The sequence below is a fragment of the Lasioglossum baleicum genome, unplaced genomic scaffold, assembly GCF_051020765.1.
Source record: "Lasioglossum baleicum unplaced genomic scaffold, iyLasBale1 scaffold0025, whole genome shotgun sequence".
NCBI classification, from domain to species: Eukaryota; Metazoa; Arthropoda; class Insecta; order Hymenoptera; family Halictidae; genus Lasioglossum; species Lasioglossum baleicum.
Window position 1 is genome coordinate 1,444,120 of NW_027469085.1, and position 72,089 is coordinate 1,516,208.

The window sequence follows — 72,089 nt, forward strand, 5'->3', positions numbered from 1 at the left end:
GCGACTATAAAAAGTTTGGGGAGCACTGCTGTACAGCACAAGTGAGAGCTTTGGGATTCGAAGAATTGCAAGCTCTTAATATCACCATAGGTCTTGCAAACCCTGAGAATTAAGCTTTGGAGCCCAATATTGCACCAAGACAGAGTGGAACCTCGCGCAGGATATCGTTCTGCAACCGTAGCAGAAATGGACCCGTTCGAAGAATACGCGACCATCCACAAAGGGTATTTCGATTCGTCGGAGAACGACGTGATAAAGAAAAATTGGAATTTATTCTGCGAGGCTCTCGGTCTCACTGGTGAGACAGGGCCGATGCCTCCGCAAAAAATAAACAATTATCGTCCCCCTCCTCCTCCAAAAGGTTGGTGCGCACTGCTGTAAACCACAAGTGAAAGCTTTTTGATTCGAAGAATTGCAGGCTCTTATTATCACCACTGGTCCAGCGAAATGTGACAATTAAGCTGTACAACCCAATATTGCACCAACGCAGAGTGGAACCACGCGCAGGATCTCGTTCTGCAACTGTAGCAGAGATGGGCGCGTTCGAAGAATACGCGATCATCCACGAAGGGTATTTCGATTCGTCGGTTGACGACGTGATAAAGAAAATTTGGAGTTTATTCTGCGAGGCTCCCCGTCCCACTGACGAGGCGGGGCCGAAGCCTCCGCAAGAATATAAACAATTAACGTCTCGCCCCCCATCGAGGAGCGGTAAAATTATCAAACGTTGACCGGTTCGCGGCTATAAAAAGTTTGGGGAGCACTGCTGTACAGCACAAGTGAGAGCTTTTGGATTCGATGCATTGCAAGCTCTTAATATCACCATAGGTCTTGCGAACCCTGAGAATTAAGCTGTGGAGCCCAATATTGCACCAAGACAGAGTGGCACCACGCGCAGGATATCGTTCTGCAACCGTAGCAGAGATGGACCCGTTCGAAGAATACGCGACCATCCACAAAGGGTCATTTGGTTTCGTCGGAGAACGACGTGATAAAGAAAAGTTGGAATTTATTCTGCGAGGCTCTCCGTCTCACTGGTGAGACAGGGCCGAAGCCTCCGAAAAAATATAAACAATTATCGTCCCCGTCCTCTACGGGACGCGGTAAAATTATCAAACGTTGACCGGTTCGCGACTATAAAAAGTTTGGGGAGCACTGCTGTACAGCACAAGTGAGAGCTTTGGGATTCGAAGAATTGCAAGCTCTTAATATCATCATAGGTCTTGCAAACCCTAAGAATTAAGCTTTGGAGCCCAATATTGCACCAAGACAGAGTGGAACCTCGCGCAGGATATCGTTCTGCAACCGTAGCAGAGATGGACCCGTTCGAAGAATACGCGACCATCCACAAAGGGTCATTCCGATTCGTCGGAGAACGACGTGATAAAGAATAATTGGAATTTATTCTGCGAGGCTCCCCGTCCCACTGACGAGGCGGGGCCGAAGCCTCCGCAACAATATAAACAATTAACGTCTCGCCCCCCATCGGGGCGCGGTAAAATTATCAAACGTTGACCGGTTCGCGGCTATAAAAAGTTTGGGGAGCACTGACGTAAAGCACAAGTGAGAGCATTTGGATTCGAAGAATTGCAAGCTCTTAATATCACCATAGGTCTTGCGAACCCAGAGAATTAAGCTGTGGAGCCCAATATTGCACCAAGACAGAGTGGAACCACGCGCAGGACATCGTTCTGCAACCGTAGCAGAGATGGACCCGTTCGAAGAATACGCGACCATCCTCAAACGGTCATTTCGATTCGTCGGAGAACGACGTGATAAAGAAAAGTTGGAATTTATTCTGCCAGGCTCTCCGTCTCACTGGTGAGACAGGACCGGAGCCTCCGCAAAAATATAAACAATTATCGTCCCCCTCATCAACGGGACGCGGTAAAATTATCAAACGTTGAACGGCCCGCTGCTATAAAAAAGGTTGGTGAGCACTGCTGTAAAGCACAAGTGAAAGCTTTTGGATTCGAAGAATTGCAAGCCCTTGCTATCACCACTGGTCTAGCGAAACGTGGGAATTAAGCTGTACAACCCAATATTCCACCAACACAGAGTGGAACCACGCGCAGGATCTCGTTCTGCAACCGCAGCAGAGATGGACCCGTTCGAAGAATACGCGACCATCCACAAAGGGTCATTTCGATTCGTCGGAGAACGACGTGATAAAGAATAATTGGAATTTATTCTGCGAGGCTCCCCATCCCACTCACGAGGTGGGGCCGAAGCCTCCGCAAGAATATAAACAATTAACGTCTCGCCCCTCATCGGGGCGCGGTAAAATTATCAAACGTTGACCGGTTCGCGACTATAAAAAGTTTGGGGAGCACTGCTGTACAGCACAAGTGAGAGCTTTGGGATTCGAAGAATTGCAAGCTCTTAATATCATCATAGGTCTTGCAAACCCTAAGAATTAAGCTTTGGAGCCCAATATTGCACCAAGACAGAGTGGCACCACGCGCAGGATATCGTTCTGCAACCGTAGCAGACATGGACCCGTTCGAAGAATACGCGACCATCCACAAAGGGTCATTTGGATTCGTCGGAGAACGACGTGATAAAGAAAAGTTGGAATTTATTCTGCGAGGCTCTCCGTCTCACTGGTGAGACAGGGCCGAAGCCTCCGAAAAAATATAAACAATTATCGTCCCCGTCCTCAACGGGACGCGGTAAAATTATCAAACGTTGACCGGTTCGCGACTATAAAAAGTTTGGGGAGCACTGCTGTACAGCACAAGTGAGAGCTTTGGGATTCGAAGAATTGCAAGCTCTTAATATCATCATAGGTCTTGCAAACCCTAAGAATTAAGCTTTGGAGCCCAATATTGCACCAAGACAGAGTGGAACCTCGCGCAGGATATCGTTCTGCAACCGTAGCAGAGATGGACCCGTTCGAAGAATACGCGACCATCCACAAAGGGTCATTCCGATTCGTCGGAGAACGACGTGATAAAGAATAATTGGAATTTATTCTGCGAGGCTCCCCGTCCCACTGACGAGGCGGGGCCGAAGCCTCCGCAAGAATATAAACAATTAACTTCTCGCCCCCCATCGGGGCGCGGTAAAATTATCAAACGTTGACCGGTTCGCGGCTATAAAAAGTTTGGGGAGCACTGCTGTACACCACAAGTGAGAGCTTTTGGATTCGATGCATTGCAAGCTCTTAATATCACCATAGGTCTTGCGAACCCTGAGAATTAAGCTGTGGAGCCCTATATTGCACCAAGACAGAGTGGAACCTCGCGCAGGATATCGTTCTGCAACCGTAGCAGAAATGGACCCGTTCGAAGAATACGCGGGCATCCACAAAGGGTATTTCGATTCGTCGGTTGACGACGTGATAAAGAATAATTGGAATTTATTCTGCGAGGCTCCCCGTCCCACTGACGAGGCGGGGCCGAAGCCTCCGCAAGAATATAAACAATTAACGTCTCGCCCCCCATCGGGGCGCGGTAAAATTATCAAACGTTGACCGGTTCGCGGCTATAAAAAGTTTGGGGTGCACTGCTGTACAGCACAAGTGAGAGCTTTTGGATTCGATGCATTGCAAGCTCTTAATATCACCATAGGTCTTGCGAACCCTGAGAATTAAGCTGTGGAGCCCAATATTGCACCAAGACAGAGTGGCACCACGCGCAGGATCTCGTTCTGCAACCGTAGCAGAGATGGACCCGTTCGAAGAATACGCGACCATCCACAAAGGGTCATTTGGATTCGTCGGAGAACGACGTGATAAAGAAAAGTTGGAATTTATTCTGCGAGGCTCTCCGTCTCACTGGTGAGACAGGGCCGAAGCCTCCGAAAAAATATAAACAATTATCGTCCCCGTCCTCTACGGGACGCGGTAAAATTATCAAACGTTGACCGGTTCGCGACTATAAAAAGTTTGGGGAGCACTGCTGTACAGCACAAGTGAGAGCTTTGGGATTCGAAGAATTGCAAGCTCTTAATATCACCATAGGTCTTGCAAACCCTGAGAATTAAGCTTTGGAGCCCAATATTGCACCAAGACAGAGTGGAACCTCGCGCAGGATATCGTTCTGCAACCGTAGCAGAAATGGACCCGTTCGAAGAATACGCGACCATCCACAAAGGGTATTTCGATTCGTCGGAGAACGACGTGATAAAGAAAAATTGGAATTTATTCTGCGAGGCTCTCGGTCTCACTGGTGAGACAGGGCCGATGCCTCCGCAAAAAATAAACAATTATCGTCCCCCTCCTCCTCCAAAAGGTTGGTGCGCACTGCTGTAAACCACAAGTGAAAGCTTTTTGATTCGAAGAATTGCAGGCTCTTATTATCACCACTGGTCCAGCGAAATGTGACAATTAAGCTGTACAACCCAATATTGCACCAACGCAGAGTGGAACCACGCGCAGGATCTCGTTCTGCAACTGTAGCAGAGATGGGCGCGTTCGAAGAATACGCGATCATCCACGAAGGGTATTTCGATTCGTCGGTTGACGACGTGATAAAGAAAATTTGGAGTTTATTCTGCGAGGCTCCCCGTCCCACTGACGAGGCGGGGCCGAAGCCTCCGCAAGAATATAAACAATTAACGTCTCGCCCCCCATCGAGGAGCGGTAAAATTATCAAACGTTGACCGGTTCGCGGCTATAAAAAGTTTGGGGAGCACTGCTGTACAGCACAAGTGAGAGCTTTTGGATTCGATGCATTGCAAGCTCTTAATATCACCATAGGTCTTGCGAACCCTGAGAATTAAGCTGTGGAGCCCAATATTGCACCAAGACAGAGTGGCACCACGCGCAGGATATCGTTCTGCAACCGTAGCAGAGATGGACCCGTTCGAAGAATACGCGACCATCCACAAAGGGTCATTTGGTTTCGTCGGAGAACGACGTGATAAAGAAAAGTTGGAATTTATTCTGCGAGGCTCTCCGTCTCACTGGTGAGACAGGGCCGAAGCCTCCGAAAAAATATAAACAATTATCGTCCCCGTCCTCTACGGGACGCGGTAAAATTATCAAACGTTGACCGGTTCGCGACTATAAAAAGTTTGGGGAGCACTGCTGTACAGCACAAGTGAGAGCTTTGGGATTCGAAGAATTGCAAGCTCTTAATATCATCATAGGTCTTGCAAACCCTAAGAATTAAGCTTTGGAGCCCAATATTGCACCAAGACAGAGTGGAACCTCGCGCAGGATATCGTTCTGCAACCGTAGCAGAGATGGACCCGTTCGAAGAATACGCGACCATCCACAAAGGGTCATTCCGATTCGTCGGAGAACGACGTGATAAAGAATAATTGGAATTTATTCTGCGAGGCTCCCCGTCCCACTGACGAGGCGGGGCCGAAGCCTCCGCAACAATATAAACAATTAACGTCTCGCCCCCCATCGGGGCGCGGTAAAATTATCAAACGTTGACCGGTTCGCGGCTATAAAAAGTTTGGGGAGCACTGCTGTACACCACAAGTGAGAGCTTTTGGATTCGATGCATTGCAAGCTCTTAATATGACCATAGGTCTTGCGAACCCTGAGAATTAAGCTGTGGAGCCCAATATTGCACCAAGACAGAGTGGAACCACGCGCAGGATATCGTTCTGCAACCGTAGCAGAAATGGACCCGTTCGAAGAATACGCGACCATCCACAAAGGGTATTTCGATTCGTCGGAGAACGACGTGATAAAGAAAAATTGGAATTTATTCTGCGAGGCTCTCCGTCTCACTGGTGAGACAGGGCCGATGCCTCCGCAAAAAATAAACAATTATCGTCCCCCTCCTCCTCCAAAAGGTTGGTGCGCACTGCTGTAAACCACAAGTGAAAGCTTTTTGATTCGAAGAATTGCAAGCTCTTATTATCACCACTGGTCCAGCGAAACGTGACAATTAAGCTGTACAACGCAATATTGCACCAACGCAGAATGGAACCACGCGCAGGATCTCGTTCTGCAACTGTAGCAGAGATGGGCGCGTTCGAAGAATACGCGATCATCCACGAAGGGTATTTCGATTCGTCGGTTGACGACGTGATAAAGAAAAATTGGAATTTATTCTGCGAGGCTCCCCGTCCCACTGACGAGGCGGGGCCGAAGCCTCCGCAAGAATATAAACAATTAACGTCTCGCCCCCCATCGGGGCGCGGTAAAATTATCAAACGTTGACCGGTTCGCGACTATAAAAAGTTTGGGGAGCACTGCTGTACAGCACAAGTGAGAGCTTTGGGATTCGAAGAATTGCAAGCTCTTAATATCACCATAGGTCTTGCGAACCCTGAGAATTAAGCTGTGGAGCCCAATATTGCACCAAGACAGAGTGGAACCACGCGCAGGACATCGTTCTGCAACCGTAGCAGAGATGGACCCGTTCGAAGAATACGCGACCATCCTCAAACGGTCATTTCGATTCGTCGGAGAACGACGTGATAAAGAAAAGTTGGAATTTATTCTGCGAGGCTCCCCGTCCCACTGACGAGGCGGGGCCGAAGCCTCCGCAAGAATAGAAACAATTAACGTCTCGCCCCCCATCGGGGCGCGGTAAAATTATCAAACGTTGACCGGTTCGCGACTATAAAAAGTTTGGGGAGCACTGCTGTACAGCACAAGTGAGAGCTTTGGGATTCGAAGAATTGCAAGCTCTTAATATCACCATAGGTCTTGCGAACCCCGAGAATTAAGCTGTGGAGCCCAATATTGCACCAAGACAGAGTGGAACCACGCGCAGGATATCGTTCTGCAACCGTAGCAGAGATGGACCCGTTCGAAGAATACGCGACCATCCACAAAGGATCATTTCGATTCGTCGGAGAACGACGTGATAAAGAAAAGTTGGAATTTATTCTGCGAGGCTCCCCGTCCCACTGACGAGGCGGGGCTGAAGCCTCCGCAAGAATATAAACAATTAACGTCTCGCCCCCCATCGGGGCGCGGTAAAATTATCAAACGTTGACCGGTTCGCGACTATAAAAAGTTTGGGGAGCACTGCTGTACAGCACAAGTGAGAGCTTTGGGATTCGAAGAATTGCAAGCTCTTAATATCACCATAGGTCTTGCAAACCCTGAGAATTAAGCTTTGGAGCCCAATATTGCACCAAGACAGAGTGGAACCTCGCGCAGGATATCGTTCTGCAACCGTAGCAGAAATGGACCCGTTCGAAGAATACGCGGGCATCCACAAAGGGTATTTCGATTCGTCGGTTGACGACGTGATAAAGAAAAATTGGTATTAGTTCTGCGAGGCTCCCCGTCCCACTGGCGAGGCGGGGCCGAAGCCTCCGCAAGAATATAAACAATTAACGTCTCGCCCCTCATCGGGGCGCGGTAACATTATCAAACGTTGACCGGTTCGCGACTACAAAAAGTTTTGGGAGCACTGCTGTAAAGCACAAGTGAGAGCTTTTGGATTCGAAGAATTGCAAGCTCTTAATATCACCATAGGTCTTGCGAACCCTGAGAATTAAGCTGTGGAGCCCAATATTGCACCAAGACAGAGTGGAACCACGCGCAGGATATCGTTCTGCAACCGTAGCAGAGATGGACCCGTTCGAAGAATACGCGACAATCCACAAAGGGTCATTTCGATTCGTCGGAGAACGACGTGATAAAGAAAAGTTAGAATTTATTCTGCGAGGCTCTCCGTCTCACTGGTGAGACAGGACCGGAGCCTCCGCAAAAATATAAACAATTATCGTCCCCCTCCTCAACGGGACGCGGTAAAATTATCAAACGTTGAACGGCCCGCGGCTATAATAAGGTTGGTGCGCACTGCTGTAAAGCACAAGTGAACGCTTTTGGATTCGAAGAATTGCAAGCTCTTATTATCACCACTGGTCCAGCGAAACGTGACAATTAAGCTGTGCAACCCAATATTGCACCAGCACAGAGTGGAACCACGCGCAGGATCTCGTTCTGCAACTGTAGCAGAGATGGGCGCGTTCGAAGAATACGCGACCATCCACGAAGGGTATTTCGATTCGTCGGTTGACGACGTGATAAAGAAAAATTGGTATTTGTTCTGCGAGGCTCCCCGTCCCACTGGCGAGGCGGGGCCGAAGCCTCCGCAAGAATATAAACAATTAACGTCTCGCCCCTCATCGGGGCGCGGTAAAATTATCAAACGTTGACCGGTTCGCGACTATAAAAAGTTTGGGGAGCACTGACGTAAAGCACAAGTGAGAGCATTTGGATTCGAAGAATTGCAAGCTCTTAATATCACCATAGGTCTTGCGAACCCTGAGAATTAAGCTGTGGAGCCCAATATTGCACCAAGACAGAGTGGAACCACGCGCAGGACATCGTTCTGCAACCGTAGCAGAGATGGACCCGTTCGAAGAATACGCGACCATCCTCAAACGGTCATTTCGATTCGTCGGAGAACGACGTGATAAAGAAAAGTTGGAATTTATTCTGCCAGGCTCTCCGTCTCACTGGTGAGACAGGACCGGAGCCTCCGCAAAAATATAAACAATTATCGTCCCCCTCATCAACGGGACGCGGTAAAATTATCAAACGTTGAACGGCCCGCTGCTATAAAAAGGTTGGTGAGCACTGCTGTAAAGCACAAGTGAAAGCTTTTGGATTCGAAGAATTGCAAGCCCTTGCTATCACCACTGGTCTAGCGAAACGTGGGAATTAAGCTGTACAACCCAATATTCCACCAACACAGAGTGGAACCACGCGCAGGATCTCGTTCTGCAACCGCAGCAGAGATGGACCCGTTCGAAGAATACGCGACCATCCACAAAGGGTCATTTCGATTCGTCGGAGAACGACGTGATAAAGAATAATTGGAATTTATTCTGCGAGGCTCCCCATCCCACTCACGAGGTGGGGCCGAAGCCTCCGCAAGAATATAAACAATTAACGTCTCGCCCCTCATCGGGGCGCGGTAAAATTATCAAACGTTGACCGGTTCGCGACTATAAAAAGTTTGGGGAGCACTGCTGTACAGCACAAGTGAGAGCTTTGGGATTCGAAGAATTGCAAGCTCTTAATATCATCATAGGTCTTGCAAACCCTAAGAATTAAGCTTTGGAGCCCAATATTGCACCAAGACAGAGTGGCACCACGCGCAGGATATCGTTCTGCAACCGTAGCAGACATGGACCCGTTCGAAGAATACGCGACCATCCACAAAGGGTCATTTGGATTCGTCGGAGAACGACGTGATAAAGAAAAGTTGGAATTTATTCTGCGAGGCTCTCCGTCTCACTGGTGAGACAGGGCCGAAGCCTCCGAAAAAATATAAACAATTATCGTCCCCGTCCTCAACGGGACGCGGTAAAATTATCAAACGTTGACCGGTTCGCGACTATAAAAAGTTTGGGGAGCACTGCTGTACAGCACAAGTGAGAGCTTTGGGATTCGAAGAATTGCAAGCTCTTAATATCATCATAGGTCTTGCAAACCCTAAGAATTAAGCTTTGGAGCCCAATATTGCACCAAGACAGAGTGGAACCTCGCGCAGGATATCGTTCTGCAACCGTAGCAGAGATGGACCCGTTCGAAGAATACGCGACCATCCACAAAGGGTCATTCCGATTCGTCGGAGAACGACGTGATAAAGAATAATTGGAATTTATTCTGCGAGGCTCCCCGTCCCACTGACGAGGCGGGGCCGAAGCCTCCGCAAGAATATAAACAATTAACTTCTCGCCCCCCATCGGGGCGCGGTAAAATTATCAAACGTTGACCGGTTCGCGGCTATAAAAAGTTTGGGGAGCACTGCTGTACACCACAAGTGAGAGCTTTTGGATTCGATGCATTGCAAGCTCTTAATATCACCATAGGTCTTGCGAACCCTGAGAATTAAGCTGTGGAGCCCAATATTGCACCAAGACAGAGTGGAACCTCGCGCAGGATATCGTTCTGCAACCGTAGCAGAAATGGACCCGTTCGAAGAATACGCGGGCATCCACAAAGGGTATTTCGATTCGTCGGTTGACGACGTGATAAAGAATAATTGGAATTTATTCTGCGAGGCTCCCCGTCCCACTGACGAGGCGGGGCCGAAGCCTCCGCAAGAATATAAACAATTAACGTCTCGCCCCCCATCGGGGCGCGGTAAAATTATCAAACGTTGACCGGTTCGCGACGATAAAAAGTTTGGGGAGCACTGCTGTACAGCACACGTGAGAGCTTTGGGATTCGAAGAATTGCAAGCTCTTAATATCACCATAGGTCTTGCAAACCCTGAGAATTAAGCTTTGGAGCCCAATATTGCACCAAGACAGAGTGGAACCTCGCGCAGGATATCGTTCTGCAACCGTAGCAGAAATGGACCCGTTCGAAGAATACGCGGGCATCCACAAAGGGTATTTCGATTCGTCGGTTGACGACGTGATAAAGAAAAATTGGTATTAGTTCTGCGAGGCTCCCCGTCCCACTGGCGAGGCGGGGCCGAAGCCTCCGCAAGAATATAAACAATTAACGTCTCGCCCCTCATCGTGGCGCGGTAACATTATCAAACGTTGACCGGTTCGCGACTATAAAAAGTTTTGGGAGCACTGCTGTAAAGCACAAGTGAGAGCTTTTGGATTCGAAGAATTGCAAGCTCTTAATATCACCATAGGTCTTGCGAACCCTGAGAATTAAGCTGTGGAGCCCAATATTGCACCAAGACAGAGTGGAACCACGCGCAGGATATCGTTCTGCAACCGTAGCAGAGATGGACCCGTTCGAAGAATACGCGACAATCCACAAAGGGTCATTTCGATTCGTCGGAGAACGACGTGATAAAGAAAAATTGGAATTTATTCTGCGAGGCTCTCCGTCTCACTGGTGAGACAGGGCCGATGCCTCCGCAAAAAATAAACAATTATCGTCCCCCTCCTCAACGGGTCGCGGTAAAATTATCAAACGTTGAACCGCCCGCGGCTATAATAAGGTTGGTGCGCACTGCTGTAAAGCACAAGTGAAAGCTTTTGGATTCGAAGAATTGCAAGCTCTTATTATCACCACTGGTCCAGCGAAACGTGACAATTAAGCTGTGCAACCCAATATTGCACCAACACAGAGTGGAACCACGCGCAGGATCTCGTTCTGCAACTGTAGCAGAGATGGGCGCGTTCGAAGAATACGCGACCATCCACGAAGGGTATTTCGATTCGTCGGTTGACGACGTGATATAGAAAAATTGGTATTTGTTCTGCGAGGCTCCCCGTCCCACTGGCGAGGCGGGGCCGAAGCCTCCGCAAGAATATAAACAATTAACGTCTCGCCCCTCATCGGGGCGCGGTAAAATTATCAAACGTTGACCGGTTCGCGACTATAAAAAGTTTGGGGAGCACTGACGTAAAGCACAAGTGAGAGCATTTGGATTCGAAGAATTGCAAGCTCTTAATATCACCATAGGTCTTGCGAACCCTGAGAATTAAGCTGTGGAGCCCAATATTGCACCAAGACAGAGTGGAACCACGCGCAGGACATCGTTCTGCAACCGTAGCAGAGATGGACCCGTTCGAAGAATACGCGACCATCCTCAAACGGTCATTTCGATTCGTCGGAGAACGACGTGATAAAGAAAAGTTGGAATTTATTCTGCGAGGCTCTCCGTCTCACTGGTGAGACAGGACCGGAGCCTCCGCAAAAATATAAACAATTATCGTCCCCCTCATCAACGGGACGCGGTAAAATTATCAAACGTTGACCGGTTCGCGACTATAAAAAGTTTGGGGAGCACTGCTGTAAAGCACAAGTGAAAGCTTTTGGATTCGAAGAATTGCAAGCCCTTGCTATCACCACTGGTCTAGCGAAACGTGGGAATTAAGCTGTACAACCCAATATTCCACCAACACAGAGTGGAACCACGCGCAGGATCTCGTTCTGCAACCGCAGCAGAGATGGACCCGTTCGAAGAATACGCGACCATCCACAAAGGGTCATTTCGATTCGTCGGAGAACGACGTGATAAAGAATAATTGGAATTTATTCTGCGAGGCTCCCCATCCCACTCACGAGGCGGGGCCGAAGCCTCCGCAAGAATATAAACAATTAACGTCTCGCCCCTCATCGAGGCGCGGTAAAATTATCAAACGTTGACCGGTTCGCGACTATAAAAAGTTTGGGGAGCACTGCTGTACAGCACAAGTGAGAGCTTTGGGATTCGAAGAATTGCAAGCTCTTAATATCATCATAGGTCTTGCAAACCCTAAGAATTAAGCTTTGGAGCCCAATATTGCACCAAGACAGAGTGGCACCACGCGCAGGATATCGTTCTGCAACCGTAGCAGAGATGGACCCGTTCGAAGAATACGCGACCATCCACAAAGGGTCATTTGGATTCGTCGGAGAACGACGTGATAAAGAAAAGTTGGAATTTATTCTGCGAGGCTCTCCGTCTCACTGGTGAGACAGGGCCGAAGCCTCCGAAAAAATATAAACAATTATCGTCCCCGTCCTCAACGGGACGCGGTAAAATTATCAAACGTTGACCGGTTCGCGACTATAAAAAGTTTGGGGAGCACTGCTGTACAGCACAAGTGAGAGCTTTGGGATTCGAAGATTTGCAAGCTCTTAATATCATCATAGGTCTTGCAAACCCTAAGAATTAAGCTTTGGAGCCCAATATTGCACCAAGACAGAGTGGAACCTCGCGCAGGATATCGTTCTGCAACCGTAGCAGAGATGGACCCGTTCGAAGAATACGCGACCATCCACAAAGGGTCATTCCGATTCGTCGGAGAACAACGTGATAAAGAATAATTGGAATTTATTCTGCGAGCCTCCCCGTCCCACTGACGAGGCGGGGCCGAAGCCTCCGCAAGAATATAAACAATTAACTTCTCGCCCCCCATCGGGGCGCGGTAAAATTATCAAACGTTGACCGGTTCGCGGCTATAAAAAGTTTGGGGAGCACTGCTGTACACCACAAGTGAGAGCTTTTGGATTCGATGCATTGCAAGCTCTTAATATCACCATAGGTCTTGCGAACCCTGAGAATTAAGCTGTGGAGCCCAATATTGCACCAAGACAGAGTGGAACCACGCGCAGGATATCGTTCTGCAACCGTAGCAGAGATGGACCCGTTCGAAGAATACGCGACCATCCACAAAGGGTCATTTGGATTCGTCGGAGAACGACGTAATAAAGAAAAGTTGGAATTTATTCTGCGAGGCTCTCCGTCTCACTGGTGAGACAGGGCCGAAGCCTCCGAAAAAATATAAACAATTATCGTCCCCGTCCTCAACGGGACGCGGTAAAATTATCAAACGTTGACCGGTTCGCGACTATAAAAAGTTTGGGGAGCACTGCTGTACAGCACAAGTGAGAGCTTTGGGATTCGAAGAATTGCAAGCTCTTAATATCACCATAGGTCTTGCAAACCCTGAGAATTAAGCTTTGGAGCCCAATATTGCACCAAGACAGAGTGGAACCTCGCGCAGGATATCGTTCTGCAACCGTAGCAGAAATGGACCCGTTCGAAGAATACGCGGGCATCCACAAAGGGTATTTCGATTCGTCGGTTGACGACGTGATAAAGAAAAATTGGTATTAGTTCTGCGAGGCTCCCCGTCCCACTGGCGAGGCGGGGCCGAAGCCTCCGCAAGAATATAAACAATTAACGTCTCGCCCCTCATCGGGGCGCGGTAACATTATCAAACGTTGACCGGTTCGCGACTATAAAAAGTTTTGGGAGCACTGCTGTAAAGCACAAGTGAGAGCTTTTGGATTCGAAGAATTGCAAGCTCTTAATATCACCATAGGTCTTGCGAACCCTGAGAATTAAGCTGTGGAGCCCAATATTGCACCAAGACAGAGTGGAACCACGCGCAGGATATCGTTCTGCAACCGTAGCAGAGATGGACCCGTTCGAAGAATACGCGACAATCCACAAAGGGTCATTTCGATTCGTCGGAGAACGACGTGATAAAGAAAAATTGGAATTTATTCTGCGAGGCTCTCCGTCTCACTGGTGAGACAGGGCCGATGCCTCCGCAAAAAATAAACAATTATCGTCCCCCTCCTCAACGGGACGCGGTAAAATTATCAAACGTTGAACCGCCCGCGGCTATAATAAGGTTGGTGCGCACTGCTGTAAAGCACAAGTGAAAGCTTTTGGATTCGAAGAATTGCAAGCTCTTATTATCACCACTGGTCCAGCGAAACGTGACAATTAAGCTGTGCAACCCAATATTGCACCAACACAGAGTGGAACCACGCGCAGGATCTCGTTCTGCAACTGTAGCAGAGATGGGCGCGTTCGAAGAATACGCGACCATCCACGAAGGGTATTTCGATTCGTCGGTTGACGACGTGATAAAGAAAAATTGGTATTTGTTCTGCGAGGCTCCCCGTCCCACTGGCGAGGCGGGGCCGAAGCCTCCGCAAGAATATAAACAATTAACGTCTCGCCCCTCATCGGGGCGCGGTAAAATTATCAAACGTTGACCGGTTCGCGACTATAAAAAGTTTGGGGAGCACTGACGTAAAGCACAAGTGAGAGCATTTGGATTCGAAGAATTGCAATCTCTTAATATCACCATAGGTCTTGCGAACCCTGAGAATTAAGCTGTGGAGCCCAATATTGCACCAAGACAGAGTGGAACCACGCGCAGGACATCGTTCTGCAACCGTAGCAGAGATGGACCCGTTCGAAGAATACGCGACCATCCTCAAACGGTCATTTCGATTCGTCGGAGAACGACGTGATAAAGAAAAGTTGGAATTTATTCTGCGAGGCTCTCCGTCTCACTGGTGAGACAGGACCGGAGCCTCCGCAAAAATATAAACAATTATCGTCCCCCTCATCAACGGGACGCGGTAAAATTATCAAACGTTGACCGGTTCGCGACTATAAAAAGTTTGGGGAGCACTGCTGTAAAGCACAAGTGAAAGCTTTTGGATTCGAAGAATTGCAAGCCCTTGCTATCACCACTGGTCTAGCGAAACGTGGGAATTAAGCTGTACAACCCAATATTCCACCAACACAGAGTGGAACCACGCGCAGGATCTCGTTCTGCAACCGCAGCAGAGATGGTCCCGTTCGAAGAATACGCGACCATCCACAAAGGGTCATTTCGATTCGTCGGAGAACGACGTGATAAAGAATAATTGGAATTTATTCTGCGAGGCTCCCCATCCCACTCACGAGGCGGGGCCGAAGCCTCCGCAAGAATATAAACAATTAACGTCTCGCCCCTCATCGAGGCGCGGTAAAATTATCAAACGTTGACCGGTTCGCGACTATAAAAAGTTTGGGGAGCACTGCTGTACAGCACAAGTGAGAGCTTTGGGATTCGAAGAATTGCAAGCTCTTAATATCATCATAGGTCTTGCAAACCCTAAGAATTAAGCTTTGGAGCCCAATATTGCACCAAGACAGAGTGGCACCACGCGCAGGATATCGTTCTGCAACCGTAGCAGAGATGGACCCGTTCGAAGAATACGCGACCATCCACAAAGGGTCATTTGGATTCGTCGGAGAACGACGTGATAAAGAAAAGTTGGAATTTATTCTGCGAGGCTCTCCGTCTCACTGGTGAGACAGGGCCGAAGCCTCCGAAAAAATATAAACAATTATCGTCCCCGTCCTCAACGGGACGCGGTAAAATTATCAAACGTTGACCGGTTCGCGACTATAAAAAGTTTGGGGAGCACTGCTGTACAGCACAAGTGAGAGCTTTGGGATTCGAAGATTTGCAAGCTCTTAATATCATCATAGGTCTTGCAAACCCTAAGAATTAAGCTTTGGAGCCCAATATTGCACCAAGACAGAGTGGAACCTCGCGCAGGATATCGTTCTGCAACCGTAGCAGAGATGGACCCGTTCGAAGAATACGCGACCATCCACAAAGGGTCATTCCGATTCGTCGGAGAACGACGTGATAAAGAATAATTGGAATTTATTCTGCGAGGCTCCCCGTCCCACTGACGAGGCGGGGCCGAAGCCTCCGCAAGAATATAAACAATTAACTTCTCGCCCCCCATCGGGGCGCGGTAAAATTATCAAACGTTGACCGGTTCGCGGCTATAAAAAGTTTGGGGAGCACTGCTGTACACCACAAGTGAGAGCTTTTGGATTCGATGCATTGCAAGCTCTTAATATCACCATAGGTCTTGCGAACCCTGAGAATTAAGCTGTGGAGCCCAATATTGCACCAAGACAGAGTGGAACCACGCGCAGGATATCGTTCTGCAACCGTAGCAGAGATGGACCCGTTCGAAGAATACGCGACCATCCACAAAGGGTCATTTGGATTCGTCGGAGAACGACGTGATAAAGAAAAGTTGGAATTTATTCTGCGAGGCTCTCCGTCTCACTGGTGAGACAGGGCCGAAGCCTCCGAAAAAATATAATCTATTATCGTCCCCGTCCTCAACGGGACGCGGTAAAATTATCAAACGTTGACCGGTTCGCGACTATAAAAAGTTTGGGGAGCACTGCTGTACAGCACAAGTGAGAGCTTTGGGATTCGAAGAATTGCAAGCTCTTAATATCACCATAGGTCTTGCAAACCCTGAGAATTAAGCTTTGGAGCCCAATATTGCACCAAGACAGAGTGGAACCTCGCGCAGGATATCGTTCTGCAACCGTAGCAGAAATGGACCCGTTCGAAGAATACGCGGGCATCCACAAAGGGTATTTCGATTCGTCGGTTGACGACGTGATAAAGAAAAATTGGTATTAGTTCTGCGAGGCTCCCCGTCCCACTGGCGAGGCGGGGCCGAAGCCTCCGCGAGAATATAAACAATTAACGTCTCGCCCCTCATCGGGGCGCGGTAACATTATCAAACGTTGACCGGTTCGCGACTATAAAAAGTTTTGGGAGCACTGCTGTAAAGCACAAGTGAGAGCTTTTGGATTCGAAGAATTGCAAGCTCTTAATATCACCATAGGTCTTGCGAACCCTGAGAATTAAGCTGTGGAGCCCAATATTGCACCAAGACAGAGTGGAACCACGCGCAGGATATCGTTCTGCAACCGTAGCAGAGATGGACCCGTTCGAAGAATACGCGACAATCCACAAAGGGTCATTTCGAATCGTCGGAGAACGACGTGATAAAGAAAAATTGGAATTTATTCTGCGAGGCTCTCCGTCTCACTGGTGAGACAGGGCCGATGCCTCCGCAAAAAATAAACAATTATCGTCCCCCTCCTCAACGGGACGCGGTAAAATTATCAAACGTTGAACGGCCCGCGGCTATAATAAGGTTGGTGCGCACTGCTGTAAAGCACAAGTGAAAGCTTTTGGATTCGAAGAATTGCAAGCTCTTATTATCACCACTGGTCCAGCGAAACGTGACAATTAAGCTGTGCAACCCAATATTGCACCAACACAGAGTGGAACCACGCGCGGGATCTCGTTCTGCAACTGTAGCAGAGATGGGCGCGTTCGAAGAATACGCGACCATCCACGAAGGGTATTTCGATACGTCGGTTGACGGCGTGATAAAGAAAAATTGGTATTTGTTCTGCGAGGCTCCCCGTCCCACTGGCGAGGCGGGGCCGAAGCCTCCGCAAGAATACAAACAATTAACGTCTCGCCCCTCATCGGGGCGCGGTAAAATTATCAAACGTTGACCGGTTCGCGACTATAAAAAGTTTGGGGAGCACTGCTGTACAGCACAAGTGAGAGCTTTGGGATTCGAAGAATTGCAAGCTCTTAATATCATCATAGGTCTTGCAAACCCTAAGAATTAAGCTTTGGAGCCCAATATTGCACCAAGACAGAGTGGAACCTCGCGCAGGATATCGTTCTGCAACCGTAGCAGAGATGGACCCGTTCGAAGAATACGCGACCATCCACAAAGGGTCATTCCGATTCGTCGGAGAACGACGTGATAAAGAATAATTGGAATTTATTCTGCGAGGCTCCCCGTCCCACTGACGAGGCGGGGCCGAAGCCTCCGCAAGAATATAAACAATTAACTTCTCGCCCCCCATCGGGGCGCGGTAAAATTATCAAACGTTGACCGGTTCGCGGCTATAAAAAGTTTGGGGAGCACTGCTGTACACCACAAGTGAGAGCTTTTGGATTCGATGCATTGCAAGCTCTTAATATCACCATATGCCTTGCGAACCCTGAGAATTAAGCTGTGGAGCCCAATATTGCACCAAGACAGAGTGGAACCACGCGCAGGATATCGTTCTGCAACCGTAGCAGAGATGGACCCGTTCGAAGAATACGCGACCATCCACAAAGGGTCATTTCGATTCGTCGGAGAACGACGTGATAAAGAATAATTGGAATTTATTCTGCGAGGCTCCCCGTCCCACTGACGAGGCGGGGCCGAAGCCTCCGAAAAAATATAAACAATTATCGTCCCCGTCCTCAACGGGACGCGGTAAAATTATCAAACGTTGACCGGTTCGCGACTATAAAAAGTTTGGGGAGCACTGCTGTACAGCACAAGTGAGAGCTTTGGGATTCGAAGAATTGCAAGCTCTTAATATCACCATAGGTCTTGCAAACCCTGAGAATTAAGCTTTGGAGCCCAATATTGCACCAAGACAGAGTGGAACCTCGCGCAGGATATCGTTCTGCAACCGTAGCAGAAATGGACCCGTTCGAAGAATACGCGGGCATCCACAAAGGGTATTTCGATTCGTCGGTTGACGACGTGATAAAGAAAAATTGGTATTAGTTCTGCGAGGCTCCCCGTCCCACTGGCGAGGCGGGGCCGAAGCCTCCGCAAGAATATAAACAATTAACGTCTCGCCCCTCATCGGGGCGCGGTAAAATTATCAAACGTTGACCGGTTCGCGACTATAAAAAGTTTGGGGAGCACTGACGTAAAGCACAAGTGAGAGCATTTGGATTCGAAGAATTGCAAGCTCTTAATATCACCATAGGTCTTGCGAACCCTGAGAATTAAGCTGTGGTGCCCAATATTGCACCAAGACAGAGTGGAACCACGCGCAGGACATCGTTCTGCAACCGTAGCAGAGATGGACCCGTTCGAAGAATACGCGACCATCCTCAAACGGTCATTTCGATTCGTCGGAGAACGACGTGATAAAGAAAAGTTGGAATTTATTCTGCGAGGCTCTCCGTCTCACTGGTGAGACAGGACCGGAGCCTCCGCAAAAATATAAACAATTATCGTCCCCCTCATCAACGGGACGCGGTAAAATTATCAAACGTTGACCGGTTCGCGACTATAAAAAGTTTGGGGAGCACTGCTGTAAAGCACAAGTGAAAGCTTTTGGATTCGAAGAATTGCAAGCCCTTGCTATCACCACTGGTCTAGCGAAACGTGGGAATTAAGCTGTACAACCCAATATTCCACCAACACAGAGTGGAACCACGCGCAGGATCTCGTTCTGCAACCGCAGCAGAGATGGTCCCGTTCGAAGAATACGCGACCATCCACAAAGGGTCATTTCGATTCGTCGGAGAACGACGTGATAAAGAATAATTGGAATTTATTCTGCGAGGCTCCCCATCCCACTCACGAGGCGGGGCCGAAGCCTCCGCAAGAATATAAACAATTAACGTCTCGCCCCTCATCGAGGCGCGGTAAAATTATCAAACGTTGACCGGTTCGCGACTATAAAAAGTTTGGGGAGCACTGCTGTACAGCACAAGTGAGAGCTTTGGGATTCGAAGAATTGCAAGCTCTTAATATCATCATAGGTCTTGCAAACCCTAAGAATTAAGCTTTGGAGCCCAATATTGCACCAAGACAGAGTGGCACCACGCGCAGGATATCGTTCTGCAACCGTAGCAGAGATGGACCCGTTCGAAGAATACGCGACCATCCACAAAGGGTCATTTGGATTCGTCGGAGAACGACGTGATAAAGAAAAGTTGGAATTTATTCTGCGAGGCTCTCCGTCTCACTGGTGAGACAGGGCCGAAGCCTCCGAAAAAATATAAACAATTATCGTCCCCGTCCTCAACGGGACGCGGTAAAATTATCAAACGTTGACCGGTTCGCGACTATAAAAAGTTTGGGGAGCACTGCTGTACAGCACAAGTGAGAGCTTTGGGATTCGAAGATTTGCAAGCTCTTAATATCATCATAGGTCTTGCAAACCCTAAGAATTAAGCTTTGGAGCCCAATATTGCACCAAGACAGAGTGGAACCTCGCGCAGGATATCGTTCTGCAACCGTAGCAGAGATGGACCCGTTCGAAGAATACGCGACCATCCACAAAGGGTCATTCCGATTCGTCGGAGAACGACGTGATAAAGAATAATTGGAATTTATTCTGCGAGGCTCCCCGTCCCACTGACGAGGCGGGGCCGAAGCCTCCGCAAGAATATAAACAATTAACTTCTCGCCCCCCATCGGGGCGCGGTAAAATTATCAAACGTTGACCGGTTCGCGGCTATAAAAAGTTTGGGGAGCACTGCTGTACACCACAAGTGAGAGCTTTTGGATTCGATGCATTGCAAGCTCTTAATATCACCATAGGTCTTGCGAACCCTGAGAATTAAGCTGTGGAGCCCAATATTGCACCAAGACAGAGTGGAACCACGCGCAGGATATCGTTCTGCAACCGTAGCAGAGATGGACCCGTTCGAAGAATACGCGACCATCCACAAAGGGTCATTTGGATTCGTCGGAGAACGACGTGATAAAGAAAAGTTGGAATTTATTCTGCGAGGCTCTCCGTCTCACTGGTGAGACAGGGCCGAAGCCTCCGAAAAAATATAAACTATTATCGTCCCCGTCCTCAACGGGACGCGGTAAAATTATCAAACGTTGACCGGTTCGCGACTATAAAAAGTTTGGGGAGCACTGCTGTACAGCACAAGTGAGAGCTTTGGGATTCGAAGAATTGCAAGCTCTTAATATCACCATAGGTCTTGCAAACCCTGAGAATTAAGCTTTGGAGCCCAATATTGCACCAAGACAGAGTGGAACCTCGCGCAGGATATCGTTCTGCAACCGTAGCAGAAATGGACCCGTTCGAAGAATACGCGGGCATCCACAAAGGGTATTTCGATTCGTCGGTTGACGACGTGATAAAGAAAAATTGGTATTAGTTCTGCGAGGCTCCCCGTCCCACTGGCGAGGCGGGGCCGAAGCCTCCGCGAGAATATAAACAATTAACGTCTCGCCCCTCATCGGGGCGCGGTAACATTATCAAACGTTGACCGGTTCGCGACTATAAAAAGTTTTGGGAGCACTGCTGTAAAGCACAAGTGAGAGCTTTTGGATTCGAAGAATTGCAAGCTCTTAATATCACCATAGGTCTTGCGAACCCTGAGAATTAAGCTGTGGAGCCCAATATTGCACCAAGACAGAGTGGAACCACGCGCAGGATATCGTTCTGCAACCGTAGCAGAGATGGACCCGTTCGAAGAATACGCGACCATCCTCAAACGGTCATTTCGATTCGTCGGAGAACGACGTGATAAAGAAAAGTTGGAATTTATTCTGCGAGGCTCTCCGTCTCACTGGTGAGACAGGACCGGAGCCTCCGCAAAAATATAAACAATTATCGTCCCCCTCATCAACGGGACGCGGTAAAATTATCAAACGTTGACCGGTTCGCGACTATAAAAAGTTTGGGGAGCACTGCTGTAAAGCACAAGTGAAAGCTTTTGGATTCGAAGAATTGCAAGCCCTTGCTATCACCACTGGTCTAGCGAAACGTGGGAATTAAGCTGTACAACCCAATATTCCACCAACACAGAGTGGAACCACGCGCAGGATCTCGTTCTGCAACCGCAGCAGAGATGGTCCCGTTCGAAGAATACGCGACCATCCACAAAGGGTCATTTCGATTCGTCGGAGAACGACGTGATAAAGAATAATTGGAATTTATTCTGCGAGGCTCCCCATCCCACTCACGAGGCGGGGCCGAAGCCTCCGCAAGAATATAAACAATTAACGTCTCGCCCCTCATCGAGGCGCGGTAAAATTATCAAACGTTGACCGGTTCGCGACTATAAAAAGTTTGGGGAGCACTGCTGTACAGCACAAGTGAGAGCTTTGGGATTCGAAGAATTGCAAGCTCTTAATATCATCATAGGTCTTGCAAACCCTAAGAATTAAGCTTTGGAGCCCAATATTGCACCAAGACAGAGTGGCACCACGCGCAGGATATCGTTCTGCAACCGTAGCAGAGATGGACCCGTTCGAAGAATACGCGACCATCCACAAAGGGTCATTTGGATTCGTCGGAGAACGACGTGATAAAGAAAAGTTGGAATTTATTCTGCGAGGCTCTCCGTCTCACTGGTGAGACAGGGCCGAAGCCTCCGAAAAAATATAAACAATTATCGTCCCCGTCCTCAACGGGACGCGGTAAAATTATCAAACGTTGACCGGTTCGCGACTATAAAAAGTTTGGGGAGCACTGCTGTACAGCACAAGTGAGAGCTTTGGGATTCGAAGATTTGCAAGCTCTTAATATCATCATAGGTCTTGCAAACCCTAAGAATTAAGCTTTGGAGCCCAATATTGCACCAAGACAGAGTGGAACCTCGCGCAGGATATCGTTCTGCAACCGTAGCAGAGATGGACCCGTTCGAAGAATACGCGACCATCCACAAAGGGTCATTCCGATTCGTCGGAGAACGACGTGATAAAGAATAATTGGAATTTATTCTGCGAGGCTCCCCGTCCCACTGACGAGGCGGGGCCGAAGCCTCCGCAAGAATATAAACAATTAACTTCTCGCCCCCCATCGGGGCGCGGTAAAATTATCAAACGTTGACCGGTTCGCGGCTATAAAAAGTTTGGGGAGCACTGCTGTACACCACAAGTGAGAGCTTTTGGATTCGATGCATTGCAAGCTCTTAATATCACCATAGGTCTTGCGAACCCTGAGAATTAAGCTGTGGAGCCCAATATTGCACCAAGACAGAGTGGAACCACGCGCAGGATATCGTTCTGCAACCGTAGCAGAGATGGACCCGTTCGAAGAATACGCGACCATCCACAAAGGGTCATTTGGATTCGTCGGAGAACGACGTGATAAAGAAAAGTTGGAATTTATTCTGCGAGCCTCTCCGTCTCACTGGTGAGACAGGGCCGAAGCCTCCGAAAAAATATAAACTATTATCGTCCCCGTCCTCAACGGGACGCGGTAAAATTATCAAACGTTGACCGGTTCGCGACTATAAAAAGTTTGGGGAGCACTGCTGTACAGCACAAGTGAGAGCTTTGGGATTCGAAGAATTGCAAGCTCTTAATATCACCATAGGTCTTGCAAACCCTGAGAATTAAGCTTTGGAGCCCAATATTGCACCAAGACAGAGTGGAACCTCGCGCAGGATATCGTTCTGCAACCGTAGCAGAAATGGACCCGTTCGAAGAATACGCGGGCATCCACAAAGGGTATTTCGATTCGTCGGTTGACGACGTGATAAAGAAAAATTGGTATTAGTTCTGCGAGGCTCCCCGTCCCACTGGCGAGGCGGGGCCGAAGCCTCCGCGAGAATATAAACAATTAACGTCTCGCCCCTCATCGGGGCGCGGTAACATTATCAAACGTTGACCGGTTCGCGACTATAAAAAGTTTTGGGAGCACTGCTGTAAAGCACAAGTGAGAGCTTTTGGATTCGAAGAATTGCAAGCTCTTAATATCACCATAGGTCTTGCGAACCCTGAGAATTAAGCTGTGGAGCCCAATATTGCACCAAGACAGAGTGGAACCACGCGCAGGATATCGTTCTGCAACCGTAGCAGAGATGGACCCGTTCGAAGAATACGCGACCATCCACAAAGGGTCATTTCGATTCGTCGGAGAACGACGTGATAAAGAATAATTGGAATTTATTCTGCGAGGCTCCCCGTCCCACTGACGAGGCGGGGCCGAAGCCTCCGCAAGAATATAAACAATTAACTTCTCGCCCCCCATCGGGGCGCGGTAAAATTATCAAACGTTGACCGGTTCGCGGCTATAAAAAGTTTGGGGAGCACTGCTGTACACCACAAGTGAGAGCTTTTGGATTCGATGCATTGCAAGCTCTTAATATCACCATATGCCTTGCGAACCCTGAGAATTAAGCTGTGGAGCCCAATATTGCACCAAGACAGAGTGGAACCACGCGCAGGATATCGTTCTGCAACCGTAGCAGAGATGGACCCGTTCGAAGAATACGCGACCATCCACAAAGGGTCATTTCGATTCGTCGGAGAACGACGTGATAAAGAATAATTGGAATTTATTCTGCGAGGCTCCCCGTCCCACTGACGAGGCGGGGCCGAAGCCTCCGAAAAAATATAAACAATTATCGTCCCCGTCCTCAACGGGACGCGGTAAAATTATCAAACGTTGACCGGTTCGCGACTATAAAAAGTTTGGGGAGCACTGCTGTACAGCACAAGTGAGAGCTTTGGGATTCGAAGAATTGCAAGCTCTTAATATCATCATAGGTCTTGCAAACCCTAAGAATTAAGCTTTGGAGCCCAATATTGCACCAAAACAGAGTGGAACCTCGCGCAGGATATCGTTCTGCAACCGTAGCAGAGATGGACCCGTTCGAAGAATACGCGACCATCCACAAAGGGTCATTTCGATTCGTCGGAGAACGACGTGATAAAGAATAATTGGAATTTATTCTGCGAGGCTCCCCGTCCCACTGACGAGGCGGGGCCGAAGCCTCCGCAAGAATATAAACAATTAACGTCTCGCCCCCCATCGGGGCGCGGTAAAATTATCAAACGTTGACCGGTTCGCGGCTATAAAAAGTTTGGGGAGCACTGCTGTACAGCACAAGTGAGAGCTTTTGGATTCGATGCATTGCAAGCTCTTAATATCACCATAGGTCTTGCGAATCCTGAGAATTAAGCTGTGGAGCCCAATATTGCACCAAGACAGAGTGGAACCACGCGCAGGATATCGTTCTGCAACCGTAGCAGAGATGGACCCGTTCGAAGAATACGCGACCATCCACAAAGGGTATTTCGATTCGTCGGTTGACGACGTGATAAAGAAAAATTGGTATTAGTTCTGCGAGGCTCCCCGTCCCACTGACGAGGCGGGGCCGAAGCCTCCGCAAGAATATAAACAATTAACGTCTCGCCCCTCATCGGGGCGCGGTAAAATTATCAAACGTTGACCGGTTCGCGACTATAAAAAGTTTGGGGAGCACTGCTGTACAGCACAAGTGAGAGCTTTGGGATTCGAAGAATTGCAAGCTCTTAATATCATCATAGGTCTTGCAAACCCTAAGAATTAAGCTTTGGAGCCCAATATTGCACCAAGACAGAGTGGCACCACGCGCAGGATATCGTTCTGCAACCGTAGCAGAGATGGACCCGTTCGAAGAATACGCGACCATCCACAAAGGGTCATTTGGATTCGTCGGAGAACGACGTGATAAAGAAAAGTTGGAATTTATTCTGCGAGGCTCTCCGTCTCACTGGTGAGACAGGGCCGAAGCCTCCGAAAAAATATAAACAATTATCGTCCCCGTCCTCAACGGGACGCGGTAAAATTATCAAACGTTGACCGGTTCGCGACTATAAAAAGTTTGGGGAGCACTGCTGTACAGCACAAGTGAGAGCTTTGGGATTCGAAGAATTGCAAGCTCTTAATATCACCATAGGTCTTGCAAACCCTGAGAATTAAGCTTTGGAGCCCAATATTGCACCAAGACAGAGTGGAACCTCGCGCAGGATATCGTTCTGCAACCGTAGCAGAAATGGACCCGTTCGAAGAATACGCGGGCATCCACAAAGGGTATTTCGATTCGTCGGTTGACGACGTGATAAAGAAAAATTGGTATTAGTTCTGCGAGGCTCCCCGTCCCACTGGCGAGGCGGGGCCGAAGCCTCCGCGAGAATATAAACAATTAACGTCTCGCCCCTCATCGGGGCGCGGTAACATTATCAAACGTTGACCGGTTCGCGACTATAAAAAGTTTTGGGAGCACTGCTGTAAAGCACAAGTGAGAGCTTTTGGATTCGAAGAATTGCAAGCTCTTAATATCACCATAGGTCTTGCGAACCCTGAGAATTAAGCTGTGGAGCCCAATATTGCACCAAGACAGAGTGGAACCACGCGCAGGATATCGTTCTGCAACCGTAGCAGAGATGGACCCGTTCGAAGAATACGCGACAATCCACAAAGGGTCATTTCGAATCGTCGGAGAACGACGTGATAAAGAAAAATTGGAATTTATTCTGCGAGGCTCTCCGTCTCACTGGTGAGACAGGGCCGATGCCTCCGCAAAAAATAAACAATTATCGTCCCCCTCCTCAACGGGACGCGGTAAAATTATCAAACGTTGAACGGCCCGCGGCTATAATAAGGTTGGTGCGCACTGCTGTAAAGCACAAGTGAAAGCTTTTGGATTCGAAGAATTGCAAGCTCTTATTATCACCACTGGTCCAGCGAAACGTGACAATTAAGCTGTGCAACCCAATATTGCACCAACACAGAGTGGAACCACGCGCGGGATCTCGTTCTGCAACTGTAGCAGAGATGGGCGCGTTCGAAGAATACGCGACCATCCACGAAGGGTATTTCGATACGTCGGTTGACGGCGTGATAAAGAAAAATTGGTATTTGTTCTGCGAGGCTCCCCGTCCCACTGGCGAGGCGGGGCCGAAGCCTCCGCAAGAATACAAACAATTAACGTCTCGCCCCTCATCGGGGCGCGGTAAAATTATCAAACGTTGACCGGTTCGCGACTATAAAAAGTTTGGGGAGCACTGCTGTACAGCACAAGTGAGAGCTTTGGGATTCGAAGAATTGCAAGCTCTTAATATCATCATAGGTCTTGCAAACCCTAAGAATTAAGCTTTGGAGCCCAATATTGCACCAAGACAGAGTGGAACCTCGCGCAGGATATCGTTCTGCAACCGTAGCAGAGATGGACCCGTTCGAAGAATACGCGACCATCCACAAAGGGTCATTCCGATTCGTCGGAGAACGACGTGATAAAGAATAATTGGAATTTATTCTGCGAGGCTCCCCGTCCCACTGACGAGGCGGGGCCGAAGCCTCCGCAAGAATATAAACAATTAACTTCTCGCCCCCCATCGGGGCGCGGTAAAATTATCAAACGTTGACCGGTTCGCGGCTATAAAAAGTTTGGGGAGCACTGCTGTACACCACAAGTGAGAGCTTTTGGATTCGATGCATTGCAAGCTCTTAATATCACCATATGCCTTGCGAACCCTGAGAATTAAGCTGTGGAGCCCAATATTGCACCAAGACAGAGTGGAACCACGCGCAGGATATCGTTCTGCAACCGTAGCAGAGATGGACCCGTTCGAAGAATACGCGACCATCCACAAAGGGTCATTTCGATTCGTCGGAGAACGACGTGATAAAGAATAATTGGAATTTATTCTGCGAGGCTCCCCGTCCCACTGACGAGGCGGGGCCGAAGCCTCCGAAAAAATATAAACAATTATCGTCCCCGTCCTCAACGGGACGCGGTAAAATTATCAAACGTTGACCGGTTCGCGACTATAAAAAGTTTGGGGAGCACTGCTGTACAGCACAAGTGAGAGCTTTGGGATTCGAAGAATTGCAAGCTCTTAATATCATCATAGGTCTTGCAAACCCTAAGAATTAAGCTTTGGAGCCCAATATTGCACCAAGACAGAGTGGAACCTCGCGCAGGATATCGTTCTGCAACCGTAGCAGAGATGGACCCGTTCGAAGAATACGCGACTATCCACAAAGGGTCATTTCGATTCGTCGGAGAACGACGTGATAAAGAATAATTGGAATTTATTCTGCGAGGCTCCCCGTCCCACTGACGAGGCGGGGCCGAAGCCTCCGCAAGAATATAAACAATTAACTTCTCGCCCCCCATCGGGGCGCGGTAAAATTATCAAACGTTGACCGGTTCGCGGCTATAAAAAGTTTGGGGAGCACTGCTGTACACCACAAGTGAGAGCTTTTGGATTCGATGCATTGCAAGCTCTTAATATCACCATATGCCTTGCGAACCCTGAGAATTAAGCTGTGGAGCCCAATATTGCACCAAGACAGAGTGGAACCACGCGCAGGATATCGTTCTGCAACCGTAGCAGAGATGGACCCGTTCGAAGAATACGCGACCATCCACAAAGGGTCATTTCGATTCGTCGGAGAACGACGTGATAAAGAATAATTGGAATTTATTCTGCGAGGCTCCCCGTCCCACTGACGAGGCGGGGCCGAAGCCTCCGAAAAAATATAAACAATTATCGTCCCCGTCCTCAACGGGACGCGGTAAAATTATCAAACGTTGACCGGTTCGCGACTATAAAAAGTTTGGGGAGCACTGCTGTACAGCACAAGTGAGAACTTTGGGATTCGAAGAATTGCAAGCTCTTAATATCATCATAGGTCTTGCAAACCCTAAGAATTAAGCTTTGGAGCCCAATATTGCACCAAGACAGAGTGGAACCTCGCGCAGGATATCGTTCTGCAACCGTAGCGGAGATGGACCCGTTCGAAGAATACGCGACCATCCACAAAGGGTCATTCCGATTCGTCGGAGAACGACGTGATAAAGAATAATTGGAATTTATTCTGCGAGGCTCCCCGTCCCACTGACGAGGCGGGGCCGAAGCCTCCGCAAGAATATAAACAATTAACGTCTCGCCCCCCATCGGGGCGCGGTAAAATTATCAAACGTTGACCGGTTCGCGGCTATAAAAAGTTTGGGGAGCACTGCTGTACAGCACAAGTGAGAGCTTTTGGATTCGATGCATTGCAAGCTCTTAATATCACCATAGGTCTTGCGAATCCTGAGAAATAAGCTGTGGAGCCCAATATTGCACCAAGACAGAGTGGAACCACGCGCAGGATATCGTTCTGCAACCGTAGCAGAGATGGACCCGTTCGAAGAATACGCGACCATCCACAAAGGGTATTTCGATTCGTCGGTTGACGACGTGATAAAGAAAAATTGGTATTAGTTCTGCGAGGCTCCCCGTCCCACTTACGAGGCGGGGCCGAAGCCTCCGCAAGAATATAAACAATTGACGTCTCGCCCCTCATCGGGGCGCGGTAAAATTATCAAACGTTGACCGGATCGCGACTATAATAAGTTTGGGGAGCACTGCTGTACAGCACAAGTGAGAGCTTTGGGATTCGAAGAATTGCAAGCTCTTAATATCATCATAGGTCTTGCAAACCCTAAGAATTAAGCTTTGGAGCCCAATATTGCACCAAGACAGAGTGGCACCACGCGCAGGATATCGTTCTGCAACCGTAGCAGAGATGGACCCGTTCGAAGAATACGCGACCATCCACAAAGGGTCATTTGGATTCGTCGGAGAACGACGTGATAAAGAAAAGTTGGAATTTATTCTGCGAGGCTCTCCGTCTCACTGGTGAGACAGGGCCGAAGCCTCCGAAAAAATATAAACAATTATCGTCCCCGTCCTCAACGGGACGCGGTAAAATTATCAAACGTTGACCGGTTCGCGACTATAAAAAGTTTGGGGAGCACTGCTGTACAGCACAAGTGAGAGCTTTGGGATTCGAAGAATTGCAAGCTCTTAATATCATCATAGGTCTTGCAAACCCTAAGAATTAAGCTTTGGAGCCCAATATTGCACCAAGACAGAGTGGAACCTCGCGCAGGATATCGTTCTGCAACCGTAGCAGAGATGGACCCGTTCGAAGAATACGCGACCATCCACAAAGGGTCATTCCGATTCGTCGGAGAACGACGTGATAAAGAATAATTGGAATTTATTCTGCGAGGCTCCCCGTCCCACTGACGAGGCGGGGCCGAAGCCTCCGCAAGAATATAAACAATTAACGTCTCGCCCCCCATCGGGGCGCGGTAAAATTATCAAACGTTGACCGGTTCGCGGCTATAAAAAGTTTTGGGAGCACTGCTGTAAAGCACAAGTGAGAGCTTTTGGATTCGAAGAATTGCAAGCTCTTAATATCACCATAGGTCTTGCAAACCCTGAGAATTAAGCTGTGGAGCCCAATATTGCACCAAGACAGAGTGGAACCACGCGCAGGATCTCGTTCTGCAACTGTAGCAGAGATGGGCGCGTTCGAAGAATACGCGACCATCCACGAAGGGTATTTCGATACGTCGGTTGACGACGTGATAAAGAAAAATTGGTATTTGTTCTGCGAGGCTCCCCGTCCCACTGGCGAGGCGGGGCCGAAGCCTCCGCAAGAATATAAACAATTAACGTCTCGCCCCTCATCGGGGCGCGGTAAAATTATCAAACGTTGACCGGTTCGCGACTATAAAAAGTTTGGGGAGCACTGCTGTACAGCACAAGTGAGAGCTTTGGGATTCGAAGAATTGCAAGCTCTTAATATCATCATAGGTCTTGCAAACCCTAAGAATTAAGCTTTGGAGCCCAATATTGCACCAAGACAGAGTGGAACCTCGCGCAGGATATCGTTCTGCAACCGTAGCAGAGATGGACCCGTTCGAAGAATACGCGACCATCCACAAAGGGTCATTCCGATTCGTCGGAGAACGACGTGATAAAGAATAATTGGAATTTATTCTGCGAGGCTCCCCGTCCCACTGACGGGGCGGGGCCGAAGCCTCCGCAAGAATATAAACAATTAACTTCTCGCCCCCCATCGGGGCGCGGTAAAATTATCAAACGTTGACCGGTTCGCGGCTATAAAAAGTTTGGGGAGCACTGCTGTACACCACAAGTGAGAGCTTTTGGATTCGATGCATTGCAAGCTCTTAATATCACCATATGCCTTGCGAACCCTGAGAATTAAGCTGTGGAGCCCAATATTGCACCAAGACAGAGTGGAACCACGCGCAGGATATCGTTCTGCAACCGTAGCAGAGATGGACCCGTTCGAAGAATACGTGACCATCCACAAAGGGTCATTTCGATTCGTCGGAGAACGACGTGATAAAGAATAATTGGAATTTATTCTGCGAGGCTCCCCGTCCCACTGACGAGGCGGGGCCGAAGCCTCCGAAAAAATATAAACAATTATCGTCCCCGTCCTCAACGGGACGCGGTAAAATTATCAAACGTTGACCGGTTCGCGACTATAAAAAGTTTGGGGAGCACTGCTGTACAGCACAAGTGAGAGCTTTGGGATTCGAAGAATTGCAAGCTCTTAATATCATCATAGGTCTTGCAAACCCTAAGAATTAAGCTTTGGAGCCCAATATTGCACCAAGACAGAGTGGAACCTCGCGCAGGATATCGTTCTGCAACCGTAGCAGAGATGGACCCGTTCGAAGAATACGCGACCATCCACAAAGGGTCATTTCGATTCGTCGGAGAACGACGTGATAAAGAATAATTGGAATTTATTCTGCGAGGCTCCCCGTCCCACTGACGAGGCGGGGCCGAAGCCTCCGCAAGAATATAAACAATTAACGTCTCGCCCCCCATCGGGGCGCGGTAAAATTATCAAACGTTGACCGGTTCGCGGCTATAAAAAGTTTGGGGAGCACTGCTGTACAGCACAAGTGAGAGCTTTTGGATTCGATGCATTGCAAGCTCTTAATATCACCATAGGTCTTGCGAATCCTGAGAATTAAGCTGTGGAGCCCAATATTGCACCAAGACAGAGTGGAACCACGCGCAGGATATCGTTCTGCAACCGTAGCAGAGATGGACCCGTTCGAAGAATACGCGACCATCCACAAAGGGTATTTCGATTCGTCGGTTGACGACGTGATAAAGAAAAATTGGTATTAGTTCTGCGAGGCTCCCCGTCCCACTGACGAGGCGGGGCCGAAGCCTCCGCAAGAATATAAACAATTAACGTCTCGCCCCTCATCGGGGCGCGGTAAAATTATCAAACGTTGACCGGTTCGCGACTATAAAAAGTTTGGGGAGCACTGCTGTACAGCACAAGTGAGAGCTTTGGGATTCGAAGAATTGCAAGCTCTTAATATCATCATAGGTCTTGCAAACCCTAAGAGTAAGCTTTGGAGCCCAATATTGCACCAAGACAGAGTGGCACCACGCGCAGGATATCGTTCTGCAACCGTAGCAGAGATGGACCCGTTCGAAGAATACGCGACCATCCACAAAGGGTCATTTGGATTCGTCGGAGAACGACGTGATAAAGAAAAGTTGGAATTTATTCTGCGAGGCTCTCCGTCTCACTGGTGAGACAGGGTCGAAGCCTCCGAAAAAATATAAACAATTATCGTCCCCGTCCTCAACGGGACGCGGTAAAATTATCAAACGTTGACCGGTTCGCGACTATAAAAAGTTTGGGGAGCACTGCTGTACAGCACAAGTGAGAGCTTTGGGATTCGAAGAATTGCAAGCTCTTAATATCATCATAGGTCTTGCAAACCCTAAGAATTAAGCTTTGGAGCCCAATATTGCACCAAGACAGAGTGGAACCTCGCGCAGGATATCGTTCTGCAACCGTAGCAGAGATGGACCCGTTCGAAGAATACGCGACCATCCACAAAGGGTCATTCCGATTCGTCGGAGAACGACGTGATAAAGAATAATTGGAATTTATTCTGCGAGGCTCCCCGTCCCACTGACGAGGCGGGGCCGAAGCCTCCGCAAGAATATAAACAATTAACGTCTCGCCCCCCATCGGGGCGCGGTAAAATTATCAAACGTTGACCGGTTCGCGGCTATAAAAAGTTTGGGGAGCACTGCTGTACAGCACAAGTGAGAGCTTTTGGATTCGATGCATTGCAAGCTCTTAATATCACCATAGGTCTTGCGAATCCTGAGAATTAAGCTGTGGAGCCCAATATTGCACCAAGACAGAGTGGAACCACGCGCAGGATATCGTTCTGCAACCGTAGCAGAGATGGACCCGTTCGAAGAATACGCGACCATCCACAAAGGGTATTTCGATTCGTCGGTTGACGACGTGATAAAGAAAAATTGGTATTAGTTCTGCGAGGCTCCCCGTCCCACTTACGAGGCGGGGCCGAAGCCTCCGCAAGAATATAAACAATTAACGTCTCGCCCCTCATCGGGGCGCGGTAAAATTATCAAACGTTGACCGGTTCGCGACTATAAAAAGTTTGGGGAGCACTGCTGTACAGCACAAGTGAGAGCTTTGGGATTCGAAGAATTGCAAGCTCTTAATATCATCATAGGTCTTGCAAACCCTAAGAATTAAGCTTTGGAGCCCAATATTGCACCAAGACAGAGTGGCACCACGCGCAGGATATCGTTCTGCAACCGTAGCAGAGATGGACCCGTTCGAAGAATACGCGACCATCCACAAAGGGTCATTTGGATTCGTCGGAGAACGACGTGATAAAGAAAAGTTGGAATTTATTCTGCGAGGCTCTCCGTCTCACTGGTGAGACAGGGCCGAAGCCTCCGAAAAAATATAAACAATTAACGTCTCGCCCCTCATCGGGGCGCGGTAAAATTATCAAACGTTAACCGGTTCGCGACTATAAAAAGTTTGGGGAGCACTGCTGTACAGCACAAGTGAGAGCTTTGGGATTCGAAGAATTGCAAGCTCTTAATATCATCATAGGTCTTGCAAACCCTAAGAATTAAGCTTTGGAGCCCAATATTGCACCAAGACAGAGTGGAACCTCGCGCAGGATATCGTTCTGCAACCGTAGCAGAGATGGACCCGTTCGAAGAATACGCGACCATCCACAAAGGGTCATTCCGATTCGTCGGAGAACGACGTGATAAAGAATAATTGGAATTTATTCTGCGAGGCTCCCCGTCCCACTGACGAGGCGGGGCCGAAGCCTCCGCAAGAATATAAACAATTAACGTCTCGCCCCCCATCGGGGCGCGGTAAAATTATCAAACGTTGACCTTTTCGCGGCTATAATAAGTTTGGGGAGCACTGCTGTACAGCACAAGTGAAAGCTTTTGGATTCGAAGAATTGCAAGCCCTTGCTATCACCACTGGTCTAGCGAAACGTGGGAATTAAGCTGTACAACCCAATATTCCACCAACACAGAGTGGAACCACGCGCAGGATCTCGTTCTGCAACCGCAGCAGAGATGGACCCGTTCGAAGAATACGCGACCATCCACAAAGGGTCATTTCGATTCGTCGGAGAACGACGTGATAAAGAAAAGTTGGAATTTATTCTGCGAGGCTCTCCGTCTCACTGGTGAGACAGGGCCGAAGCCTCCGAAAAAATATAAACAATTAACGTCTCGCCCCTCATCGGGGCGCGGTAAAATTATCAAACGTTAACCGGTTCGCGACTATAAAAAGTTTGGGGAGCACTGCTGTACAGCACAAGTGAGAGCTTTGGGATTCGAAGAATTGCAAGCTCTTAATATCATCATAGGTCTTGCAAACCCTAAGAATTAAGCTTTGGAGCCCAATATTGCACCAAGACAGAGTGGAACCTCGCGCAGGATATCGTTCTGCAACCGTAGCAGAGATGGACCCGTTCGAAGAATACGCGACCATCCACAAAGGGTCATTCCGATTCGTCGGAGAACGACGTGATAAAGAATAATTGGAATTTATTCTGCGAGGCTCCCCGTCCCACTGACGAGGCGGGGCCGAAGCCTCCGCAAGAATATAAACAATTAACGTCTCGCCCCCCATCGGGGCGCGGTAAAATTATCAAACGTTGACCTTTTCGCGGCTATAATAAGTTTGGGGAGCACTGCTGTACAGCACAAGTGAAAGCTTTTGGATTCGAAGAATTGCAAGCCCTTGCTATCACCACTGGTCTAGCGAAACGTGGGAATTAAGCTGTACAACCCAATATTCCACCAACACAGAGTGGAACCACGCGCAGGATCTCGTTCTGCAACCGCAGCAGAGATGGACCCGTTCGAAGAATACGCGACCATCCACAAAGGGTCATTTCGATTCGTCGGAGAACGACGTGATAAAGAATAATTGGAATTTATTCTGCGAGGCTCCCCGTCCCACTGACGAGGCGGGGCCGAAGCCTCCGCAAGAATATAAACAATTAACGTCTCGCCCCTCATCGGGGCGCGGTAAAATTATCAAACGTTGATCGGTTCGCGACTATAAAAAGTTTGGGGAGCACTGCTGTACAGCACAAGTGAGAGCTTTGGGATTCGAAGAATTGCAAGCTCTTAATATCATCATAGGTCTTGCAAACCCTAAGAATTAAGCTTTGGAGCCCAATATTGCACCAAGACAGAGTGGCACCACGCGCAGGATATCGTTCTGCAACCGTAGCAGAGATGGACCCGTTCTAAGAATACGCGACCATCCTCAAAGGGTCTTTTGGATTCGTCGGAGAACGACGTGATAAAGAAAAGTTAGAATTTATTCTGCGAGGCTCTCCGTCTCACTGGTGAGACAGGGCCGAAGCCTCCGAAAAAATATAAACAATTATCGTCCCCGTCCTCAACGGGACGCGGTAAAATTATCAAACGTTGACCGGTTCGCGACTATAAAAAGTTTGGGGAGCACTGCTGTACAGCACAAGTGAGAGCTTTGGGATTCGAAGAATTGCAAGCTCTTAATATCATCATAGGTCTTGCAAACCCTAAGAATTAAGCTTTGGAGCCCAATATTGCACCAAGACAGAGTGGAACCTCGCGCAGGATATCGTTCTGCAACCGTAGCAGAGATGGACCCGTTCGAAGAATACGCGACCATCCACAAAGGGTCATTCCGATTCGTCGGAGAACGACGTGATAAAGAATAATTGGAATTTATTCTGCGAGGCTCCCCGTCCCACTGACGAGGCGGGGCCGAAGCCTCCGCAAGAATATAAACAATTAACGTCTCGCCCCCCATCGGGGCGCGGTAAAATTATCAAACGTTGACCGGTTCGCGGCTATAAAAAGTTTGGGGAGCACTGCTGTACACCACAATTGAGAGCTTTGGGATTCGAAGAATTGCAAGCTCTTAATATCATCATAGGTCTTGCAAACCCTAAGAATTAAGCTTTGGAGCCCAATATTGCACCAAGACAGAGTGGCACCACGCGCAGGATATCGTTCTGCAACCGTAGCAGAGATGGACCCGTTCGAAGAATACGCGACCATCCACAAAGGGTCATTTGGATTCGTCGGAGAACGACGTGATAAAGAAAAGTTGGAATTTATTCTGCGAGGCTCTCCGTCTCACTGGTGAGACAGGGTCGAAGCCTCCGAAAAAATATAAACAATTATCGTCCCCGTCCTCAACGGGACGCGGTAAAATTATCAAACGTTGACCGGTTCGCGACTATAAAAAGTTTGGGGAGCACTGCTGTACAGCACAAGTGAGAGCTTTGGGATTCGAAGAATTGCAAGCTCTTAATATCATCATAGGTCTTGCAAACCCTAAGAATTAAGCTTTGGAGCCCAATATTGCACCAAGACAGAGTGGAACCTCGCGCAGGATATCGTTCTGCAACCGTAGCAGAGATGGACCCGTTCGAAGAATACGCGACCATCCACAAAGGGTCATTCCGATTCGTCGGAGAACGACGTGATAAAGAATAATTGGAATTTATTCTGCGAGGCTCCCCGTCCCACTGACGAGGCGGGGCCGAAGCCTCCGCAAGAATATAAACAATTAACGTCTCGCCCCCCATCGGGGCGCGGTAAAATTATCAAACGTTGACCGGTTCGCGGCTATAAAAAGTTTGGGGAGCACTGCTGTACAGCACAAGTGAGAGCTTTTGGATTCGATGCATTGCAAGCTCTTAATATCACCATAGGTCTTGCGAATCCTGAGAATTAAGCTGTGGAGCCCAATATTGCACAAAGACAGAGTGGAACCACGCGCAGGATATCGTTCTGCAACCGTAGCAGAGATGGACCCGTTCGAAGAATACGCGACCATCCACAAAGGGTATTTCGATTCGTCGGTTGACGACGTGATAAAGAAAAATTGGTATTAGTTCTGCGAGGCTCCCCGTCCCACTTACGAGGCGGGGCCGAAGCCTCCGCAAGAATATAAACAATTAACGTCTCGCCCCTCATCGGGGCGCGGTAAAATTATCAAACGTTGACCGGTTCGCGACTATAAAAAGTTTGGGGAGCACTGCTGTACAGCACAAGTGAGAGCTTTGGGATTCGAAGAATTGCAAGCTCTTAATATCATCATAGGTCTTGCAAACCCTAAGAATTAAGCTTTGGAGCCCAATATTGCACCAAGACAGAGTGGCACCACGCGCAGGATATCGTTCTGCAACCGTAGCAGAGATGGACCCGTTCGAAGAATACGCGACCATCCACAAAGGGTCATTTGGATTCGTCGGAGAACGACGTGATAAAGAAAAGTTGGAATTTATTCTGCGAGGCTCTCCGTCTCACTGGTGAGACAGGGCCGAAGCCTCCGAAAAAATATAAACAATTAACGTCTCGCCCCTCATCGGGGCGCGGTAAAATTATCAAACGTTAACCGGTTCGCGACTATAAAAAGTTTGGGGAGCACTGCTGTACAGCACAAGTGAGAGCTTTGGGATTCGAAGAATTGCAAGCTCTTAATATCATCATAGGTCTTGCAAACCCTAAGAATTAAGCTTTGGAGCCCAATATTGCACCAAGACAGAGTGGAACCTCGCGCAGGATATCGTTCTGCAACCGTAGCAGAGATGGACCCGTTCGAAGAATACGCGACCATCCACAAAGGGTCATTCCGATTCGTCGGAGAACGACGTGATAAAGAATAATTGGAATTTATTCTGCGAGGCTCCCCGTCCCACTGACGAGGCGGGGCCGAAGCCTCCGCAAGAATATAAACAATTAACGTCTCGCCCCCCATCGGGGCGCGGTAAAATTATCAAACGTTGACCTTTTCGCGGCTATAATAAGTTTGGGGAGCACTGCTGTACAGCACAAGTGAAAGCTTTTGGATTCGAAGAATTGCAAGCCCTTGCTATCACCACTGGTCTAGCGAAACGTGGGAATTAAGCTGTACAACCCAATATTCCACCAACACAGAGTGGAACCACGCGCAGGATCTCGTTCTGCAACCGCAGCAGAGATGGACCCGTTCGAAGAATACGCGACCATCCACAAAGGGTCATTTCGATTCGTCGGAGAACGACGTGATAAAGAATAATTGGAATTTATTCTGCGAGGCTCCCCGTCCCACTGACGAGGCGGGGCCGAAGCCTCCGCAAGAATATAAACAATTAACGTCTCGCCCCTCATCGGGGCGCGGTAAAATTATCAAACGTTGATCGGTTCGCGACTATAAAAAGTTTGGGGAGCACTGCTGTACAGCACAAGTGAGAGCTTTGGGATTCGAAGAATTGCAAGCTCTTAATATCATCATAGGTCTTGCAAACCCTAAGAATTAAGCTTTGGAGCCCAATATTGCACCAAGACAGAGTGGCACCACGCGCAGGATATCGTTCTGCAACCGTAGCAGAGATGGACCCGTTCTAAGAATACGCGACCATCCTCAAAGGGTCTTTTGGATTCGTCGGAGAACGACGTGATAAAGAAAAGTTAGAATTTATTCTGCGAGGCTCTCCGTCTCACTGGTGAGACAGGGCCGAAGCCTCCGAAAAAATATAAACAATTATCGTCCCCGTCCTCAACGGGACGCGGTAAAATTATCAAACGTTGACCGGTTCGCGACTATAAAAAGTTTGGGGAGCACTGCTGTACAGCACAAGTGAGAGCTTTGGGATTCGAAGAATTGCAAGCTCTTAATATCATCATAGGTCTTGCAAACCCTAAGAATTAAGCTTTGGAGCCCAATATTGCACCAAGACAGAGTGGAACCTCGCGCAGGATATCGTTCTGCAACCGTAGCAGAGAAGGACCCGTTCGAAGAATACGCGACCATCCACAAAGGGTCATTCCGATTCGTCGGAGAACGACGTGATAAAGAATAATTGGAATTTATTCTGCGAGGCTCCCCGTGCCACTGACGAGGCGGGGCCGAAGCCTCCGCAAGAATATAAACAATTAACGTCTCGCCCCCCATCGGGGCGCGGTAAAATTATCAAACGTTGACCGGTTCGCGGCTATAAAAAGTTTGGGGAGCACTGCTGTACACCACAATTGAGAGCTTCTGGATTCGATGCATTGCAAGCTCTTAATATCACCATAGGTCTTGCGAATCCTGAGAATTAAGCTGTGGAGCCCAATATTGCACCAAGACAGAGTGGAACCACGCGCAGGATATCGTTCTGCAACCGTAGCAGAGATGGACCCGTTCGAAGAATACGCGACCATCCACAAAGGGTATTTCGATTCGTCGGTTGACGACGTGATAAAGAAAAATTGGTATTAGTTCTGCGAGGCTCCCCGTCCCACTGACGAGGCGGGGCCGAAGCCTCCGCAAGAATATAAACAATTAACGTCTCGCCCCTCATCGGGGCGCGGTAAAATTATCAAACGTTGACCGGTCCGCGACTATAAAAAGTTTGGGGAGCACTGCTGTACAGCACAAGTGAGAGCTTTGGGATTCGAATAATTGCAAGCTCTTAATATCATCATAGGTCTTGCAAACCCTAAGAATTAAGCTTTGGAGCCCAATATTGCACCAAGACAGAGTGGCACCACGCGCAGGATATCGTTCTGCAACCGTAGCAGAGATGGACCCGTTCGAAGAATACGCGACCATCCACAAAGGGTCATTTGGATTCGTCGGAGAACGACGTGATAAAGAAAAGTTGGAATTTATTCTGCGAGGCTCTCCGTCTCACTGGTGAGACAGGGCCGAAGCCTCCGAAAAGATATAAACAATTATCGTCCCCGTCCTCAACGGGACGCGGTAAAATTATCAAACGTTGACCGGTTCGCGACTATAAAAAGTTTGGGGAGCACTGCTGTACAGCACAAGTGAGAGCTTTGGGATTCGAAGAATTGCAAGCTCTTAATATCATCATAGGTCTTGCAAACCCTAAGAATTAAGCTTTGGAGCCCAATATTGCACCAAGACAGAGTGGAACCTCGCGCAGGATATCGTTCTGCAACCGTAGCAGAGATGGACCCGTTCGAAGAATACGCGACCATGCACAAAGGGTCATTCCGATTCGTCGGAGAACGACGTGATAAAGAATAATTGGAATTTATTCTGCGAGGCTCCCCGTCCCACTGACGAGGCGGGGCCGAAGCCTCCGCAAGAATATAAACAATTAACGTCTCGTCCCCCATCGGGGCGCGGTAAAATTATCAAACGTTGACCGGTTCGCGGCTATAAAAAGTTTTGGGAGCACTGCTGTAAAGCACAAGTGAGAGCTTTGGGATTCGAAGAATTGCAAGCTCTTAATATCATCATAGGTCTTGCAAACCCTAAGAATTAAGCTTTGGAGCCCAATATTGCATCAAGACAGAGTGGCACCACGCGCAGGATATCGTTCTGCAACCGTAGCAGAGATGGACCCGTTCGAAGAATACGCGACCATCCACAAAGGGTCATTTGGATTCGTCGGAGAACGACGTGATAAAGAAAAGTTGGAATTTATTCTGCGAGGCTCTCCGTCTCACTGGTGAGACAGGGCCGAAGCCTCCGAAAAAATATAAACAATTATCGTCCCCGTCCTCAACGGGACGCGGTAAAATTATCAAACGTTGACCGGTTCGCGACTATAAAAAGTTTGGGGAGCACTGCTGTACAGCACAAGTGAGAGCTTTGGGATTCGAAGAATTGCAAGCTCTTAATATCATCATAGGTCTTGCAAACCCTAAGAATTAAGCTTTGGAGCCCAATATTGCACCAAGACAGAGTGGAACCTCGCGCAGGATATCGTTCTGCAACCGTAGCAGAGATGGACCCGTTCGAAGAATACGCGACCATCCACAAAGGGTCATTCCGATTCGTCGGAGAACGACGTGATAAAGAATAATTGGAATTTATTCTGCGAGGCTCCCCGTCCCACTGACGAGGCGGGGCCGAAGCCTCCGCAAGAATATAAACAATTAACGTCTCGCCCCCCATCGGGGCGCGGTAAAATTATCAAACGTTGACCGGTTCGCGGCTATAAAAAGTTTGGGGAGCACTGCTGTACAGCACAAGTGAGAGCTTTTGGATTCGATGCATTGCAAGCTCTTAATATCACCATAGGTCTTGCGAATCCTGAGAATTAAGCTGTGGAGCCCAATATTGCACAAAGACAGAGTGGAACCACGCGCAGGATATCGTTCTGCAACCGTAGCAGAGATGGACCCGTTCGAAGAATACGCGACCATCCACAAAGGGTATTTCGATTCGTCGGTTGACGACGTGATAAAGAAAAATTGGTATTAGTTCTGCGAGGCTCCCCGTCCCACTTACGAGGCGGGGCCGAAGCCTCCGCAAGAATATAAACAATTAACGTCTCGCCCCTCATCGGGGCGCGGTAAAATTATCAAACGTTGACCGGTTCGCGACTATAAAAAGTTTGGGGAGCACTGCTGTACAGCACAAGTGAGAGCTTTGGGATTCGAAGAATTGCAAGCTCTTAATATCATCATAGGTCTTGCAAACCCTAAGAATTAAGCTTTGGAGCCCAATATTGCACCAAGACAGAGTGGAACCACGCGCAGGATATCGTTCTGCAACCGTAGCAAAGATGGACCTGTTCGAAGAATACGCGACCATCCACAAAGGGTCATTTCGATTCGTCGGAGAACGACGTGATAAAGAAAAGTTGGAATTTATTCTGCGAGGCTCTCCGTCTCACTGGTGAGACAGGGCCGAAGCCTCCGAAAAAATATAAACAATTAACGTCTCGCCCCTCATCGGGGCGCGGTAAAATTATCAAACGTTGACCGGTTCGCGACTATAAAAAGTTTGGGGAGCACTGCTGTACAGCACAAGTGAGAGCTTTGGGATTCGAAGAATTGCAAGCTCTTAATATCATCATAGGTCTTGCAAACCCTAAGAATTAAGCTTTGGAGCCCAATATTGCACCAAGACAGAGTGGAACCTCGCGCAGGATATCGTTCTGCAACCGTAGCAGAGATGGACCCGTTCGAAGAATACGCGACCATCCACAAAGGGTCATTCCGATTCGTCGGAGAACGACGTGATAAAGAATAATTGGAATTTATTCTGCGAGGCTCCCCGTCCCACTGACGAGGCGGGGCCGAAGCCTCCGCAAGAATATAAACAATTAACGTCTCGCCCCCCATCGGGGCGCGGTAAAATTATCAAACGTTGACCTTTTCGCGGCTATAAAAAGTTTGGGGAGCACTGCTGTACAGCACAAGTGAAAGCTTTTGGATTCGAAGAATTGCAAGCCCTTGCTATCACCACTGGTCTAGCGAAACGTGGGAATTAAGCTGTACAACCCAATATTCCACCAACACAGAGTGGAACCACGCGCAGGATCTCGTTCTGCAACCGCAGCAGAGATGGACCCGTTCGAAGAATACGCGACCATCCACAAAGGGTCATTTCGATTCGTCGGAGAACGACGTGATAAAGAATAATTGGAATTTATTCTGCGAGGCTCCCCGTCCCACTGACGAGGCGGGGCCGAAGCCTCCGCAAGAATATAAACAATTAACGTCTCGCCCCTCATCGGGGCGCGGTAAAATTATCAAACGTTGATCGGTTCGCGACTATAAAAAGTTTGGGGAGCACTGCTGTACAGCACAAGTGAGAGCTTTGGGATTCGAAGAATTGCAAGCTCTTAATATCACCATAGGTCTTGCGAACCCTGAGAATTTAGCTGTGGAGCCCAATATTGCACCAAGACAGAGTGGAACCACGCGCAGGATATCGTTCTGCAACCGTAGCAGAGATGGACCCGTTCGAAGAATACGCGACCATCCACAAAGGGTCATTTCGATTCGTCGGAGAACGACGTGATAAAGAAAAGTTGGAATTTATTCTGCGAGGCTCCCCGTCCCACTGACGAGGCGGGGCCGAAGCCTCCGCAAGAATATAAACAATTAACGTCTCGCCCCCCATCGGGGCGCGGTAAAATTATCAAACGTTTACCGGTTCGCGACTATAAAAAGTTTGGCGAGCACTGCTGTACAGCACAAGTGAGAGCTTTGAGATTCGAAGAATTGCAAGCTCTTAATATCACCATAGGTCTTGCAAACCCTGAGAATTAAGCTTTGGAGCCCAATATTGCACCAAGACAGAGTGGAACCTCGCGCAGGATATCGTTCTGCAACCGTAGCAGAAATGGACCCGTTCGAAGAATACGCGGGCATCCACAAAGGGTATTTCGATTCGTCGGAGAACGACGTGATAAAGAAAAATTGGAATTTATTCTGCGAGGCTCTCCGTCTCACTGGTGAGACAGGGCCGAAGCCGCCGCAAAAAATAAACAATTATCGTCCCCCTCCTCCTCCAAAAGGTTGGTGCGCACTGCTGTAAAGCACAAGTGAAAGCTTTTGGATTCGAAGAATTGCAAGCTCTTATTATCACCACTGGTCCAGCGAAACGTGACAATTAAGCTGTACAACCCAATATTGCGCCAACGCAGAGTGGAACCACGCGCAGGATCTCGTTCTGCAACCGTAGCAGAGATGGGCGCGTTCGAAGAATACGCGATCATCCACGAAGGGTATTTCGATTCGTCGGTTGACGACGTGATAAAGAAAAATTGGAATTTATTCTGCAAGGCTCCCCGTCCCACTGACGAGGCGGAGCCGTAGCCTCCGCAAGAATATAAACAATTAACGTCTCGCCCCCCATCGGGGCGCGGTAAAATTATCAAACGTTGACCGGTTCGCGACTATAAAAAGTTTGGGGAGCACTGCTGTACAGCACATGTGAGAGCTTTGGGATTCGAATAATTGCAAGCTCTTAATATCATCATAGGTCTTGCAAACCCTAAGAATTAAGCTTTGGAGCCCAATATTGCACCAAGACAGAGTGGCACCACGCGCAGGATATCGTTCTGCAACCGTAGCAGAGATGGACCCGTTCGAAGAATACGCGACCATCCACAAAGGGTCATTTGGATTCGTCGGAGAACGACGTGATAAAGAAAAGTTGGAATTTATTCTGCGAGGCTCTCCGTCTCACTGGTGAGACAGGGCCGAAGCCTCCGAAAAGATATAAACAATTATCGTCCCCGTCCTCAACGGGACGCGGTAAAATTATCAAACGTTGACCGGTTCGCGACTATAAAAAGTTTGGGGAGCACTGCTGTACAGCACAAGTGAGAGCTTTGGGATTCGAAGAATTGCAAGCTCTTAATATCATCATAGGTCTTGCAAACCCTAAGAATTAAGCTTTGGAGCCCAATATTGCACCAAGACAGAGTGGAACCTCGCGCAGGATATCGTTCTGCAACCGTAGCAGAGATGGACCCGTTCGAAGAATACGCGACCATCCACAAAGGGTCATTCCGATTCGTCGGAGAACGACGTGATAAAGAATAATTGGAATTTATTCTGCGAGGCTCCCCGTCCCACTGACGAGGCGGGGCCGAAGCCTCCGCAAGAATATAAACAATTAACGTCTCGCCCCCCATCGGGGCGCGGTAAAATTATCAAACGTTGACCGGTTCGCGGCTAGAAAAAGTTTTGGGAGCACTGCTGTAAAGCACAAGTGAGAGCTTTTGGATTCGAAGAATTGCAAGCTCTTAATATCACCATAGGTCTTGCGAATCCTGAGAATTAAGCTGTGGAGCCCAATATTGCACCAAGACAGAGTGGAACCACGCGCAGGATATCGTCCTGCAACCGTAGCAGAGATGGACCCGTTCGAAGAATACGCGACCATCCACAAAGGGTATTTCGATTCGTCGGTTGACGACGTGATAAAGAAAAATTGGTATTAGTTCTGCGAGGCTCCCCGTCCCACTGACGAGGCGGGGCCGAAGCCTCCGCAAGAATATAAACAATTAACGTCTCGCTCCTCATCGGGGCGCGGTAAAATTATCAAACGTTGACCGGTTCGCGACTATAAAAAGTTTGGGGAGCACTGCTGTACAGCACAAGTGAGAGCTTTGGGATTCGAAGAATTGCAAGCTCTTAATATCATCATAGGTCTTGCAAACCCTAAGAATTAAGCTTTGGAGCCCAATATTGCACCAAGACAGAGTGGCACCACGCGCAGGATATCGTTCTGCAACCGTAGCAGAGATGGACCCGTTCGAAGAATACGCGACCATCCACAAAGGGTCATTTGGATTCGTCGGAGAACGACGTGATAAAGAAAAGTTGGAATTTATTCTGCGAGGCTCTCCGTCTCACTGGTGAGACAGGGCCGAAGCCTCCGAAAGAATATAAACAATTATCGTCCCCGTCCTCAACGGGACGCGGTAAAATTATCAAACGTTGACCGGTTCGCGACTATAAAAAGTTTGGGGAGCACTGCTGAACAGCACAAGTGAGAGCTTTGGGATTCGAAGAATTGCAAGCTCTTAATATCATCATAGGTCTTGCAAACCCTAAGAATTAAGCTTTGGAGCCCAATATTGCACCAAGACAGAGTGGAACCTCGCGCAGGATATCGTTCTGCAACCGTAGCAGAGATGGACCCGTTCGAAGAATACGCGACCATCCACAAAGGGTCATTCCGATTCGTCGGAGAACGACGTGATAAAGAATAATTGGAATTTATTCTGCGAGGCTCCCCGTCCCACTGACGAGGCGTGGCCGAAGCCTCCGCAAGAATATAAACAATTAACGTCTCGCCCCTCATCGGGGCGCGGTAAAATTATCAAACGTTGACCGGTTCGCGACTATAAAAAGTTTGGGGAGCACTGCTGTACAGCACAAGTGAGAGCTTTGGGATTCGAAGAATTGCAAGCTCTTAATATCATCATAGGTCTTGCAAACCCTAAGAATTAAGCTTTGGAGCCCAATATTGCACCAAGACAGAGTGGAACCTCGCGCAGGATATCGTTCTGCAACCGTAGCAGAGATGGACCCGTTCGAAGAATACGCGACCATCCACAAAGGGTCATTCCGATTCGTCGGAGAACGACGTGATAAAGAATAATTGGAATTTATTCTGCGAGGCTCCCCGTCCCACTGACGATGCGGGGCCGAAGCCTCCGCAAGAATATAAACAATTAACGTCTCGCCCCCCATCGGGGCGCGGTAAAATTATCAAACGTTGACCGGTTCGCGGCTATAAAAAGTTTGGGGAGCACTGCTGTACAGCACAAGTGAGAGCTTTTGGATTCGATGCATTGCAAGCTCTTAATATCACCATAGGTCTTGCGAACCCTGAGAATTAAGCTGTGGAGCACAATATTGCACCAAGACAGAGTGGAACCACGCGCAGGATATCGTTCTGCAACCGTAGCAGAGATGGACCCGTTCGATGAATACGCGACCATCCACAAAGGGTCATTTGGATTCGTCGGAGAACGACGTGATAAAGAAAAGTTGGAATTTATTCTGCGAGGCTCTCCGTCTCACTGGTGAGACAGGGCCGAAGCCTCCGAAAAGATATAAACAATTATCGTCCCCGTCCTCAACGGGACGCGGTAAAATTATCAAACGTTGACCGGTTCGCGACTATAAAAAGTTTGGGGAGCACTGCTGTACAGCACAAGTGAGAGCTTTGGGATTCGAAGAATTGCAAGCTCTTAATATCATCATAGGTCTTGCAAACCCTAAGAATTAAGCTTTGGAGCCCAATATTGCACCAAGACAGAGTGGAACCTCGCGCAGGATATCGTTCTGCAACCGTAGCAGAGATGGACCCGTTCGAAGAATACGCGACCATCCACAAAGGGTCATTCCGATTCGTCGGAGAACGACGTGATAAAGAATAATTGGAATTTATTCTGCGAGGCTCCCCGTCCCACTGACGAGGCGGGGCCGAAGCCTCCGCAAGAATATAAACAATTAACGTCTCGCCCCCCATCGGGGCGCGGTAAAATTATCAAACGTTGACCGGTTCGCGGCTATAAAAAGTTTGGGGAGCACTGCTGTACAGCACAAGTGAGAGCTTTTGGATTCGATGCATTGCAAGCTCTTAATATCACCATAGGTCTTGCGAACCCTGAGAATTAAGCTGTGGAGCCCAATATTGCACCAAGACAGAGTGGAACCACGCGCAGGATATCGTTCTGCAACCGTAGCAGAGATGGATCCGTTCGAAGAATACGCGACCATCCACAAAGGGTCATTTCGATTCGTCGGAGAACGACGTGATAAAGAAAAGTTGGAATTTATTCTGCGAGGCTCCCCGTCCCACTGACGAGGCGGGGCCGAAGCCTCCGCAAGAATATAAACAATTAACGTCTCGCCCCCCATCGGGGCGCGGTAAAATTATCAAACGTTTACCGGTTTGCGACTATAAAAAGTTTGGCGAGCACTGCTGTACAGCACAAGTGAGAGCTTTGAGATTCGAAGAATTGCAAGCTCTTAATATCACCATAGGTCTTGCAAACCCTGAGAATTAAGCTTTGGAGCCCAATATTGCACCAAGACAGAGTGGAACCTCGCGCAGGATATCGTTCTGCAACCGTAGCAGAAATGGACCCGTTCGAAGAATACGCGGGCATCCACAAAGGGTATTTCGATTCGTCGGAGAACGACGTGATAAAGAAAAATTGGAATTTATTCTGCGAGGCTCTCCGTCTCACTGGTGAGACAGGGCCGAAGCCGCCGCAAAAAATAAACAATTATCGTCCCCCTCCTCCTCCAAAAGGTTGGTGCGCACTGCTGTAAAGCACAAGTGAAAGCTTTTGGATTCGAAGAATTGCAAGCTCTTATTATCACCACTGGTCCAGCGAAACGTAACAATTAAGCTGTACAACCCAATATTGCGCCAACGCAGAGTGGAACCACGCGCAGGATCTCGTTCTGCAACCGTAGCAGAGATGGGCGCGTTCGAAGAATACGCGATCATCCACGAAGGGTATTTCGATTCGTCGGTTGACGACGTGATAAAGAAAAATTGGAATTTATTCTGCAAGGCTCCCCGTCCCACTGACGAGGCGGGGCCGAAGCCTCCGCAAGAATATAAACAATTAACGTCTCGCCCCCCATCGGGGCGCGGTAAAATTATCAAACGTTGACCGGTTCGCGACTATAAAAAGTTTGGGGAGCACTGCTGTACAGCACAAGTGAGAGCTTTGGGATTCGAATAATTGCAAGCTCTTAATATCATCATAGGTCTTGCAAACCCTAAGAATTAAGCTTTGGAGCCCAATATTGCACCAAGACAGAGTGGAACCTCGCGCAGGATATCGTTCTGCAACCGTAGCAGAGATGGACCCGTTCGAAGAATACGGGACCATCCACAAAGGGTCATTCCGATTCGTCGGAGAACGACGTGATAAAGAATAATTGGAATTTATTCTGCGAGGCTCCCCGTCCCACTGACGAGGCGGGGCCGAAGCCTCCGCAAGAATATAAACAATTAACGTCTCGCCCCCCATCGGGGCGCGGTAAAATTATCAAACGTTGACCGGTTCGCGTCTATAAAAAGTTTGGGGAGCACTGCTGAACAGCACAAGTGAGAGCTTTGGGATTCGAAGAATTGTAAGCTCTTAATATCATCATAGGTCTTGCAAACCCTAAGAATTAAGCTTTGGAGCCCAATATTGCACCAAGACAGAGTGGAACCTCGCGCAGGATATCGTTCTGCAACCGTAGCAGAGATGGACCCGTTCGAAGAATACGCGACCATCCACAAAGGGTCATTCCGATTCGTCGGAGAACGACGTGATAAAGAATAATTGGAATTTATTCTGCGAGGCTCCCCGTCCCACTGACGAGGCGGGGCCGAAGCCTCCGCAAGAATATAAACAATTAACGTCCCGCCCCCCATCGGGGCGCGGTAAAATTATCAAACGTTGACCGGTTCGCGGCTATAAAAAGTTTTGGGAGCACTAATGTAAAGCAGAAGTGAGAGCTTTTGGATTCGAAGAATTGCAAGCTCTTAATATCACCACAGGTCTTGCGAACCCTGAGAATTAAGCTGTGGAGCCCAATATTGCACCAAGACAGAGTGGAACCACGCGCAGGATATCGTTCTGCAACCGTGGCAGAGATGGACCCGTTCGAAGAATACGCGACAATCCACAAAGGGTCATTTCGATTCGTCGGAGAACGACGTGATAAAGAATAATTGGAATTTATTCTGCGAGGCTCCCCGTCCCACTGACGAGGCGGGGCCGAAGCCTCCGCAAGAATATAAACAATTAACGTCTCGCCCCTCATCGGGGCGCGGTAAAATTATCAAACGTTGATCGGTTCGCGACTATAAAAAGTTTGGGGAGCACTGCTGTACAGCACAAGTGAGAGCTTTGGGATTCGAAGAATTGCAAGCTCTTAATATCACCATAGGTCTTGCGAACCCTGAGAATTAAGCTGTGGAGCCCAATATTGCACCAAGACAGAGTGGAACCACGCGCAGGATATCGTTCTGCAACCGTAGCAGAGATGGACCCGTTCGAAGAATACGCGACCATCCACAAAGGGTCATTTCGATTCGTCGGAGAACGACGTGATAAAGAAAAATTGGAATTTATTCTGCGAGGCTCTCCGTCTCACTGGTGAGACAGGGCCGAAGCCGCCGCAAAAAATAAACAATTATCGTCCCCCTCCTCCTCCAAAAGGTTGGTGCGCACTGCTGTAAAGCACAAGTGAAAGCTTTTGGATTCGAAGAATTGCAAGCTCTTATTATCACCACTGGTCCAGCGAAACGTGACAATTAAGCTGTACAACCCAATATTGCGCCAACGCAGAGTGGAACCACGCGCAGGATCTCGTTCTGCAACCGTAGCAGAGATGGGCGCGTTCGAAGAATACGCGATCATCCACGAAGGGTATTTCGATTCGTCGGTTGACGACGTGATAAAGAAAAATTGGAATTTATTCTGCAAGGCTCCCCGTCTCACTGACGAGGCGGGGCCGAAGCCTCCGCAAGAATATAAACAATTAACGTCTCGCCCCCCATCGGGGCGCGGTAAAATTATCAAACGTTGACCGGTTCGCGGCTATAAAAAGTTTGGGGAGCACTGCTGTACAGCACAAGTGAGAGCTTTTGGATTCGATGCATTGCAAGCTCTTAATATCACCATAGGTCTTGCGAATCCTGAGAATTAAGCTGTGGAGCCCAATATTGCACCAACACAGAGTGGCACCACGGGCAGGATATCGTTCTGCAACCGTAGCAGAGATGGACCCGTTCGAAGAATACGCGACCATCCACAAAGGGTCATTCCGATTCGTCGGAGAACGACGTGATAAAGAATAATTGGAATTTATTCTGCGAGGCTCCCCGTCCCACTGACGAGGCGGGGCCGAAGCCTCTGCAAGAATATAAACAATTAACGTCTCGCCCCCCATCGGGGCGCTGTAAAATTATCAAACGTTGACCGGTCCGCGGCTATAAAAAGTTTGGGGAGCACTGCTGTACAGCACAAGTGAGAGCTTTTGGATTCGATGCATTGCAAGCTCTTAATATCACCATAGGTCTTGCGAATCCTGAGAATTAAGCTGTGGAGCCCAATATTGCACCAAGACAGAGTGGAACCACGCGCAGGATATCGTTCTGCAACCGTAGCAGAGATGGACCCGTTCGAAGAATACGCGACCATCCACAAAGGGTATTTCGATTCGTCGGTTGACGACGTGATAAAGAAAAATTGGAATTTATTCTGCGAGGCTCCCCGTCCCACTGACGAGGCGGGGCCGAAGCCTCCGCAAGAATATAAACAATTAACGTCTCGCCCCCCATCGGGCGCGGTAAAATTATCAAACGTTGACCGGTTCGCGACTATAAAAAGTTTTGGGAGCACTGCTGTAAAGCACAAGTGAGAGCTTTTGGATTCGAAGAATTGCAAGCTCTTAATATCACCATAGGTCTTGCGAACCCTGAGAATTATGCTGTGGAGCCCAATATTGCACCAAGACAGAGTGGAACCACGCGCAGGATATCGTTCTGCAACCGTAGCAGAGATGGACCCGTTCGAAGAATACGTGACAATCCACAAAGGGTCATTTCGATTCGTCGGAGAACGACGTGATAAAGAAAAGTTAGAATTTATTCTGCGAGGCTCTCCGTCTCACTGGTGAGACAGGACCGGAGCCTCCGCAAAAATATAAACAATCATCGTCCCCCTCCTCAACGGGACGCGGTAAAATTATCAAACGTTGAACGGCCCGCGGCTATAATAAGGTTGGTGCGCACTGCTGTAAAGCACAAGTGAAAGCTTTTGGATTCGAAGAATTGCAAGCCCTTGCTATCACCACTGGTCTAGCGAAACGTGGGAATTAAGCTGTACACCCCAATATTCCACCAACACAGAGTGGAACCACGCGCAGGATCTCGTTCTGCAACCGCAGCAGAGATGGACCCGTTCGAAGAATACGCGACCATCCACAAAGGGTCATTTCGATTCGTCGGAGAACGACGTGATAAAGAATAATTGGAATTTATTCTGCGAGGCTCCCCGTCCCACTGACGAGGCGGGGCCGAAGCCTCCGCAAGAATATAAACAATTAACGTCTCGCCCCCCATCGGGGCGCGGTAAAATTATCAAACGTTGACCGGTTCGCGGCTATAAAAAGTTTGGGGAGCACTGCTGTACAGCACAAGTGAGAGCTTTTCGATTCGATGCATTGCAAGCTCTTAATATCACCATAGGTCTTGCGAACCCTGAGAATTAAGCTGTGGAGCCCAATATTGCACCAAGACAGAGTGGAACCACGCGCAGGATATCGTTCTGCAACCGTAGCAGAGATGGACCCGTTCGAAGAATACGCGATCATCCACGAAGGGTATTTCGATTCGTCGGTTGACGACGTGATAAAGAAAATTTGGTATTTGTTCTGCGAGGCTCCCCGTCCCACTGGCGAGGCGGGGCCGAAGCCTCCGCAAGAATATAAACAATTAACGTCTCGCCCCTCATCGGGGCGCGGTAAAATTATCAAACGTTGACCGGTTCGCGACTATAAAAAGTTTGGGGAGCACTGCTGGAAAGCACAAGTGAGAGCTTTTGGATTCGAAGAATTGCAAGCTCTTAATATCACCATAGGTCTTGCGAACCCTGAGAATTAAGCTGTGGAGCCCAATATTGCAACAAGACAGAGTGGAACCACGCGCAGGATATCGTTCTGCAACCGTAGCAGAAATGGACCCGTTCGAAGAATACGCGACCATCCACAAAGGGTATTTCGATTCGTCGGAGAACGACGTGATAAAGAAAAATTGGAATTTATTCTGCGAGGCTCCCCGTCCCACTGACGAGGCGGGGCCGAAGCCTCCGCAAGAATATAAACAATGAACGTCTCGCCCCCCATCGGGGCGCGGTAAAATTATCAAACGTTGACCGGTTCGCGGCTATAAAAAGTTTGGGGAGCACTGCTGTACAGCACAAGTGAGAGCTTTTGGATTCGATGCATTGCAAGCTCTTAATATCACCATAGGTCTTGCGAACCCTGAGAATTAAGCTGTGGAGCCCAATATTGCACCAAGACAGAGTGGCACCACGCGCAGGATATCGTTCTGCAACCGTAGCAGAAATGGACCCGTTCGAAGAATACGCGGGCATCCACAAAGGGTATTTCGATTCGTCGGAGAACGACGTGATAAAGAAAAATTGGAATTTATTCTGCGAGGCTCTCCGTCTCACTGGTGAGACAGGGCCGAAGCCGCCGCAAAAAATAAACAATTATCGTCCCCCTCCTCCTCCAAAAGGTTGGTGCGCACTGCTGTAAAGCACAAGTGAAAGCTTTGGATTCGAAGAATTGCAAGCTCTTATTATCACCACTGGTCCAGCGAAACGTGACAATTAAGCTGTACAACCCAATATTGCGCCAACGCAGAGTGGAACCACGCGCAGGATCTCGTTCTGCAACCGTAGCAGAGATGGGCGCGTTCGAAGAATACGCGATCATCCACGAAGGGTATTTCGATTCGTCGGTTGACGACGTGATAAAGAAAAATTGGAATTTATTCTGCAAGGCTCCCCGTCCCACTGACGAGGCGGAGCCGTAGCCTCCGCAAGAATATAAACAATTAACGTCTCGCCCCCCATCGGGGCGCGGTAAAATTATCAAACGTTGACCGGTTCGCGACTATAAAAAGTTTGGGGAGCACTGCTGTACAGCACATGTGAGAGCTTTGGGATTCGAATAATTGCAAGCTCTTAATATCATCATAGGTCTTGCAAACCCTAAGAATTAAGCTTTGGAGCCCAATATTGCACCAAGACAGAGTGGCACCACGCGCAGGATATCGTTCTGCAACCGTAGCAGAGATGGACCCGTTCGAAGAATACGCGACCATCCACAAAGGGTCATTTGGATTCGTCGGAGAACGACGTGATAAAGAAAAGTTGGAATTTATTCTGCGAGGCTCTCCGTCTCACTGGTGAGACAGGGCCGAAGCCTCCGAAAAGATATAAACAATTATCGTCCCCGTCCTCAACGGGACGCGGTAAAATTATCAAACGTTGACCGGTTCGCGACTATAAAAAGTTTGGGGAGCACTGCTGTACAGCACAAGTGAGAGCTTTGGGATTCGAAGAATTGCAAGCTCTTAATATCATCATAGGTCTTGCAAACCCTAAGAATTAAGCTTTGGAGCCCAATATTGCACCAAGACAGAGTGGAACCTCGCGCAGGATATCGTTCTGCAACCGTAGCAGAGATGGACCCGTTCGAAGAATACGCGACCATCCACAAAGGGTCATTCCGATTCGTCGGAGAACGACGTGATAAAGAATAATTGGAATTTATTCTGCGAGGCTCCCCGTCCCACTGACGAGGCGGGGCCGAAGCCTCCGCAAGAATATAAACAATTAACGTCTCGCCCCCCATCGGGGCGCGGTAAAATTATCAAACGTTGACCGGTTCGCGGCTAGAAAAAGTTTTGGGAGCACTGCTGTAAAGCACAAGTGAGAGCTTTTGGATTCGAAGAATTGCAAGCTCTTAATATCACCATAGGTCTTGCGAATCCTGAGAATTAAGCTGTGGAGCCCAATATTGCACCAAGACAGAGTGGAACCACGCGCAGGATATCGTCCTGCAACCGTAGCAGAGATGGACCCGTTCGAAGAATACGCGACCATCCACAAAGGGTATTTCGATTCGTCGGTTGACGACGTGATAAAGAAAAATTGGTATTAGTTCTGCGAGGCTCCCCGTCCCACTGACGAGGCGGGGCCGAAGCCTCCGCAAGAATATAAACAATTAACGTCTCGCTCCTCATCGGGGCGCGGTAAAATTATCAAACGTTGACCGGTTCGCGACTATAAAAAGTTTGGGGAGCACTGCTGTACAGCACAAGTGAGAGCTTTGGGATTCGAAGAATTGCAAGCTCTTAATATCATCATAGGTCTTGCAAACCCTAAGAATTAAGCTTTGGAGCCCAATATTGCACCAACACAGAGTGGCACCACGCGCAGGATATCGTTCTGCAACCGTAGCAGAGATGGACCCGTTCGAAGAATACGCGACCATCCACAAAGGGTCATTTGGATTCGTCGGAGAACGACGTGATAAAGAAAAGTTGGAATTTATTCTGCGAGGCTCTCCGTCTCACTGGTGAGACAGGGCCGAAGCCTCCGAAAGAATATAAACAATTATCGTCCCCGTCCTCAACGGGACGCGGTAAAATTATCAAACGTTGACCGGTTCGCGACTATAAAAAGTTTGGGGAGCACTGCTGAACAGCACAAGTGAGAGCTTTGGGATTCGAAGAATTGCAAGCTCTTAATATCATCATAGGTCTTGCAAACCCTAAGAATTAAGCTTTGGAGCCCAATATTGCACCAAGACAGAGTGGAACCTCGCGCAGGATATCGTTCTGCAACCGTAGCAGAGATGGACCCGTTCGAAGAATACGCGACCATCCACAAAGGGTCATTCCGATTCGTCGGAGAACGACGTGATAAAGAATAATTGGAATTTATTCTGCGAGGCTCCCCGTCCCACTGACGAGGCGTGGCCGAAGCCTCCGCAAGAATATAAACAATTAACGTCTCGCCCCTCATCGGGGCGCGGTAAAATTATCAAACGTTGACCGGTTCGCGACTATAAAAAGTTTGGGGAGCACTGCTGTACAGCACAAGTGAGAGCTTTGGGATTCGAAGAATTGCAAGCTCTTAATATCATCATAGGTCTTGCAAACCCTAAGAATTAAGCTTTGGAGCCCAATATTGCACCAAGACAGAGTGGAACCTCGCGCAGGATATCGTTCTGCAACCGTAGCAGAGATGGACCCGTTCGAAGAATACGCGACCATCCACAAAGGGTCATTCCGATTCGTCGGAGAACGACGTGATAAAGAATAATTGGAATTTATTCTGCGAGGCTCCCCGTCCCACTGACGATGCGGGGCCGAAGCCTCCGCAAGAATATAAACAATTAACGTCTCGCCCCCCATCGGGGCGCGGTAAAATTATCAAACGTTGACCGGTTCGCGGCTATAAAAAGTTTGGGGAGCACTGCTGTACAGCACAAGTGAGAGCTTTTGGATTCGATGCATTGCAAGCTCTTAATATCACCATAGGTCTTGCGAACCCTGAGAATTAAGCTGTGGAGCCCAATATTGCACCAAGACAGAGTGGAACCACGCGCAGGATATCGTTCTGCAACCGTAGCAGAGATGGACCCGTTCGATGAATACGCGACCATCCACAAAGGGTCATTTGGATTCGTCGGAGAACGACGTGATAAAGAAAAGTTGGAATTTATTCTGCGAGGCTCTCCGTCTCACTGGTGAGACAGGGCCGAAGCCTCCGAAAAGATATAAACAATTATCGTCCCCGTCCTCAACGGGACGCGGTAAAATTATCAAACGTTGACCGGTTCGCGACTATAAAAAGTTTGGGGAGCACTGCTGTACAGCACAAGTGAGAGCTTTGGGATTCGAAGAATTGCAAGCTCTTAATATCATCATAGGTCTTGCAAACCCTAAGAATTAAGCTTTGGAGCCCAATATTGCACCAAGACAGAGTGGAACCTCGCGCAGGATATCGTTCTGCAACCGTAGCAGAGATGGACCCGTTCGAAGAATACGCGACCATCCACAAAGGGTCATTCCGATTCGTCGGAGAACGACGTGATAAAGAATAATTGGAATTTATTCTGCGAGGCTCCCCGTCCCACTGACGAGGCGGGGCCGAAGCCTCCGCAAGAATATAAACAATTAACGTCTCGCCCCCCATCGGGGCGCGGTAAAATTATCAAACGTTGACCGGTTCGCGGCTATAAAAAGTTTGGGGAGCACTGCTGTACAGCACAAGTGAGAGCTTTTGGATTCGATGCATTGCAAGCTCTTAATATCACCATAGGTCTTGCGAACCCTGAGAATTAAGCTGTGGAGCCCAATATTGCACCAAGACAGAGTGGAACCACGCGCAGGATATCGTTCTGCAACCGTAGCAGAGATGGATCCGTTCGAAGAATACGCGACCATCCACAAAGGGTCATTTCGATTCGTCGGAGAACGACGTGATAAAGAAAAGTTGGAATTTATTCTGCGAGGCTCCCCGTCCCACTGACGAGGCGGGGCCGAAGCCTCCGCAAGAATATAAACAATTAACGTCTCGCCCCCCATCGGGGCGCGGTAAAATTATCAAACGTTTACCGGTTTGCGACTATAAAAAGTTTGGCGAGCACTGCTGTACAGCACAAGTGAGAGCTTTGAGATTCGAAGAATTGCAAGCTCTTAATATCACCATAGGTCTTGCAAACCCTGAGAATTAAGCTTTGGAGCCCAATATTGCACCAAGACAGAGTGGAACCTCGCGCAGGATATCGTTCTGCAACCGTAGCAGAAATGGACCCGTTCGAAGAATACGCGGGCATCCACAAAGGGTATTTCGATTCGTCGGAGAACGACGTGATAAAGAAAAATTGGAATTTATTCTGCGAGGCTCTCCGTCTCACTGGTGAGACAGGGCCGAAGCCGCCGCAAAAAATAAACAATTATCGTCCCCCTCCTCCTCCAAAAGGTTGGTGCGCACTGCTGTAAAGCACAAGTGAAAGCTTTTGGATTCGAAGAATTGCAAGCTCTTATTATCACCACTGGTCCAGCGAAACGTAACAATTAAGCTGTACAACCCAATATTGCGCCAACGCAGAGTGGAACCACGCGCAGGATCTCGTTCTGCAACCGTAGCAGAGATGGGCGCGTTCGAAGAATACGCGATCATCCACGAAGGGTATTTCGATTCGTCGGTTGACGACGTGATAAAGAAAAATTGGAATTTATTCTGCAAGGCTCCCCGTCCCACTGACGAGGCGGGGCCGAAGCCTCCGCAAGAATATAAACAATTAACGTCTCGCCCCCCATCGGGGCGCGGTAAAATTATCAAACGTTGACCGGTTCGCGACTATAAAAAGTTTGGGGAGCACTGCTGTACAGCACAAGTGAGAGCTTTGGGATTCGAATAATTGCAAGCTCTTAATATCATCATAGGTCTTGCAAACCCTAAGAATTAAGCTTTGGAGCCCAATATTGCACCAAGACAGAGTGGAACCTCGCGCAGGATATCGTTCTGCAACCGTAGCAGAGATGGACCCGTTCGAAGAATACGGGACCATCCACAAAGGGTCATTCCGATTCGTCGGAGAACGACGTGATAAAGAATAATTGGAATTTATTCTGCGAGGCTCCCCGTCCCACTGACGAGGCGGGGCCGAAGCCTCCGCAAGAATATAAACAATTAACGTCTCGCCCCCCATCGGGGCGCGGTAAAATTATCAAACGTTGACCGGTTCGCGTCTATAAAAAGTTTGGGGAGCACTGCTGAACAGCACAAGTGAGAGCTTTGGGATTCGAAGAATTGTAAGCTCTTAATATCATCATAGGTCTTGCAAACCCTAAGAATTAAGCTTTGGAGCCCAATATTGCACCAAGACAGAGTGGAACCTCGCGCAGGATATCGTTCTGCAACCGTAGCAGAGATGGACCCGTTCGAAGAATACGCGACCATCCACAAAGGGTCATTCCGATTCGTCGGAGAACGACGTGATAAAGAATAATTGGAATTTATTCTGCGAGGCTCCCCGTCCCACTGACGAGGCGGGGCCGAAGCCTCCGCAAGAATATAAACAATTAACGTCTCGCCCCCCATCGGGGCGCGGTAAAATTATCAAACGTTGACCGGTTCGCGGCTATAAAAAGTTTTGGGAGCACTAATGTAAAGCAGAAGTGAGAGCTTTTGGATTCGAAGAATTGCAAGCTCTTAATATCACCACAGGTCTTGCGAACCCTGAGAATTAAGCTGTGGAGCCCAATATTGCACCAAGACAGAGTGGAACCACGCGCAGGATATCGTTCTGCAACCGTGGCAGAGATGGACCCGTTCGAAGAATACGCGACAATCCACAAAGGGTCATTTCGATTCGTCGGAGAACGACGTGATAAAGAATAATTGGAATTTATTCTGCGAGGCTCCCCGTCCCACTGACGAGGCGGGGCCGAAGCCTCCGCAAGAATATAAACAATTAACGTCTCGCCCCTCATCGGGGCGCGGTAAAATTATCAAACGTTGATCGGTTCGCGACTATAAAAAGTTTGGGGAGCACTGCTGTACAGCACAAGTGAGAGCTTTGGGATTCGAAGAATTGCAAGCTCTTAATATCACCATAGGTCTTGCGAACCCTGAGAATTAAGCTGTGGAGCCCAATATTGCACCAAGACAGAGTGGAACCACGCGCAGGATATCGTTCTGCAACCGTAGCAGAGATGGACCCGTTCGAAGAATACGCGACCATCCACAAAGGGTCATTTCGATTCGTCGGAGAACGACGTGATAAAGAAAAATTGGAATTTATTCTGCGAGGCTCTCCGTCTCACTGGTGAGACAGGGCCGAAGCCGCCGCAAAAAATAAACAATTATCGTCCCCCTCCTCCTCCAAAAGGTTGGTGCGCACTGCTGTAAAGCACAAGTGAAAGCTTTTGGATTCGAAGAATTGCAAGCTCTTATTATCACCACTGGTCCAGCGAAACGTGACAATTAAGCTGTACAACCCAATATTGCGCCAACGCAGAGTGGAACCACGCGCAGGATCTCGTTCTGCAACCGTAGCAGAGATGGGCGCGTTCGAAGAATACGCGATCATCCACGAAGGGTATTTCGATTCGTCGGTTGACGACGTGATAAAGAAAAATTGGAATTTATTCTGCAAGGCTCCCCGTCCCACTGACGAGGCGGGGCCGAAGCCTCCGCAAGAATATAAACAATTAACGTCTCGCCCCCCATCGGGGCGCGGTAAAATTATCAAACGTTGACCGGTTCGCGGCTATAAAAAGTTTGGGGAGCACTGCTGTACAGCACAAGTGAGAGCTTTTGGATTCGATGCATTGCAAGCTCTTAATATCACCATAGGTCTTGCGAATCCTGAGAATTAAGCTGTGGAGCCCAATATTGCACCAACACAGAGTGGCACCACGGGCAGGATATCGTTCTGCAACCGTAGCAGAGATGGACCCGTTCGAAGAATACGCGACCATCCACAAAGGGTCATTCCGATTCGTCGGAGAACGACGTGATAAAGAATAATTGGAATTTATTCTGCGAGGCTCCCCGTCCCACTGACGAGGCGGGGCCGAAGCCTCTGCAAGAATATAAACAATTAACGTCTCGCCCCCCATCGGGGCGCTGTAAAATTATCAAACGTTGACCGGTCCGCGGCTATAAAAAGTTTGGGGAGCACTGCTGTACAGCACAAGTGAGAGCTTTTGGATTCGATGCATTGCAAGCTCTTAATATCACCATAGGTCTTGCGAATCCTGAGAATTAAGCTGTGGAGCCCAATATTGCACCAAGACAGAGTGGAACCACGCGCAGGATATCGTTCTGCAACCGTAGCAGAGATGGACCCGTTCGAAGAATACGCGACCATCCACAAAGGGTATTTCGATTCGTCGGTTGACGACGTGATAAAGAAAAATTGGAATTTATTCTGCGAGGCTCCCCGTCCCACTGACGAGGCGGGGCCGAAGCCTCCGCAAGAATATAAACAATTAACGTCTCGCCCCCCATCGGGCGCGGTAAAATTATCAAACGTTGACCGGTTCGCGACTATAAAAAGTTTTGGGAGCACTGCTGTAAAGCACAAGTGAGAGCTTTTGGATTCGAAGAATTGCAAGCTCTTAATATCACCATAGGTCTTGCGAACCCTGAGAATTATGCTGTGGAGCCCAATATTGCACCAAGACAGAGTGGAACCACGCGCAGGATATCGTTCTGCAACCGTAGCAGAGATGGACCCGTTCGAAGAATACGTGACAATCCACAAAGGGTCATTTCGATTCGTCGGAGAACGACGTGATAAAGAAAAGTTAGAATTTATTCTGCGAGGCTCTCCGTCTCACTGGTGAGACAGGACCGGAGCCTCCGCAAAAATATAAACAATCATCGTCCCCCTCCTCAACGGGACGCGGTAAAATTATCAAACGTTGAACGGCCCGCGGCTATAATAAGGTTGGTGCGCACTGCTGTAAAGCACAAGTGAAAGCTTTTGGATTCGAAGAATTGCAAGCCCTTGCTATCACCACTGGTCTAGCGAAACGTGGGAATTAAGCTGTACAACCCAATATTCCACCAACACAGAGTGGAACCACGCGCAGGATCTCGTTCTGCAACCGCAGCAGAGATGGACCCGTTCGAAGAATACGCGACCATCCACAAAGGGTCATTCCGATTCGTCGGAGAACGACGTGATAAAGAATAATTGGAATTTATTCTGCGAGGCTCCCCGTCCCACTGACGAGGCGGGGCCGAAGCCTCTGCAAGAATATAAACAATTAACGTCTCGCCCCCCATCGGGGCGCTGTAAAATTATCAAACGTTGACCGGTCCGCGGCTATAAAAAGTTTGGGGAGCACTGCTGTACAGCACAAGTGAGAGCTTTTGGATTCGATGCATTGCAAGCTCTTAATATCACCATAGGTCTTGCGAATCCTGAGAATTAAGCTGTGGAGCCCAATATTGCACCAAGACAGAGTGGAACCACGCGCAGGATATCGTTCTGCAACCGTAGCAGAGATGGACCCGTTCGAAGAATACGCGACCATCCACAAAGGGTATTTCGATTCGTCGGTTGACGACGTGATAAAGAAAAATTGGAATTTATTCTGCGAGGCTCCCCGTCCCACTGACGAGGCGGGGCCGAAGCCTCCGCAAGAATATAAACAATTAACGTCTCGCCCCCCATCGGGCGCGGTAAAATTATCAAACGTTGACCGGTTCGCGACTATAAAAAGTTTTGGGAGCACTGCTGTAAAGCACAAGTGAGAGCTTTTGGATTCGAAGAATTGCAAGCTCTTAATATCACCATAGGTCTTGCGAACCCTGAGAATTATGCTGTGGAGCCCAATATTGCACCAAGACAGAGTGGAACCACGCGCAGGATATCGTTCTGCAACCGTAGCAGAGATGGACCCGTTCGAAGAATACGTGACAATCCACAAAGGGTCATTTCGATTCGTCGGAGAACGACGTGATAAAGAAAAGTTAGAATTTATTCTGCGAGGCTCTCCGTCTCACTGGTGAGACAGGACCGGAGCCTCCGCAAAAATATAAACAATCATCGTCCCCCTCCTCAACGGGACGCGGTAAAATTATCAAACGTTGAACGGCCCGCGGCTATAATAAGGTTGGTGCGCACTGCTGTAAAGCACAAGTGAAAGCTTTTGGATTCGAAGAATTGCAAGCCCTTGCTATCACCACTGGTCTAGCGAAACGTGGGAATTAAGCTGTACAACCCAATATTCCACCAACACAGAGTGGAACCACGCGCAGGATCTCGTTCTGCAACCGCAGCAGAGATGGACCCGTTCGAAGAATACGCGACCATCCACAAAGGGTCATTTCGATTCGTCGGAGAACGACGTGATAAAGAATAATTGGAATTTATTCTGCGAGGCTCCCCGTCCCACTGACGAGGCGGGGCCGAAGCCTCCGCAAGAATATAAACAATTAACGTCTCGCCCCCCATCGGGGCGCGGTAAAATTATCAAACGTTGACCGGTTCGCGGCTATAAAACGTTTGGGGAGCACTGCTGTACAGCACAAGTGAGAGCTTTTCGATTCGATGCATTGCAAGCTCTTAATATCACCATAGGTCTTGCGAACCCTGAGAATTAAGCTGTGGAGCCCAATATTGCACCAAGACAGAGTGGAACCACGCGCAGGATATCGTTCTGCAACCGTAGCAGAGATGGACCCGTTCGAAGAATACGCGATCATCCACGAAGGGTATTTCGATTCGTCGGTTGACGACGTGATAAAGAAAATTTGGTATTTGTTCTGCGAGGCTCCCCGTCCCACTGGCGAGGCGGGGCCGAAGCCTCCGCAAGAATATAAACAATTAACGTCTCGCCCCTCATCGGGGCGCGGTAAAATTATCAAACGTTGACCGGTTCGCGACTATAAAAAGTTTGGGGAGCACTGCTGGAAAGCACAAGTGAGAGCTTTTGGATTCGAAGAATTGCAAGCTCTTAATATCACCATAGGTCTTGCGAACCCTGAGAATTAAGCTGTGGAGCCCAATATTGCAACAAGACAGAGTGGAACCACGCGCAGGATATCGTTCTGCAACCGTAGCAGAAATGGACCCGTTCGAAGAATACGCGACCATCCACAAAGGGTATTTCGATTCGTCGGAGAACGACGTGATAAAGAAAAATTGGAATTTATTCTGCGAGGCTCCCCGTCCCACTGACGAGGCGGGGCCGAAGCCTCCGCAAGAATATAAACAATGAACGTCTCGCCCCCCATCGGGGCGCGGTAAAATTATCAAACGTTGACCGGTTCGCGGCTATAAAAAGTTTGGGGAGCACTGCTGTACAGCACAAGTGAGAGCTTTTGGATTCGATGCATTGCAAGCTCTTAATATCACCATAGGTCTTGCGAACCCTGAGAATTAAGCTGTGGAGCCCAATATTGCACCAAGACAGAGTGGCACCACGCGCAGGATATCGTTCTGCAACCGTAGCAGAGATGGACCCGTTCGAAGAATACGCGACCATCCGCAAAGGGTCATTCCGATTCGTCGGAGAACGACGTGATAAAGAATAATTGGAATTTATTCTGCGAGGCTCCCCGTCCCACTGACGAGGCGGGGCGGAAGCCTCCGCAAGAATATAAACAATTAACGTCTCGCCCCCCATCGGGGCGCGGTAAAATTATCAAACGTTGACCGGTTCGCGACTATAAAAAGTTTTGGGAGCACTGCTGTAAAGCACAAGTGAGAGCTTTTGGATTCGAAGAATTGCAAGCTCTTAATATCACCATAGGTCTTGCGAACCCTGAGAATTAAGCTGTGGAGCCCAATATTGCACCAAGACAGAGTGGAACCACGCGCAGGATATCGTTCTGCAACCGTAGCAGAGATGGACCCGTTCGAAGAATACGCGACCATCCACAAAGGGTATTTCGATTCGTCGGTTGACGACGTGATAAAGAAAAATTGGTATTAGTTCTGCCAGGCTCCCCGTCCCACTGGCGAGGCGGGGCCGAAGCCTCCGCAAGAATATATACAATTAACGTCTCGCCCCTCATCGGGGCGCGGTAACATTATCAAACGTTGACCGGTTCGCGGCTATAAAAAGTTTGGGGAGCACTGCTGTACAGCACAAGTGAGAGCTTTGGGATTCGAAGAATTGCAAGCTCTTAATATCATCATAGGTCTTGCAAACGCTAAGAATTAAGCTTTGGAGCCCAATATTGCACCAAGACAGAGTGGAACCTCGCGCAGGATATCGTTCTGCAACCGTAGCAGAGATGGACACGTTCGAAGAATACGCGACCATCCACAAAGGGTCATTCCGATTCGTCGGAGAACGACGTGATAAAGAATAATTGGAATTTATTCTGCGAGGCTCCCCGTCCCACTGACGAGGCGGGGCCGAAGCCTCCGCAAGAATATAAACAATTAACGTCTCGCCCCCCATCGGGGCGCGGTAAAATTATCAAACGTTGACCGGTTCGCGGCTATAAAAAGTTTTGGGAGCACTGCTGTAAAGCACAAGTGAGAGCTTTGGATTCGAAGAATTGCAAGCTCTTAATATCACCATAGGTCTTGCGAACCCTGAGAATTAAGCTGTGGAGCCCAATATTGCACCAAGACAGAGTGGAACCACGCGCAGGATATCGTTCTGCAACCGTAGCAGAGATGGACCTGTTCGAAGAATACGCGACAATCCACAAAGGGTCATTTCGATTCGTCGGAGAACGACGTGATAAAGAATAATTGGAATTTATTCTGCGAGGCTCCCCGTCCCACTGACGAGGCGGGGCCGAAGCCTCCGCAAGAATATAAACAATTAACGTCTCGCCCCTCATCGGGGCGCGGTAAAATTATCAAACGTTGACCGGTTCGCGACTATAAAAAGTTTGGGGAGCACTGCTGTACAGCACAAGTGAGAGCTTTGGGATTCGAAGAATTGCAAGCTCTTAATATCATCATAGGTCTTGCAAACCCTAAGAATTAAGCTTTGGAGCCCAATACTGCACCAAGACAGAGTGGAACCACGCGCAGGATATCGTTCTGCAACCGTAGCAGAGATGGACCCGTTCGAAGAATACGCGACCATCCACAAAGGGTCATTCCGATTCGTCGGAGAACGACGTGATAAAGAATAATTGGAATTTATTCTGCGAGGCTCCCCGTCCCACTGGCGAGGCGGGGCCGAAGACTCCGCAAGAATATAAACAATTAACGTCTCGCCCCTCATCGGGGCGCGGTAACATTATCAAACGTTGACCGGTTCGCGACTATAAAAAGTTTTGGGAGCACTGCTGTAAAGCACAAGTGAGAGCTTTTGGATTCGAAGAATTGCAAGCTCTTAATATCACCATAGGTCTTGCGAACCCTGAGAATTAAGCTGTGGAGCCCAATATTGCACCAAGACAGAGTGGAACCACGCGCAGGATATCGTTCTGCAACCGTAGCAGAGATGGACCCGTTCGAAGAATACGCGACAATCCACAAAGGGTCATTTCGATTCGTCGGAGAACGACGTGATAAAGAAAAGTTAGAATTTATTCTGCGAGGCTCTCCGTCTCACTGGTGAGACAGGACCGGAGCCTCCGCAAAAAATAAACAATTATCGTCCCCCTCCTCAACGGGACGCGGTAAAATTATCAAACGTTGAACGGCCCGCGGCTATAATAAGGTTGGTGCGCACTGCTGTAAAGCACAAGTGAAAGCTTTTGGATTCGAAGAATTGCAAGCCCTTGGTATCACCACTGGTCTAGCGAAACGTGGGAATTAAGCTGCACAACCCAATATTCCACCAAGACAGAGTGGAACCTCGCGCAGGATATCGTTCTGCAACCGTAGCAGAAATGGACCCGTTCGAAGAATACGCGGGCATCCACAAAGGGTATTTCGATTCGTCGGAGAACGACGTGATAAAGAAAAATTGGAATTTATTCTGCGAGGCTCTCCGTCTCACTGGTGAGACAGGGCCGAAGCCGCCGCAAAAAATAAACAATTATCGTCCCCCTCCTCCTCCAAAAGGTTGGTGCGCACTGCTGTAAAGCACAAGTGAAAGCTTTTGGATTCGAAGAATTGCAAGCTCTTATTATCACCACTGGTCCAGCGAAACGTGACAATTATGCTGTACAACCCAATATTGCTCCAACGCAGAGTGGAACCACGCGCAGGATCTCGTTCTGCAACCGTAGCAGAGATGGGCGCGTTCGAAGAATACGCGATCATCCACGAAGGGTATTTCGATTCGTCGGTTGACGACGTGATAAAGAAAAATTGGTATTTGTTCTGCGAGGATCCCCGTCCCACTGGCGAGGCGGGGCCGAAGCCTCCGCAAGAATATAAACAATTAACGTCTCGCCCCTCATCGCGGCGCGGTAACATTATCAAACGTTGACCGGTTCGCGACTATAAAAAGTTTTGGGAGCACTGCTGTAAAGCACAAGTGAAAGCTTTTGGATTCGAAGAATTGCAAGCTCTTATTATCACCACTGGTCCAGCGAAACGTGACAATTAAGCTGTGCAACCCAATATTGCAACAACACAGAGTGGAACCACGAGCAGGATCTCGTTATGCAACTGTAGCAGAAATGGACCCGTTCGAAGAATACGCGGCCATCCACAATGGGTATTTCGATTCGTCGGAGAACGACGTGATAAAGAAAAAGTGGAATTTATTCTGCGAGGCTCTCCGTCTCACTGGTGAGACAGGGCCGAAGCCTCCGAAAAAATATAAACAATTATAGTCCCCGTCCTCAACGGGACGCTGTAAAATTATCAAACGTTGACCGGTTCGCGACTATAAAAAGTTTGGGGAGCACTGCTGTACAGCACAAGTGAGAGCTTTGGGATTCGAAGAATTGCAAGCACTTAATATCATCATAGGTCTTGCAAACCCTAAGAATTAAGCTTTGGAGCCCAATATTGCACCAAGACAGAGTGGAACCACGCGCAGGATATCGTTCTGCAACCGTAGCAGAGATGGACCCGTTCGAAGAATACGCGATCATCCACGAAGGGTATTTCGATTCGTCGGTTGACGACGTGATAAAGAAAAGTTGGTATTTGTTCTGCGGGGCTCCCCGTCCCACTGGCGAGGCGGGGCCGAAGCCTCAGCAAGAATATAAACAATTAACGTCTCCCCCCTCATCGGGGCGCGGTAAAATTATCAAACGTTGACCGGTTCGCGACTATAAAAAGTTTGGGGAGCACTGCTGTAAAGCACAAGTGAGAGCTTTTGGATTCGAAGAATTGCAAGCTCTTAATATCACCATAGGTCTTGCGAACCCTGAGAATTAAGCTGTGGAGCCCAATATTGCACCAAGACAGATTGGAACCATGCGCGGGATATCGTTCTGCAACCGTAGCAGAAATGGACCCGTTCGAAGAATACGCGACCATCCACAAAGGGTATTTCGATTCGTCGGAGAACGACGTGATAAAGAAAAATTGGAATTTATTCTGCGAGGCTCTCCGTCTCACTGGTGACACAGGGCCGAAGCCTCCGAAAAAATATAAACAATTATCGTCCCCGTCCTCAACGGGACGCGGTAAAATTATCAAACGTTGACCGGTTCGCGACTATAAAAAGTTTTGGGAACACTGCTGTAAAGCACAAGTGAGAGCTTTTGGATTCGATGCATTGCAAGCTCTTAATATCACCATAGGTCTTGCGAACCCTGAGAATTAAGCTGTGGAGCCCAATATTGCACCAAGACAGAGTGGAACCACGCGCAGGATATCGTTCTGCAACCGTAGCAGAGATGGACCCGTTCAAAGAATACGCGACCATCCACAAAGGGTCATTTCGATTCGTCGGAGAACGACGTGATAAAGAAAAGTTAGAATTTATTCTGCGAGGCTCTCCGTCTCACTGGTGAGACAGGACCGGAGCCTCCGAAAAAATATAAACAATTGTCGTCGCCCTCCTCAACGGGACGCGGTAAAATTATCAAACGATGAACGGCCCGCGGCTATAATAAGGTTGGTGCGCACTGCTGTAAAGCACAAGTGAAAGCTTTTGGATTCGAAGAATTGCAAGCTCTTATTATCACCACTGGTCCAGCGAAACGTGACAATTATGCTGTGCAACCCAATATTGCAACAACACAGAGTGGAACCACGAGCAGGATCTCGTTATGCAACTGTAGCAGAAATGGACCCGTTCGAAGAATACGCGGCCATCCACAAAGGGTATTTCGATTCGTCGGAGAACGACGTGATAAAGAAAAATTGGAATTTATTCTGCGAGGCTCTCCGTCTCACTGGTGAGACAGGGCCGAAGCCTCCGAAAAAATATAAACAATTATAGTCCCCTTCCTCAACGGGACGCGGTAAAATTATCAAACGTTGACCGGTTCGCGACTATAAAAAGTTTGGGGAGCACTGCTGTACAGCACAAGTGAGAGCTTTGGGATTCGAAGAATTGCAAGCACTTAATATCATCATAGGTCTTGCAAACCCTAAGAATTAAGCTTTGGAGCCCAATATTGCACCAAGACAGAGTGGAACCACGCGCAGGATATCGTTCTGCAACCGTAGCAGAGATGGACCCGTTCGAAGAATACGCGACCATCCACAAAGGGTATTTCGATTCGTCGGAGAACGACGTGATAAAGAAAAATTGGAATTTATTCTGCGAGGCTCTCCGTCTCACTGGTGAGACAGGACCGGAGCCTCCGAAAAAATATAAACAATTGTCGTCGCCCTCCTCAACGGGACGCGGTAAAATTATCAAACGTTGAACGGCTCGCGGCTATAATAAGGTTGGGGAGCACTGCTGTACAGCACAAGTGAGAGCTTTGGGATTCGAAGAATTGCAAGCACTTAATATCATCATAGGTCTTGCAAACCCTAAGAATTAAGCTTTGGAGCCCAATATTGCACCAAGACAGAGTGGATCCACGCGCAGGATCTCGTTCTGCAACTGTAGCAGAGATGGGCGCGTTCGAAGAATACGCGACCATCCATGAAGGGTATTTCGATTCGTCGGTTGACGACGTGATAAAGAAAAATTGGTATTTGTTCTGCGAGGCTCCCCGTCCCACTGGCGAGGCGGGGCCGAAGCCTCCGCAAGAATATAAACAATTAACGTCTCGCCCCCCATCGGGGCGCGGTAAAATTATCAAACCTTGACCGGTTCGCGACTGTAAAAAGTTTGGGGAGCACTGCTGTACAGCACAAGTGAGAGCTTTTGGATTCGAAGAATTGCAAGCTCTTAATATCATCATAGGTCTTGCAAACCCTGAGAATTAAGCTTTGGAGCCCAATATTGCACCAAGACAGAGTGGAACCTCGCGCAGGATATCGTTCTGCAACCGTAGCAGAAATGGACCCGTTCGAAGAATACGCGGGCATCCACAAAGGGTATTTTGATTCGTCGGTTGACGACGTGATAAAGAAAATTTGGTATTTGTTCTGCGAGGCTCCCCCTCCCACTGGCGAGGCGGGCCGAAGCCTCCGCAAGAATATAAACAATTAACGTCTCGCCCCCCATCGGGGCGCGGTAAAATTATCAAACGTTGACCGGTTCGCGACTATAAAAAGTTTGGGGAGCACTGCTGTACAGCACAAGTGAGAGCTTTGGGATTCGAAGAATTGCAAGCTCTTAATATCACCATAGGTCTTGCAAACCCTGAGAATTAAGCTTTGGAGCCCAATATTGCACCAAGACAGAGTGGAACCTCGCGGAGGATATCGTTCTGCAACCGTAGCAGAAATGGACCCGTTCGAAGAATACGCGGGCATCCACAAAGGGTATTTCGATTCGTCGGTTGACGACGTGATAAAGAAAATTTGGTATTTGTTCTGCGAGGCTCCCCCTCCCACTGGCGAGGCGGGGCCGAAGCCTCCGCAAGAATATAAACAATTAACGTCTCGCCCCTCATCGGGGCGCGGTAACAGTATCAAACGTTGACCGGTTCGCGACTATAAAAAGTTTGGGGAGCACTGCTGTAAAGCACAAGTGAGAGCTTTTGGATTCGAAGAATTGCAAGCTCTTTATATCACCATAGGTCTTGCGAACCCTGAGAATTAAGCTGTGGAGCCCAATATTGCACCAAGACAGAGTGGAACCACGCGCAGGATATCGTTCTGCAACCGTAGCAGAGATGGACCCGTTCGAAGAATACGCGACAATCCACAAAGGGTCATTTCGATTCGTCGGAGAACGACGTGATAAAGAAAAGTTAGAATTTATTCTGCGAGGCTCTCCGTCTCACTGCTGAGACAGGACCGGTGCCTCCGCAAAAATATAAACAATTATCGTCCCCCTCCTCAACGGGACGCGGTAAAATTATCAAACGTTGAACGGCCCGCGGCTATAATAAGGTTGGTGCGCACTGTTGTAAAGCACAAGTGAAAGCTTTTGGATTCGAAGAATTGCAAGCTCTTATTATCACCACTGGTCCAGCGAAGCGTGACAATTAAGCTGTGCAGCCCAATAATGCACCAACACAGAGTGGATCCACGCGCAGGATCTCGTTCTGCAACTGTAGCAGAGATGGGCGCGTTCGAAGAATACGCGACCATCCACGAAGGGTATTTCGATTCGTCGGTTGACGACGTGATAAAGAAAAATTGGTATTTGTTCTGCGAGGCTCCCCGTCCCACTGGCGAGGCGGGGCCGAAGCCTCCGCAAGAATATAAACAATTAACGTCTCCCCCTCATCGGGGCGCGGTAAAATTATCAAACCTTGACCGGTTCGCGACTGTAAAAAGTTTGGGGAGCACTGCTGTACAGCACAAGTGAGAGCTTTTGGATTCGAAGAATTGCACGCTCTTAATATCACCATAGGTCTTGCGAACCCTGAGAATTAAGCTGTGGAGCCCAATATTGCACCAAGACAGAGTGGAACCACGCGCAGGACATCGTTCTGCAACCGTAGCAGAGATGGACCCGTTCGAAGAATACGCGACCATCCTCAAACGGTCATTTCGATTCGTCGGAGAACGACGTGATAAAGAAAAGTTGGAATTTATTCTGCGAGGCTCTCCGTCTCACTGGTGAGACAGGGCCGAAGCCTCCGAAAAAATATAAACAATTACCGTCGCCCTCCTCAACGGGACGCGGTAAAATTATCAAACGTTGAACGGCCCGCGGCTATAATAAGGTTGGTGCGCACTGCTGTAAAGCACAAGTGAAAGCTTTTGGATTCGAAGAATTGCAAGCTCTTAATATCACCATAGGTCTTGCGAACCCTGAGAATTAAGCTGTGGAGCCCAATATTGCACCAAGACAGAGTGGAACCACGCGCAGGACATCGTTCTGCAACCGTAGCAGAGATGGACCCGTTCGAAGAATACGCGACCATCCTCAAACGGTCATTTCGATTCGTCGGAGAACGACGTGATAAAGAAAAGTTGGAATTTATTCTGCGAGGCTCTCCGTCTCACTGGTGAGACAGGACCGGAGCCTCCGCAAAAATATAAACAATTATCGTCCCCCTCATCAACGGGACGCGGTAAAATTATCAAACGTTGAACGGCCCGCTGCTATAAAAAGGTTGGTGAGCACAGCTGTAAAGCACAAGTGAAAGCTTTTGGATTCGAAGAATTGCAAGCCCTTGCTATCACCACTGGTCTAGCGAAACGTGGGAATTAAGCTGTACAACCCAATATTCCACCAACACAGAGTGGAACCACGCGCAGGATCTCGTTCTGCAACCGCAGCAGAGATGGACCCGTTCGAAGAATACGCGACCATCCACAAAGGGTCATGCCGATTCGTCGGAGAACGACGTGATAAAGAATAATTGGAATTTATTCTGCGAGGCTCCCCGTCCCACTGACGAGGCGGGGCCGAAGCCTCCGCAAGAATATAAACAATTAACGTCTCGCCCCCCATCGGGGCGCGGTAAAATTATCAAACGTTGACCGGTTCGCGGCTATAAAAAGTTTGGGGAGCACTGCTGTACAGCACAAGTGAGAGCTTTTGGATTCGATGCATTGCAAGCTCTTAATATCACCATAGGTCTTGCGAACCCTGAGAATTAAGCTGTGGAGCCCAATATTGCACCAAGACAGAGTGGAACCACGCGCAGGATCTCGTTCTGCAACTGTAGCAGAGATGGGCGCGTTCGAAGAATACGCGACCATCCATGAAGGGTATTTCGATTCGTCGGTTGACGACGTGATAAAGAAAAATTGGAATTTATTCTGCGAGGCTCTCCGTCTCACTGGTGAGACAGGGCCGAAGCCTCCGAAAAAATATAAACAATTATAGTCCCCGTCCTCAACGGGACGCGGTAAAATTATCAAACGTTGACCGGTTCGCGACTATAAAAAGTTTGGGGAGCACTGCTGTACAGCACAAGTGAGAGCTTTGGGATTCGAAGAATTGCAAGCACTTAATATCATCATAGGTCTTGCAAACCCTAAGAATTAAGCTTTGGAGCCCAATATTGCACCAAGACAGAGTGGAACCACGCGCAGGATATCGTTCTGCAACCGTAGCAGAGATGGACCCGTTCGAAGAATACGCGACAATCCACAAAGGGTCATTTCGATTCGTCGGAGAACGACGTGATAAAGAAAAGTTAGAATTTATTCTGCGAGGCTCTCCGTCTCACTGCTGAGACAGGACCGGTGCCTCCGCAAAAATATAAACAATTATCGTCCCCCTCCTCAACGGGACGCGGTAAAATTATCAAACGTTGAACGGCCCGCGGCTATAATAAGGTTGGTGCGCACTGTTGTAAAGCACAAGTGAAAGCTTTTGGATTCGAAGAATTGCAAGCTCTTATTATCACCACTGGTCCAGCGAAGCGTGACAATTAAGCTGTGCAGCCCAATAATGCACCAACACAGAGTGGATCCACGCGCAGGATCTCGTTCTGCAACTGTAGCAGAGATGGGCGCGTTCGAAGAATACGCGACCATCCACGAAGGGTATTTCGATTCGTCGGTTGACGACGTGATAAAGAAAAATTGGTATTTGTTCTGCGAGGCTCCCCGTCCCACTGGCGAGGCGGGGCCGAAGCCTCCGCAAGAATATAAACAATTAACGTCTCCCCCTCATCGGGGCGCGGTAAAATTATCAAACCTTGACCGGTTCGCGACTGTAAAAAGTTTGGGGAGCACTGCTGTACAGCACAAGTGAGAGCTTTTGGATTCGAAGAATTGCACGCTCTTAATATCA